The 70,994-nt window shown below is 44.6% G+C and overlaps 3 protein-coding genes across 4 annotated transcripts in view; 1 reads left to right on the forward strand and 2 right to left on the reverse strand.

Annotated features, from left to right (window-relative positions):
* Positions 1 to 7,901: 7,901 nt before the first annotated feature.
* Positions 7,902 to 15,387, reverse strand: CBLN4 (cerebellin 4 precursor). Its single transcript, XM_042045248.1, has 3 exons — positions 14,314 to 15,387; positions 12,861 to 12,977; positions 7,902 to 10,374 (listed from the first exon to the last, which is right to left on the reverse strand). Exons 1-3 carry the CDS (start codon positions 14,578 to 14,580, stop codon positions 10,177 to 10,179), a joined length of 582 nt encoding a protein of 193 aa, XP_041901182.1. The 5' UTR covers positions 14,581 to 15,387; the 3' UTR covers positions 7,902 to 10,176.
* Positions 15,388 to 23,568: 8,181 nt separating this feature from the next.
* On the reverse strand, positions 23,569 to 54,845 carry LOC121672564 (formin-like protein 13). Of its 2 annotated transcripts, none has more exons than XM_042045265.1 (17): positions 54,604 to 54,845; positions 45,485 to 45,589; positions 44,617 to 44,703; positions 43,516 to 43,689; positions 42,564 to 42,712; positions 40,572 to 40,748; positions 39,583 to 40,015; positions 39,230 to 39,392; positions 37,369 to 37,480; positions 33,842 to 33,932; positions 33,205 to 33,291; positions 31,374 to 31,526; positions 30,067 to 30,196; positions 29,903 to 29,935; positions 28,146 to 28,249; positions 26,963 to 27,046; positions 23,569 to 25,871 (listed from the first exon to the last, which is right to left on the reverse strand). In XM_042045265.1, the coding sequence occupies exons 1-17, from the start codon at positions 54,637 to 54,639 to the stop codon at positions 25,767 to 25,769; spliced, it is 2,223 nt and encodes a 740-aa protein (XP_041901199.1). In that variant the 5' UTR covers positions 54,640 to 54,845; the 3' UTR covers positions 23,569 to 25,766. The 2 variants fall into 2 exon arrangements, with proteins under 2 accessions (XP_041901199.1, XP_041901193.1); XM_042045259.1 differs by having other exon boundaries at positions 31,374 to 31,541.
* A 13,259-nt stretch (positions 54,846 to 68,104) lies between these two features.
* MC3R (melanocortin 3 receptor) overlaps positions 68,105 to 70,994 on the forward strand; it is a 3,823-nt gene continuing 933 nt past the window's right edge. Inside the window, exon 1 of the mRNA XM_042045276.1 lies at positions 68,105 to 70,994. This exon is cut by the window's right edge and continues 933 nt beyond it. Within this exon, the coding sequence (XP_041901210.1) occupies positions 68,496 to 69,473 (978 nt within the window). The 5' untranslated portion in view covers positions 68,105 to 68,495 and the 3' untranslated portion in view covers positions 69,474 to 70,994.

The raw sequence follows: 70,994 nt of genomic DNA on the forward strand, positions 1-70,994 counted from the left end.
CATTTTAATGCCGGTGCTGTGTTCAAGGCCAGGCACTTGGGAGCTCATTGCCACATGAATTAATCTTGCTGTAAGTAATCTTGAACAGTCCCCAGCAGTGCAGTGATTTCCTGCAGCGTTACAACTTCACCCACACCAATATTTCTAAGCCTAAATGGGGCCTCCTTATCTGCTGGTAAAGAATGAGCATCTAGAAACCATTTTCTGCATAAATATACAAATAACCCAGTTCCCAACCTTTTCAAAGGTGAATGGCATCCGCTCTCCTCGCTCTGTGTAGGCATCAGACAGAAAGCCGAGGGGAATTGGCGTGTTCCTAATGCCAGTAGGAATTTTGAGAAAGCATATTTAATACATTAAATGATAATGTGTATTTTGTAACCCACCCCGTGCTGGTACTTCTGCACTTGGTTATTTGGGGAGATAAAAATACAGGAATTGTTAGAGATGATAAACAAGTTCAGATTTCCAAAAGCTATAAAATGGCTCAGATCCCACAGGCCGATGGCAGGATCCTGGTGCTGCAGGAACATTCCCCAGGATCAAACCCTGTTCTTAAACCCCCTGGACACAGAGCACCCAAAGGGATTTAGGAGCGTGCCAGGAACAGTCCCCAGGTGTGGCACATCCAAGAGACCGGGTGCTTTGGAAACAAAGCCTCACTGTCGTTTTCTTGAAGACTAAAAAAGGCCTTGAGACAAAGCAAAGATTCAAGTTTTGGGACCCATCTTCCTCCCGGGTGGACAACGAGGAGTCCCCCAAAATGAGGAATTCCCCAAAACAAGGGTGGGCTCACCAATGCTGACTGAAGGACAGAGTCTGCTGGGGATCAGCTCCTCTGGAGCTCAGGAGAAGGGAATTCTGCCCTGTGGGATATTCCTGGCAGGGCTGGTGTCATCCTGAGTGCAGCCAAAGGGCAGGGAAGTGCCTCGACCCCCGTCCTGGGGATTCGGCTGAGATTTGTGGGGGGCTAAAGCAACATCTGCTCCCCCAACCCCAGCTGGGCTAAAGGAGGGTGGGTTTGATATTTATCACCTTGTCACAGCCCTTCCTTGGCTAAAAGACAGCAGATTTCTATTTTTTGTTAATGAATATTAAAGTGACTCACCCTGGTTTTGTCTGGGAAGGTCTGGAGCCCAAAGCCACCCCCACTGTTCCAGTTCAGAGACTCCTGGAAGAGGGAGGAGATTTCATCAGTGAGCAATGCCCCTGGTTTAGCCCAGCAAGAGGAATTTGCTTGGCTGCCTGCACATCGAATTACTTCTAAAATCATCACCTACCCCTGGAAAACCTCTTCTGTTGCTGCAACAAAGAATTAAGCAGATGCACAGCTTCAGACATGGAAGGGAATGAGCCCAAATCCATGAAATCCCTTCAGATTTTAGCACTGGACGTGTGCTCCACTGTCTGCTGGATCCTGTCCTGCTTATGTGTGTGCTGATTATGTAAAGACTCCTCAAGGTCTGACTTACACTTATAAAAAGCTTTGGGATCTTTTCAGAGTCTTATTTTTCCAGCAGCAGAAGGATTGTGACGCTCAGGAATTTCTCCAGCAGCCTGGTTTGTCTCTCACTGTTCAGAAGACATCAATAATGCCCACGTTTCTCAAGTGCATTTAAGTGGGATTTGGTCTGTCATCAGTTTAAATCTCACTCCAAAATTCAGTCAATCTTCATTCAGCTTCAGAATGTGCTAAATTGTTCAGATATTTTAAAACTCTTCTTCCTTAAGGCTTCTGAGTGAAATTTTACATTTATTTAATAAAGCAGCCAGGATTTACTACACCAGTGCTGGTAAGCACTTTTTACTCTCCTCAAGATAGATTAGAGTTGACTGTAGACTTTTTTTTGCTACAGCTGCACAAGTTTACAAGTCACAATTGAATTACCAAACTGAGGAAAAGAAAGATTATTCCTGTGGGTGCAATGCAGGTTGCAGACTTGTTTTCTTTTAAAGCAGGGTTTAAAGAATTAGCAATAAATGTTGTCAGCTGCAGCTAGAAAATGATGCTGACTTGTTACTTTGTGGGGACCCTACGGGGCATCATGAAAACCAAATTCCTTAGCTGAGCTTTCCAGAAAAAAAATCCAACAATGCCCTTTTGAGCACCTTAAACTCAGATTTACTACAGAGGAAAAAACTCGGCTTAAAGGCATCCCTGGCTCGCCCCTGAAGTTGCCCAACCTGCAGTGCTCACACAGTTGTTGATTTATTTACTGCTTAAACGATGTGTTTCTGTAGTGATCTTTTGAGTGCTATTCTTCCAAGTTGTGCAGATGCTGTTGCACATCAGACTTTGCTCTTTTTTCCTGCATCTAAAAAGAAATAAATATTGTGAGCCGTCACCTTTTTTCTCCACAAAATGTACTCGCTGCATTTCCAGCTCTGCTGAGCAGCCTTTCACTGCAAACCCTCAGATCCGCTGCTCGGTGAAATTTCTCATCTCAGGGTGAGTCCCTGACAAATCATCAGAGTTTAGAAGTGCTCACAGTCGTTATCTTGAGGTGCTGTCATTACTGCAAACCTCATTTAAGCCACCCCCATGTCTCAGCCAGGACTGACACCTACAAGCACAAAAAAAGCCTTTTCCAGCAATGTATGTGTGAAATATTCAATACAGCTTCCAAAAACCCAGGGATTTGGGCTGCAGCCTGCTAGACAGACTTTTAAACTCACCACAATCCCTGTTCCTGACATTGTTATATGATCAGAGCTGTAAACCCTCAGCTGTCTCTCAGAGACCTGAAGAAAAGTGTCTTCCCCACTCGTTCAGGGGAGTAATTCCTCTACAAAAAGGAGCTGACAGCTGAATCCTGCCCACTGAATCAGTGTTTGCAGCAGACTAGGCCCAGACTATCTCACTTAACCACTATTGAATTTGAGGCAACAAAGATAGATGGTCTTGGAGTTATCTCCTCCAGAAGCCTTTATTATTTTTGTAGAAATGCATTTAAACACCCCACAAAAAGTAAAACACTCGATGCCTCTGGAGAATTCATTCCTCTCTCACTGCCCTGATGTTCCTTAGCATTCCTGTGCTTAAGGTCTTCATTCTTCAAATATTTCAATTATTTTTCTTTCTAGAAATGAGCCAGAGTTTATTTCTCCCGAAGAAAAGAGGAACGAGGTGATCTCTTACAGAGGTCTGTACCTCGGGTTATCTCCTGCTGTTCTGGCTGTAAATCTGGGCTGCACTGAGCAATTCCCCCTGGACTCTGATTCCTGCAGCTGCTCCGGAAGCTTTTCCATTTTCCTGGGCTCGAAGGTTTCTTCAGGGTCTTTCTTCAGTGCCCAGGGAGATTTATTAATAAAAAAAAATTTTAAAAATTGTCAAAAAGTTACCCAAATTTGACAGTGTTGGGTAACTGAGCTGAGCTGGTTCATTTGTACCAATAGCTGCTGGACTAAGCCACGTTTATCAAGATTTCAATATTTATATTAAGTATTTATGGTTGTCTAAAAGCCCTCAGAGAGGAAAGGGAAGGGTGAAAGGACCCGTGACCTCTTCCCCAGCCTTGGAGGGACTAGTGACACTTCTTGGCCACTTCTGAGGGTCTCACAAGACCACCAGAATTACAATTGATAGAAATCTTTAATTAACAAATAAAATTAACTGGCCACCAGCATCATATCATGAAGCAGCGGCTGAGGGTGAAGGTGCAGTCGGGTTTTAGGCACAAAGAAAATCACCTTTGATGTGAAACCTGGACCTTTTCTTCCACACCCTGGCCCTAAAATGTCCAAAATCTTCCTGGAAATTTCACTGAGCTTGACCACTGGGATGAGCCTCTGGTGAAATCATTAAACCAGGTGAGCTTAACGTGATCTGGATTTTCTCAGCAAAATAAATCCATACTGTTTGATCCCCCCTCAAGGGAAAGCTGCACTCACCATGACATTAAAGATACCTTCTGAAATTAAAAAAGCAAGCTTATTAAATCTTACTGCAGGCTTTTCAACAGCCAGTTTTGTATGCTTTAGAAAATCAATGAAAGGATGAAAGTAAAGATTGTGGGGAAACATTTGTTTTATGCTAAAAATAAATAAAATAAAAGAGAGACATTTGGAAATACGATGACCAAAAACATCCAAATGAACTTCCAAAATTGTACCATTTTTCCCTTAATTAAAATCTGGCGACAAAAAACCCCACAACACTTTGGAGCAGTCTAATTGTTTATTTGCAATCATTTATTTGAAAAGTTCAAATCTTCTATTTCAGCATCAATTCTTTCCCTTTTCTCTTTGAACCAATGTGAATTTTCAAATAAAAAGTGAGTTTCAAATTAAATACACAGGCTTTTGGATGCAAAACAACTCTCTCCTTTTATTTGCAAAATAAAAATTCTTTTTTTTCTAATTCATCTGCATTTTGCAAACAGTAATTGGATCCCAGTGGCATTTCCTGGTCAGGAATGGTTTCGAGTAAAATCAAAGTTGGGAACCTTGTGAAGGCTGCTCAGGTGCGGGAGGCTCTGGAGGAGGAGAATGCCCCTCTGGCATTGACCCTCCTCTCTGAAAATGCATCTCTCAACCCCGCTGCTTTATATTTAGTTCTGTAGCAGAGCACAGACAAATCTTTATTTTCATTCATTTTGCTGCTTAATGGCACGGCTTCAGCTCAAGGGAAATTGAGCCTTGCTGGATCCTTAGGACTTTTTCTTACTTTTATTTTCAGGTGGTGTTAATTCTAAAGGCAGCCTTTGTCGGAAAAACCCATTTGTTCACTGGAAATAGACTTCCTTTTACAAAGCAAGGGATAAAATAGAACCCCAAACATTGATTTTTCCATTGAGCAGGACTCCAGGACAGCTACCAGATGTCTGAGTGCCATTCTCAGATTCCACACAGCCACCAAACCCTTGGGGTGATTCAGACCCTCCCTCTGCGGGCAGATCTTGTCCCCTGCACGGAGCTTTTTTGTCACTGCCCTGGTGGCCTGGGGATCTCCCTCCTCCCAGCATTAGGATTATCCAGCACCTCTGAACCTCCTCCCAAAGAGATCAGAATGCAGCATTTTCCTCGTGCCAGCAGCAACTCCCAAAGCTCCACACTCCCAGCCTGTTCTGCCCCGTGCCAACCTCCCTGCCCGCATCAGCCCTCGGCAGCACAGTGGGGTGAGGGAGCTGCTGGCTGGGAGTAAACCCAGGCACACTCAGGAATCCAGGGATGAAGCTGCTTTGTTTGCCCATCTCCAGCGCTCTGCACTGCCCTTGGACATCTCTTGTCCTCCAGCAGGACCAAAATCCATTTGTTACCACGTGGTGGCTGGAACAGGACGGGTCAGAACCATGGCCTGCAGAAAATGAATAAACAGAACATGCCGAGGTAATTCAGTGAGGTGAATAATAGGACAAGAATGTATTTAGGTTAAATTGTTTGTTATTTCGTCCTTCCCACCCCCCACTTGGGTATTTTCCCCACATCAGATACCAGCCACATAAAATCCAACAAAAAACCCAAAATCTGCCATCCCTCTCCAGAAATGAGTCTTTCTTAGATCATTTTGGATCACTTTGTTCCCTTGCAGCAAAGAAGAAGCAGGAGGCAGAAGGAAAATGAGGGGGAAAGGGGGGAAGGAAAAGAACCTGTTAAAAACGATGCAACTTTTCCCTCCCCCCAAACTGTGAGGATTAAAATAGTGATCACAACTTCCATGGAACGCCTCAGCTCACAGCTTGCACCAAACAGACTATTCCAGCCACTTCCCCAATATTCCCATCATCAGTTCCATAAGAGTGCCTGATTTTATCATTATTCTTTGTATCAATTCCCCTTAGGGCAGAAAAGGGCTTTATTCCCCTCCCTATTCCCAACCAGCAACAAATAAATAACTTCAGCTGAGTGTCCAAGACAATTTTCTTTTCTCAAAGGAGCCTTTTCTGTCTGAACAGCAACAGTACAGAAAAAATGGTGTTGTGGCATGTGCCAGCCAATAAATTCTGTCCCTAGGCATCTTTGTTTATTTCCATTGAGTTATCTGGGTGATGTTATCTTTAGAAGACAAAGAGTTGGAATATTTTAAAGAGCTCTTACAATATGAAGGGCAACAGTCACGAATTGCCGAGGTAAAAGATGTTGCCAACTCAGAACCCCCTAGAAAGGGAGGAGATCATAAAGGAGGAGAACATTTTTCTGTTTTCTTCAGCCCATACTTCATGTTAATGGCTCAGCTCCTTGGTGTGCTCCTGACATAGAACTCCTTGCATTAATTTCTCTATTTTAAACTTGGTGCAGACATGGGGCTTAAAAAAAGAGTTGGCAGCTAATTGTGAAATTCTTCAGGCATTTCAAACTGTTTCACTGCATTCCCCTTTCCAGGAATGTTATTTAGATGAAACATGGAAAGGGAAATAGAGCAGAATTCCATTTACTCCTAAACCAACCTTTGTATTAAAAAATGTCCAGTATCAGAGAAAGGATTGATCCAGCAAACTGAACAGGGCCAAGCACCAGGATTGGATGCGTTGGCACCTGGGAATCATTTCCCAAACCCTGTCTCTGTATTCTCAGTAGGTTACTCAGCTACAAAAAGGCCAAAGTGATTGAATTAACACTCATGAAATGTTCAGATACTGCTAGAGAATGACATAACAGAAACCACATATAAAACCTTGTTTAAAAAAATATCTTTTCCTTTTCTCTCCTTCAAAGCTGGTTTTTCCTTTTTATGTAGAGACAAAAGAGCTTGTGAAAATTTCAAAGCTACCTCAGTGCCTTTTCCAAAAATAGTTTTGCCACCAGGTTCTTTTGAACAGGATCTTTTTGGGCTCTGCAGCTGTTTGGCTTGTGCAGCCCAAATTCTTCACAGCACAGAGGATTCAACAAACAGCAGATTTCTCCACTGGATGAACAGAGGTGAGCAGGGAGACCTGGCTCTATCAACAACATTTACATCACTGGGGAGTGAAAGAAAGGAAATTAGAGAGGGGTTTTCCATGATAAAATATGGATAAGATATAAATAAACCAGATAAAAAGTAAAAATACTGATCTCATTCATAAAGACATCACTGATAATAAATCTCTTCTTCTCAGAAAGGAACTTCTTTCTTTTGTCCTTACCACACGTGGCTAAAAGGTTTTCTTGCACAATCAACTTTGTCAGCTACAAAGTTCCCTGCAAAGTGGGTAAAGGATGTGGGTATAGATCCTCCCACTGTGCAGCAGGGGGAGGAATCCTGCCCTCCCCAAAATCAACGCGTCTGCTGGAACTGGAGAGGATCAGAAAGTCGGCTCTAACCTTTACAGTGCAGCTCAACACAGGGTTTAAGTTGTTTGAAAACAATCAAACCTCTAATCTTAAATACCCTTTAAAAAGTGAAGCGTCTCCTGAGCCGTTGCTTCCCAACAGGAAAATGAGGGACATGGGAAGGCAGAAGGAAAAGGAATTTCGTTTTCCAGCCCTGGCTCCATCCAGCCTGGCTCATCCTCTCTCTTCTGGGAGCAGCTCCTGCTGGCACAGCTGTGGTGGGACAACACAAAAATGAGGACAAGATCTGGTAGCTCAAGTTGTGTCTAAACCTCACAGTTTGCTCTTAATTAAATGTTTAAATGGGACCTGCCTGTCCCTAGAGGCCACCTCTGAGTGCCCAGCCCTGTGTGATGACAGCAACTCCAATTAAACCTTTGCTTTGACCAGCAAAATAATTAGTTGGTAATTATTTGTGCAGGCTTTTCAACAGATTTTAGAAGCACTTTCCATCAAGGAGTATCCACGGAACAACTTCCCAGTCTCTCCAGCTCAAGTTGAAGTAAGCATTAATGACTGAAGAAATCAGAAATGTTTTGCTGAGGGGCAATCAAGGCAATAATGAGATGGTTGAGGATTTTTGCTGGATGCTAAAGGCAGCCATTAAAGATCACGTGTTTACAGATGAAAGAAGTTAGATACACTTATCATTCTGAAATTATACTGACACCTTTAATGCTGTTTTTCTTCTGTCTCAGTAGCAACACTTCTTTTACATTACAGATATATCCATGGGCAAGGTGAGATTGCAGATTTTACCAATTTTATACAAAATATTGATGCTCCCCTCTGAAATAAACTCTTAGGACAAGTAAGCTCTTTATAACATCATGCAAACTACGATCTGCAATTCCAGGGGGTTTAGATATACATATATTTATATACACACATTTTGGGGGTACAGCAGGGACACATTTTTGATTGCTCATCACAACTTTTTAATATTTTTCAGCAATGTGAATCTTTCACCTTCTTGCCAGGTCCTTCCACTTCTTCCCCAACTGCAGTGGTCAGTACAGAAACAAAATTGGGTCCAAGAAATCACCTTCTCATCTGATTTATCTCACAGGAGTGCAAAGTACCCACCAATCCTCCTGAAACTGCCCAAAAAGTCCTGGGTGGTAGGTGCTGGACAATCAGGAATTTGGGCACAGTGCTGTGCCACTGATTCCCTGATGTTTTTACAAGGAGCACCAACCAGCCATGAATTCGATTTTAAATCTGTGAAATATCAACAGGACACACTGCACTTGGCCAGCAAGGGAAGGAATCGGAACCAGGTCCCAAAAGCAGCAAATCCCAGCCCAAACTGGCCTTTAGGGAAGCTCCCAGGTTGCTGCAGATGCTTCCACCCACCAACATTTTCAAGTACACAGAAACTTTTAATATAGAACCACATCCTTCCTGATACACAAGGCACAAAGATCCATCACTTCAGAGTATTTGGGGCACGACGGATGAAGCTTTCATTAGCAGCTCATGAGAAAATCATTTTATTTAATATTCAATCTGATGGCACTGGAGTTTGGTGCTGATGGCAGAACCTAAAGAACAGGTTTCATCCAAAATCCTTTGGAATCAACGTGATTCTGAACACCAACTTCAGTGAGGCCAGGATTTCTGCCTAAATTTTATTTTTAAATAAAATGCATAGGTTATTTCTCGATCCCTCTCATTACCTCCAGGATTCTGCCACACTAACTCGTGGCAGTTCTCCTGCCTCCCAGGGCAGTTTCCATTTTGCATATAACAATTATATCCAATAAAAAAATAGTATGAAGCGACTTCCAAAATCCAAAGGTCAAAAATTCAGCTAACATATATTAATCTTTATTATGTAACAATGAGATAATAAATAAGTTTATGAATTCACATGACCTGTACAAAAAGCTGGGAAGCTTTTGTACCAAGTTAGGTACCACTTATTTGGATTTCATATTTGTTGAACAAATGACCTAAAATTTTATACAGCTGTGGAGTTAAGGCAAAACCAGAAAAGACCTTTAACACAACAGAAGGGTTGGAAAATACACAGAAATACAAACAAGGGGATCACATCTCCAGCTGACAAAGTGGTTGTGTCTAAGGAAGGAATCCCTCAGGAGCTGAATAAAGCAGTAATTATCAATCATGTTAATTAAAATTGAAGAACAAGTGTGAGGTGTCCTGCAGGGCAAAGCTATTTTTGTAAAGCTGTGCCTGAATGATCACCTTTAACCCTGGGGAGTTTTGTCTGAATGGTTATAATCTGCTTTTCATTTTAGGAATCAGCACGTGGAAAAGAGGAACCCCTTCCGTATCCAACCAAAATACATCCATAACCCCTCAGGTTTATGGAGGCTGGACTTGATTGTGACTGAGCTTAAATATTTGGGTGAACCATCCAACACACAACACGCAGAGGAGAACTCAAGCCGACCACTTAGCAGTAAGAATTACCTTCCTAAGACAATGGAACAGATCGTGGCAGTCCAGTCCCAGGGACAGAAACACGTGTGACCAATTTATCAATACACAGTTCTTTGGCAGCAACACACTAACTCTTGACTGGAGTCTGAACTCAAACTCTCCTACATGAAAGACTTGGTGCCAGTCTTTTCACAGTTAGAGAAAATCCACTTCTTCCACAAAGTAAGTCCAGAAAATGAAATTGGAATAAATCTTGCAGAGCTTTAGACTGTAACCTTAAGCATTGATATTTATTGTCTGCTCTAGTCTCAGTCCAAAGATATTGTATTTGAACACACAAAATTCTGTGAGACTTCTGAGTAGTTCAGATGGGGCCAAAATCCATAGAGAGAGAATCCAAAATCACCCATGAGAAAGCAATAAAGAACCACCACTGCCATGATGACAAAATGATCTTCATGTAAACAGAGGCAAGGATGAGTCCACACCGGGATGGATGTCACAGGAGAATTGACTTTACAGGGGAAAGACCAGGAAGCCAGAGAATGTCGAATACTGCCATCCACCGACCAGGTTCCCTTTCTCCAGTTTCAGGTAAACCTTGTCCTCCTTGTCCAGGTAGAGCAGGACCCCGTTAGTGGCAGCTTCACGGGTGACGTCCTTGTCCCCAGCGAAAGCAGAAATCACTGGCTTCCCATTCAGCATCAAATTCACCTGCAAGGGAAGCCCTGAAAAGCTCTAATTAACAGCAAAACATCAAGAACCACCCCTGAACACTAACCACAGTGCAAGGGCCCGATCCTCAGTGCTTTTTGGGTTGTTTTAAACCAGTAATGACATTTATTTGGCAAAAGCAAATGGATGTGAGCTGGACCTGCAGCTGAGTGAGGCATCACCTCAGTTTGTATCACTTTGCCTATCTCAGGGATTATTTAGTCATACAGGAGCAAAAAAAAAAGGTATTTTCAATAAGTTTGGTCACCAAGAGATGTGACACGAGGTGTCAGAGGCACCACAATGGGCTGGGAGCTTACATTGCACTGGGAACAAAATGTGTGTCCCTCTCAATACAGATGGCAGCCTGGATCTAAAGTTTAGAACTGACTTTTAGCTTTATAAACTCACTCAATTTTTTCTGTAAAACACTTCTGCAAGCCAGCACAGCCTGTGCTCTGAAAGCAGCATCTCTAATAAAGATGGGCAGGGCCTGGGGGAATGAGCAGTTCCAGGCATTTTTCATTTCCCCCATGGCAAATGATCAGCTTTGCTCTGTTTTTCCATTCCAAGCAGCTCTAATGCAGTCACAGGGGGTGAATTATGGGATGCTTACCCACATCCACTCTGCTGGCCTTGCATATGCTCCCATTAATTTTAATGGGAGTCACCACAGAATAAATTAGTGCTCAGCAGAAGTCAGGGCATCAGGGTCTGGTATTTATTTGGGATTCACCTGTCTGGGAAATCCACTTAATCAGGAGTCTCCGGGGAACCCATTGCAGTTTAATGGTATTTAATGGCACTGACAGATGTTGTGGGGGCAGAGGAACATCACTTGTGCAGGAAGCCTGCAGGTGATTTAGTGGGGCTTCAGTCTGGATGTGGCTGAGACTCAAACCAGTTTGATCCACTCCAATGGTTTCCAGTTCTCCTCCCCATTTACCACGCAGAAAAAGGGCATCAAGGCTTTACTCATTGCTTGGCTTGGGTTTATCTCACTCCTTCTGTACCATCAGGTTCTCCTCACATCATCTTACAGGAATTTAATCAGAGGACACATCACAGGTTTGCACAGCTTGGTCTCACACTGACTGTTCCAAAACAGAGCCAAGCAAACCCATCCATCCCTTCAGAATCTCTTACTCCTGAAAGATTTCAGGCCATGCACAGGTTGGAACATTCCCTGCCATGAGTCCCAAACTCCCAGGTTTGAGCTCCTGCTTTGTGAAACACCAAAGTCCGAGCTGGACTTCCAGAACCCAAAGCTTGGCATCTTTCCTGATACTGTGCATTTGAAATCCACTGAAGTGGCTGACAGAGTTATTCAACCTTCAGCATTCAAGAGAGTGAAAAGAACACATTTTGAGCACATTAAACAGCCTATAAGCTCACTACAGAGATTTTCATGAGGCCAATGTTTCATTTAAGGCTTTGTCATTGACCTGATTGGAATTAGGATTTTACACAGTAAACTGAAGGGGAGTTTCACCAGAGGTAGGATTGTGGCTTCCACCAGCTCTCCCCATCTCCACCATTCACACTTTTCCTAGGAAATCCAGAGCCAGCAATGCAGAGGCAGAGCAGCCACAGAGAAATGTCTGATCACTCCTCCTGCAGATATCCATCTCAGCTCAGCCTGGCAGCCTTAAAAACACGTCCAGGAGCAGGAGAGAGCAGGGAAAAGCATCAGACACTTCAATGAACCTGGAGGTCTCGTGGGTGGAAACGAGGGAAGTCACAGATGTTACTCCAGCCCTGGGAAGCCAGGAGGTGTCACAGCAACTGCCTGACCTGGCAGGAAGATTAAGGAATTACTTCAAGGAATTTGCTGCTGGCTCAGCAAGGGGATGTTCAGGAACTTGGAGGCTTTTCCCTCTTGTATTTAATGAGGCAGCTCCGTTGCTATTAAGCTACAGAAGAAAGTGCAAAATTACCCCTTTTTTCTAATATATGACACATCTTTTGTACATTATATAGTGAAAAAATGAAGTTTTAATTGCTGTAAAGGCTCCCTAGAAGACATTGCTGTAGGGATATAACCAACCTTGGTCCTCAGCACACTGAGGGCATAACCAGGGACCTGGCACCAGGAGCCAGGGCACAAATTGTTCCAAAAATACTCATATCTGGTACCCAGAACTCCTGTGTTCCACACAGTGAGATTAACCTGCAGCAAAACACAACTTTTCAACAGAGCTCTCTTTTACTCTTAGAACATTCCCTCTCTTGAATGCTTTATGTCACCCAGATATTCATGGCACAGAAGTGAAGCTGTGGTGATTTACCTGAGGTGAGGATTCTGCCTTATTTCAGCTGCTCTGTTTAAATGATTGACTCTGCTGCTAGGAAGTCAACACCACAGGTTGCTGTAAACTAAACTATTCTTCCTTAAAATCCTGTTAAATGCTCCTGTGCTCAGTCAAGACCCTATCCTAAACAAACAATTTAAATAAAGATTTTGTAATAATACTCGATCAACATACCTGAATTGTTTGACTCTGATAGACTTTAATTACGTGAAAATTGAAACTGTAAATTCCTTTCCTTGGTGCTACAAAGACAGACTCCAACGTGAAAAAATTGCCCACATTTACTAGGATCTACAAACAGAAAAACATAGCATGGGGATTAGTACAGGTAGTGAGTGCTAAATGAAAATACAGATTATCAACTTTAGAAACCATTCACCCACGGAAAATTTTAAATCTACATCTAAGCTGGTTTATTCATTTTCTGTCGCTTACTTTGGAATAACTCATAAAATGGGTATTTAGTTGTATTTATAGGACAACTTTACTACAAATAAACTAAGGTGAGAATTATTTCTTACTTTGATACTATACCATACCTTCCAGTCCTTTCTTCCATACACGTTTTTAAAAAGGCATTTTTGTTCATCTTTCCCCGAAATGACATCCAAACACCAGTCCTGGGAGTGGCTCATGGCTTTTGGCTAAAAAGGAACGGCCAAGCCAACACTGCCTTCCCCAAGCACCAAGTGTGAGGAAGGATTGCATGAATGACAGGAGTCATTCCCAGTTCACAGCCAGGCTGAGTTACTGGAATACCCGGCACATCCCAGCAAAAACTGGCTTCAGTTGTTCTTACAGGCACTAATAATGATTTGGGTTTAATTAAACGGAGGCAAGTGACAGAGGGGAAGATATGAAATGAGTGCATCACCAGTATGGTACACATCCTCTGCAATGACTGCATTTTGCCTTCATTCCACTTCGTTGTGCTTTATTTTAATTGGTATTTCCAGGCTCTTTTGTGCCAGGCACAGCCCTCGGAAGCCTCTAGGACTGCCCATGGAGTTTTAGGGTCATTTACAGTGCCAATACCAAGCTGTGGGGCATATCTGGCTCCAGCTGCCACGACAATTCACTGCTCACCACAGAAGGGTGGAGGAACGAGAAGAACCATCAGTCTCAATGACTCTGGGCTCGCCCCAGGACAGGAGCTGGCATTAAAACGTGTGTGGTATCTGCACGTTAATATTGGTGCTGAGCTGAGCAAAGCTGGACCGTGAACCTCGGACTGTGCAGGGAAAGTTAAAGGATTTCCCCTAAAAATTCTCTCTTCTTCCCCTCTCAAAAGCTGAACAAACCGTCTAAACCCTACACAGGCTGCACCTGAGGTCCTCCTGTCCCCAAGCCCCTCGGGGCCGTGCCACCCCCCGGTGCCACCGAGCGCTGCCAGCCCGGCACCTCCCGGGCTCGGTCCCCGCTTCTCCCCGGGGCCGCAGGTGCGGAGGGGCCGCTCCCGGGGGGCAAATGGGGAACCTCTGCAGCCCCCAGCCTCAGCTCGCCCTGCCCTGCCCCTCCGCCTCGGGGTGGATTCCCAAGTTTTAGCCGGGATCCGGGAAGGGGCGAGCACCTGTTGATGCGCGGGGGATGTGCAGCGGCCCCGCGGTCCCTCGGGCGCGGCGCTCACCTGGTCGAAGTAGATGATGCGCGTCTTGTTGCTCATCTCGGAGGGCTCGTGGTTGGTGCTCCGCACGGCCGAGAAGGCCACCTTGGAGTTGGCCGCCCGCACGGAGATGCCCAGCGGCGAGGAGGACGAGCCCTTGGCGTCGGGGGCCGGGTTGGAGTCGCAGACCACCAGGCACTTGCCCTCCAGCACGATGGGCTCGGTGTCGTTCTGCGCGGTGGCGGCGCGGCCGCCCAGCGCCAGGGCCAGCAGCAGCAGCCGCCAGCCCATGGTCCGCACCCGCGGCCGCTCCGCGCCCCGCTCCGGCCACCGCGGGCGGCTCCGCGCACACACCGCGCTGCTCCGGCTCTGCTCTCCGCCGGCTCCTGCCCGCCGGCTCTTCTCTCCTCGCCTTCTCCTCCCACCGCCACCACTTTGTGTCGTGCTCTTTTTTTTTTCCCCCCCTCTTTCTTTCTCTCTCTCTCTCTCTCTCTCTTCCCGGGTCCTTTGGCGAGCTCTTTAAAGCGCGCCGCAAAAAGCTGCCGAGCGAAATACGCGCTGTCCAGAACGCCCTTTTCTCCCCTCTCTGCACATCAAAAAAGAGCGCGAGAAGGGGAGGCGGGGGGAAAAGAAGCCCTCAGGTGAATTATTGCTGAGAGAGAGAAACGAGAGGTGGCGAAGAAATAAACCCATCCGGCGCTGCCATGATCGCCGCTGCCGGCAATTCGAGCTGGAGATCCAGGATGCTCGGAGTGGCGGAGCGGAGAGGTGGCACCTTCCCCCAGAACTGCCAGATCCTGCCTCTGATAGCAGCGACAGGGTGCTGCACACTGCACTTCTCTCTCTCTATCTTCCCCCGCCACAAATCCCCCCCTCCGCAGCAGCTGTGTCAGAACAAACCTGCCCAGTTCTCACCTAGCGGGGCAGGCTCGAGGTTTCATCCCCAGGGAGCCTCCCCTCGGAACTGCCCCTGCTCACACACACTCTTGTCCTCCCAGGCAACTTCTGAAGCGGCTGCAAAGCCCAAGGGAAAGCGCCAGGACATCGCAACATCCCCGATTTTCAGGAGGAGGAGGATGGGGAAGCGCTGCAGCCTGCAAGGCTGCGCTGAACCTGCGGCAGTGTCCCAGGGCACGGAGCTCCTGTGCAGGTGTTTGCAGCTGGGCTCGGGGCAGGACACCCCGAGCAAGCAGGAGGGAACAGCTTTCCTCAAATCACACCCTGAGGTCACCGGCAGGACTTTCCTGCCTCCTCTTCGAGCATTAACGTGGCCAGGTGCCACCTCACGGTGCTGCCACGTGGTTATGGTGTGATTTAACACCTCTGTCTCTGATTAATCTACTTTTGTGGTGTGTACTGGAAGGATTGGGAGACTGAGCAGGTACCTTAGCGTAGTTCTCCCATGAATTTCGAGATTATTAAAAACATGAGTGGCTTGGTGCTGCTGATGGCTTCTGGACAAGACCCTTCCTGCATTGCCTGGCCCTGTTTGAAATAGTCTCATGGTGAAACCTAAACTCACTTCAGGAACTGGCAGAAGTGGCACAGTGCTCCCAGAAGCAGAATTGGCTACACAGATTTCTATCCAAACCAAAAAAGCACCAACAGTTTAGAAGAAATTGAGCAAATGATTTTTAGATAGATGCCTTTCAGTACAGCAAATTGTTTGTGCCTGTAACAGCTTTGCAACAAATACATCCTGTGCCAACCATTAACAGCAGCAGCCTCCATTCCCTGCTTGCCCAAGGCATCTCTGGGTGCAGACAGAAGAAATTAAACAAGCAACAGGAAACTAAGAGGAGGAATAAAAAGCACCAAAATCCACTCTCTGCTGAACAGCAAAGCTTTCTGTGGGCAAGTGTGAGCTGGGACTGGTTTTCAGTTGATGCAGAGAACCAAGGGTGAAGCATTAACTCTGCAGAACTCAGCAAAGTCTTTGAGAAGCCGTAAAGCAGCCAAAAGTCTTCTTAGCAAGCATCAAACTCCCTAAAATTCAGAAGGCCAGACTCAAATTTTAAGGAATCCCGTTGATCAGGCAAGAGGCAAAAAGAAATGGTTCTGTTTTCTAGGAATGCATCAACATCCTCTTGCTCAGTGACACAACAAAGATGGATGGAAGGGTCCAGCTGAGAGGCACCACTTACTGTAAGGAAAGGAAACTAGAAATCAAACAAATACTTGAGCACAGCTTTGTACCTCTTGTAGAAATTTGAGCTGCAGATTAAAAGATTCCCTCCTGTGCACAGGAACACCAGTTTGAGGACTCTAGCAAAACAAAGCTGTGGGAAAAGTGTTTTGTAAATAAATACAAACAGTTAAATATAAATATTTCCAGACTATTTCAACATCTCCTGCTTCAAATCTCTTCTGTCCCTAAAGCTGCTGAGTGGCCTTTTAACACTGCACAAGTAACAGCACCAGTAACAACCATCCCAGCTCTCCCAGCCTTTCCTCCCAGCAGAGCTGCTCCATCCCTCTGCTCATCCTGGTGCCTCCTCTGGACTCTCTCCAGCAGCTCCAGCTCCTCCCTGTGCTGGGATTAGAGAGGGATGACTTTCACTGCACTGGGATTTGGCCAGGGGACCCCACACCTGGACCAGAGCAGAGCTGGGGCATGGCCATGAACGTTCTCCATGTGCTCCTCCAAGAGACATCAGGGCTAGAAATAATATCCATAATCCACCTAAGGAAGCAGCCTGGAGAGTCCCTATCACCAAAATATCTGATACCAGGAAACACCTCCTCCTTTCTTCCCAGCCAAGCAGAAGGAAGAGAGCTCCGAGGTTATTTGTAACAATCTCTGTTTGGGTGGCTGAGCTGGGCTTTGATTGCTGAGCAAAATGAGGGAAGTTTGCAGGGGATGCTGTGGGAGAGGTGAGTTGAAAAGTGGAGTTTGCATTTAATTCATAAGCAACAAGGTTAATGATTGCTCTTATTTTATCTGACAGAATTTCCCAGTATTGATCCAGCTCCTGCTAACAGGGATTTGGTTTTTCTTCCTTTGAAAGAAAAATGAGTAAAATAAATAGCAACAGTACACAACAATGGAAACAGTTAGATTAAGCTCACAGCATCTTTCCCTTTCTGGACACACTGTGGAAGCCTAAAACTGCCTCCAGCTGGAAGAATTTTGCTGTTTCACAGGAGACCCCCAGCACTGAGGAGGCTTTCTGACAGAGGGAAGAGCCACAGGGAGAATCAGGATAAAACACCATGTTTGCATTTACATTTCCTTCTACCTCTTGCCTTGTAAACCTGCATTAAATAAGATTTCTGTATCAATATTGCATGATACCTTCCAAATCTCTTTGGAAACAGAACATCTTGCATTGTATAATTAGTCATTTGCCTCACAAAAGGGAGGAATAATCTGCCTCAGACTTCCTCTCGTGCTTTTGAGCTCCGTGCTTGTGTCTGGAGGCCTTTAGAATCCTTCTAACCCCTCGGTGACAGAGCCCTCCTTCCTCTCCTTGCCTTTCTTCTTCAGCCTAATTATTCTTCCCTTCTGCCAGGCTGAGCTTTCTGTTTGCTGAGCATGGAGAGGTTTTTGCAGGGAGCTGAGCACCCCCAGCCCCTCCCAGGATCTCCCCCTATCTCTGTGCTCTGCCGAGCCCACCCTAATGAGGAGACGTGAGATGAGGGGGCACAGGGGGGGATTCCATCCCAGAATACTGATGGCAATCCCCACCTGTGCTCGTGGAGCTCCGTGGTCAGGCTTTTCCCAGTGCTCTGACATCCTTTCAGGCTGGGATTGCAGTTCCTGAGCTGGCTGGCATCTCCATCTGGCTGTTGGCTCCCAGACAGCTGGCCCGTGGTTCTCTGCTGCTCAAACAGTTTGTTGGCCAAACCCAAGACAAATTCACCTGGCTAATGAGCCTGATGGTTCTTAAGAACAGGCTGTAAATATTTTATGAAGTAAATTTCACTTCATTTAAATAAGCATAATATGCGAAGCAATCCTATAGGAATATAATAAAATCTTCAGCTCTACACGTGCCTACAATGAATAGAAGGTTTTGGTCTTTAATTCATACTGATGCAGACTCAAGCCTAGATTTTCCTTGCTTTATTTTAGTCTGAAATCCAATTTTCCTTGGTTTTTGAAGTAAGCCTTTTCTGTAGTTTGCCTATTTCCATGTACCTCTCCTCAGTCCATCCCATCTTCAAGAATTTTTTTTTATTTTCTGAAGCAGCAGAACAGAGAACACAATAAAAACCAATCCTCTGCCTGTATTTGTTGGGCTGCTTTATTTTCCCTGACACTCTGCTATGATAAATCTGTGTTTTGATGGCCTCCTCAGCAAACAGAATTTTAAAACTCCCTGTGAATTTTGGAGGTGATTAAGAAAATGAGTCAGCAGGATGCCTGCATGTGTGAAGGTAACACTGCTCAGATCTGCTGACAGCTCTGGCATTTGAGGTCTTTATTCAGCATTTCTCGTGCAGCCAGAGCTTCTCTTTGACCACAGCTGAGCACACCCCAGCCCCAAGCACCCAGTGAAAATTGGGGTTTGAAATGCTCCCAGGCAGATGCTGCCAGTCCTTCCAGCAGCAGTTGCTCCTTGATGGATGTCTGGGAATATCCCAATGTTTCTGGTGCTCTGAGTCCAACAGACTTTGGGATTACATCAGTGTGAAAGTGAGAGCAAAATATGACCCTGGAGGTTCTTTTTGCTCCTTCCTAGACCACAGGTAGGAGTCAGTTGTTTGCCACCAACAGGCCAGCAAATGCCATCATTAATCCTCACTAAACTATCCACAAGTAGCTCGATATTTCCTGTATTTATGTGTATTCAAAATACTTTCAGGAAGTATTGACATGTTTAAACCTCCTGTAAAAACAGGGGTTGGGTGGATTAAGACCGTAAAATCAAGCACATACATTAACTGCTTTTAAAGCAGGTATTTGCATTTAAAACTTGTTATAAAGCAAAATTTAAGTCTTGGTTTACTACTGTACTTCATGTCTAGGAAAGATCTCCTGTTTTTCCCACGTTTTTCTGTTAATTTTCCTGATCCATCTGTGCAATCCTGTGAAATAAATAATTTTACAAAGCTCTGCCCTGACCTAGGGAGTGATCTTGGGTGTTTCAACAGCATTTTAATGAGGCAAGAAGTGAGATTTTTGCTCAAATGCAAGAAAATCAGATGATACAGTCAGAAAACCAGGAAAACAGCCTGGCAGGAGAAGCTTCCCCTTTTGACAGGAGGGAAGGATCAAACAAAGGGGTTTGTTCCACACTCAGGATGGAGTTTGCAGAGGCTCCAGCACTCTGCTGGTGGTCAGTTTAGCTTAAAATGTTGAATATATTTTGTGGATGTATTTGTGTGCTAATTTGGTGTCAAGGAAACAGAGAAAAATGAGCTCATGAAGTGGTGAAATTTAATGCATCTCCCTCCACATCCATCGAGGTGCACAGATCACCTCCCCTCAGGAGGACTTGTCCCGGATTTATTTCTCACCAAAGGAGTTCCATATCAAGGGCCAATGGAAAATTAAGACTAGCACTGCTGAGGGAGTCATTTGCATTAAAACAAGCAGTGAACAGGAGGTTGTCCATTGATCAGATTGCTTGTTTGAGATTTAGAGGGATTGGATTGACTGGAAGGCTTGTGCTGATATTTGGGGAGGAAGCCACAGGGAATGGCTTTGCATTAGGATTCTTAGTGCCATCTATTGAGATGTGCCAACTTCTACAGATTTTTTAGGTATTGGAGAGTTTGATTTTTATGTATTGGAGGGTTTGATTTTTTATATATTGGAGGGTTTGATTTTTTTTCTATTGGAGGGATTGGTTGTTCACTCACCACCTTCCAAGGCATCCTTTTGCTGCTGGGATTGGTGTCCAGCCTCCCTGCAAGGGTCACATCAGCTGCTCCTGACACATTTACACACTGCTGGGAAACAGAAAAATCACAGCAGGGCACCTGGAAGTAGCTGAGTTTTCCTCCTCCTGTTTTAGAATAAATATCATAAGAGCAAATCTCTGGAGCCGGGCACAGCCTCCAAATCTCTAGGAAATCCTTGGCAATTGGGACAGGAACATGCCATGTCACCTTTTTTACTTCTTCTCCCCAGTATTTGGCTTCCAAAAATGAATGGTTTTTTGGAAGCCCCAGTTTTTCTGCTCCTCCAACAGTTTTTTGAGCCTTTTTTGCAGCAGACAAGATGCTTGCAATGGCTCGTGTCAGGGCAAAGGGTGCAACAACCCCAGGACAGCTCCATCTGCAGAGGCCTAAATGAGCAAAGCTGAATGAACTCGTGAGTTCTCCAAAATGAACAAAGAAAACCTAAGGGAAAAGGTTAAAACCAACCATCCAGTAAATACTGCTGGAGATCTGCATTCAGTAACCACTGTGAGGTCAAAGTACTTGACAAGGGTGTCCTTCTGAAAGATTTCCATTCCAAAAGTCACTTCCTACCGTGCAGTGTGTGAATCCCAGCCTACACCAATCCCAGTCCTTGGAATTTTCAGTTTGAGACATTGTCTTTCAGCAGGTAAGAAAATTTCTGCCCGCATTGCACTGAGCTTTGTCTCAAAGCTCTCCCTCGGGATGAGTTCGAGATCAGTGTTAATGAGCAGATCTGAGTCTCAAGGGATTCAGACAAAAAAAAGCTTTAAGACAGAAGTTATTTTTTGCATGAATTCCAGCCCTTTGGGGAGGGTGCCAGCACAGCTTTCCTGCCTGCAGAAAGGGAGAGACAAATGCAGAAAAAGATTTACACACCTAAAACACCAATTTTTGTGCCTTTTGGGCCAAGAAACTGGAGAGCTGCTTCATCCACCACAGCCAGGACTTGGAGAGCAGAGCCATCCCAGCAAGGTTGTCCTTTCACAGGGCAAGTTCAGTAAATCCATAATCTACAGGATTTGGAAGGGGTCTGATTTTCCTAATCAGCTTAATTCCTGATGGCAACGTGAGAGATCAGATTGTCTCAAGTGGCAGCACTCCAAGGAGCAAGCTTCAGTATTAATGACAGCAACTTGGGATGTCATCTGGGAGTTATTTACTGACTCAGAAAAGTTCCTGGACTGGAGTTGAGCAAATTTCTATTTATAATTGCACCATTTCAGGCCGAGTCCTACAGAGCTTGTCCAGGAACATTTCTAGGAGCCACAGGAAGAATTTTGGTAAAAATCTGCTCATCAGTACTTGATCTTTATGGACAATAACCCTTGGGGTTTGGGGTTTTTTAGGTCAGTGCTTAGGAGCAAATGACATCACCACAGCAGAGATCACCAGTTATTTACCCTTTTGCAAAAGTGTGTCAGTGATTTATGTTCCTAAACACATTGCAGCACTTTTGAATTGCATCCAGGGACTTCAAATCTGCATCTGAGACCTTTTGTTTCAAATGCCTTATTTGTCAAATGAGCTTAAAGTAATATTTAGCTACTTTGTGGCTTTCTCTTGTTTAATTACTGATGACTGCCGTTGTATAGAATATTCCCAGCGGGCAGAATTCATTCCTGGGTAAATAGGTAGCAAGTGGGAAGGCTTAAAGCACATTTAGCAATGCCTGCAGTCATTTCAGTGTACACCCAAAAAGCCACTGGGCTGCTCAGGCACATCACACCGTGCTGTGAGGTGAAGGATTCAAGTTAGTGCTAAAGAAAATCTTATTTTCACAAAGTATTCACACCTGCATGAGAATGAGCTGGAGCTTTCAAAGGCTCTCCTGTTCTTTGTTACTCTGAGAATAAAGCTTTTAGTACATGCTAAACAGTGAAAAAATGAATATTTACATTGAATTTAGGGGGAAGACTTACCAGTTGAGCATTTTGGCAGCCTGATCGAGCCGTTCACTCAGGGACTGGAATCTTGTTCCTGTGAATATTCACATCCCAACCTCTGGGATCGAGGCAGGGAAGGATCTGTCCAGGAGATCTTTGAGCCACCTCAGCTCTTCATCAAAACAGCCCCAGGCCTGAATTTTCCGCATGTTCTTCTTTAGGATGAGCAGTTTAAAACTTCTTTGTGGCTTTTCTGTGCCAGCAACTTCCTGAGCACAAGAGTGAGGATTTTCCAACTCTTTCAGGCCTTAGCTGTTGTACAGTGAGCACCCAACAGGTGCCCTTTCAGAAACCCCACTTTTATTCTCTTTATCCAACACCATTTTTCCCTTCTCCTAAAACTGGTTTGGATTTGAAAGGCATTAATTCAAACCAGAAACCTGTATTCATAAGCAGCATCAAAGATTTCTGTATAGAACACCTTCCAAGTGACCACAAGTTTTATTTTTACTGCTCATTTATACAAATTAGCAGGAGCACTCTGCCTGGTGCCTGCAGTTCAAATAGGAAAGGGGGGAAAAAAACCAGGACAACTGGAAAGCAAAGGTCAGCCACTGCCCTGGGATATAATTGTGCACTTATGGAAGTTAAAGTTTTTCCACTGACTCCAGTGCTGGATAATCTCTGCTCTTCACATCATCGGTTTGAAGAAACCCTGGGAAAATTCTGCCCCTGGGGAAAGATATTTGTATTTCAGCCTGTGAATTCTTGAAAACCCCTTGTGAGTGGTGCCCCTGTGGGAGCTCAAATCCCTCCAGTGACCTGTGCCTAAATGAGCTCCATTTCTTCCAGCATTTCCTGGAGTCAGGGGTTTCTTCTGGGAGCTCCAAGCCTGGAGTGCGGGGCTGTTCTGAGCCGTGGTTCTGCTGAGGGCCATTATTGTCCAAAAGGAGATACAGAATTTATCTTCCCTGTCCCTGCTGCTCCTGCTCACCCTACCAGGGATGTGAATTTTGAGGAAACAAGCCATGGACAGAGGTCTCCTTTTCCTCCTGGATCCAGCGGTTCTGGCACAGCTGAGCTGTCAGCAGAGGAAGATCAGTGCAGATCTGACCGAGAGCCTTGCTCCACACAGCTGAATATTGAGATTAATTCCACTGACCAGAACTTTCTGTAACACCCTCACTAAGCTTTCATATTCCAGAACATGCCAAAAATCAGCTCTGTGTGAAAAAAATAGCCCAGATGTAAAAATGCTGCAGTTTTGCAGGTCAGATTGCTCCTAATATCAATAACCTACACAAAGAGAAGCTTCACCCAATGCTCTGACTTTTATGACTTTTGCAGGATGAAACCATCACCTGCTAAGGAGGGATTCCAAGGACATTATCCACAGGGAGACCTGGAGCTCATCTATCTAATCCCAAATAAATACTGAGGTGTAAAAACCATTATTCTTTATACCCCTAAAACACAAGAATACAATTGAAGAGACTTGAAAAACCCCAGCCTTATGCTAAATAAAGAAACAAAGAACAAGGTAGGGAACGAGATCTATTTATTTTTATTAATAGATTGGGATGTCTCAAGCTCCCAGGCACTGAAGGAACAGCTTATTTGGGAAAACAGAAACATCTCCTACTCCATAGGAAAGCTTTGTGCTCTCTGAAAGGATAGAACTTCATGCCAAGAAGGTGCTTGGGCATTAATTTCTTTAATTAATGCTCCAGGATGTTCACACAAAGGCCCAGATATCGACCACTGGGCAGGATATATTTTTAATTGGAAGAGGCCGTGCCAGCTGGGCTATAAAACAAGTACAAGCTGCTAGATAAAATAATGGAGAAGAAAGACTTGGGGGAAAAGTAATGAGGGGAAAAAAGTAATGAGGGGGATAAAAGGAAAGAATCCTCAGTTAAAAGAGACTTTCCAGGACTTTGGAGCTAAAAAACCATGAAACCTATCACGGGCATCACGAACACTGCTCAGGGATGCAGGGATCCTGATCCATGGAAATGGCCCTTGGATGCAGGATTATCTGACACGATTCCCATGCCAATGGAGAGAGCTCAGGTTTTGGAGCTGTAATCACACATCCAAAGGTGCCAGTGGTGGTTACAGGGCAGGCACCTGCACTGCACAGGCCACTGTGGATGAGGGGTGCAAGGAATTCAAAAGGAATTGAATTTTCCTCTTCCAGGCAGAAATGAGGGGTGGGAGCTGCAGATCCTGGAGATATCATTGCTCTGATGCTGACTCGAGGCAAATACAGCCAACATTTTTGTGTGTAAAATTAAATACTTGAATTGCTTCTGCAAATATTTTTATGCAAAGTAAGTCTCGGGGGTGCTAATTTTGGTTTTGTTTCATTCCTTTTGCCGCTGAGAAACATGAGTGCACGTGGTTAACTGCTCCAAAAGACTGTTGGGGAGCCAAAATGACACATTTGGCTGGTGCAGACATGGAAAAAATCTTCCATCCCCAATTTCCAGGCAGTGTCCAAGTGCCTCTGCACTCCTGGTGATTGTCCCTGGCTGCCCCAGCACTGAGATTCTCTGTGCTGCAGCAGCCAGGCTCTGTCCTGGCCTTTTCCTGAACTCCTGGATGTTCCAGGTCACACCTGGAGCAGCAAAGGCGATGCTGGATATGGAGAAGTGTTAAATGCCAGCTCAGAGAGGGCCGTGATGATGGAATTCTGCCGTGTGAGTGCATCTAAGCCTTTCAGAGAGGTTAATCCCAACTCCTCTTAGTGCTCAAGTTCAGCATTTCCATCAAAGCCCAAACACGGGGCAGAAAGACCCAAAATAAATCAGGTAATTCACTTTTCTCTCAACCCACACTGTTTGCAAAGCTGGGAGAGAAAATGCCCGATTTTATCAGGGCCCTTTTACAGCTCCTTTCTGCTGTTCATGTTCAACACACCCGTTTTGTCCTTGCATCTCTCGGCCTCTTTTCCTCCCATACATTGAGCTCCTGATAATTACTCTAATTAGAAACATGCAAAAGCCAACAAACACAACAGAAATATTTTCTTTTTTGAAAACCATGGATAATTCCCTCCCGTATCCATTCGATGCTTCATGAGACTTTTATTTTGCTGCTCTGACATTTTTCTCTTCCTGACAATGCAAACGTTATCTATTGATTAGTTTCTATAGCATTTATGGCAAACACATGACATTTGCCATAAAAAGAACTATTTTATTGTCCTACTTAAGGGGGACAGGACAAAATAAAACACTCAGCCAAAAACTTTCTTCATTACATACTAAGGGTGCAATGTTTTAATAGCAAAATAAACAAGAATTTGTTTAAATATTCTCCTCTGCGGGTAACAGCTCCCCATTTCATCATAAAACATGTAAATTATTTAGAAATTAGATCACCACACAGATCGTTATTCCTTGAAAATATTAAAACTGCCTCAGATGCCAGGGTATTCAAAGGACAAGATTGAAAAGAGAAATTATAAAAGGTCAAAAGTGTTTTTCTTTTCTCAATATATAGAGATGTCAAGGTAAAAAAAGCACAAAATTGAGAGGGTCATAAGTGATCTGTGATGTTACAGGTTAAACATCATTTAAAAATTCCACATTATAAACCGACTGTCTCTCAAAATCGAGGTGTCCTGCTGCACAGGTGAGATGCTGGCAATGTGCTACTGATTAGTAAAGAAAAAAAACAACCAAAGGTTGTTTCCCGGACTCCTCTTTCCCTCAGCTCTCCATAAAATTTGTGCTCTTACGGTGTGACTTCAGCACAGGCCTTCCTGAACTCCCTGATGAACGAAGATATCCATCCAAAGAGCTCCTGCGAGTCCAGGTCTGGTGCCTCCCCAAACTTGACCTGGGAATCGGAAATAAAAGGATATTTAGCACAGGAGGAGGAGGAGGAGGAGGAGAAGGACGAGGAGGACCAGGAGGACCAGGAGGACCAGGAGGACCAGGAGGAGGAGGACGAGGAGGACGACGAGGAGGACCAGGAGGAGGACCAGGAGGAGGAGGATGACGAGGAGAAGGACGAGGACGACGAGGAGGAGGATGAGGAGAAGGACGAGGAGGACGACGAGGACGAGGATGAGGACGAGGATGAGGAGGAGGACGAGGAGGGGCAGGGCAGGGCCAGCGCAGGCACGAGGGGACCCCAGCACTGCCTGGGCACCCCTCAGCTCTGCAGCAGGAGCAGCCACCCCCAGCACCCTGTCCTGAGCAGGGCTTTCAGGAGAAACAGGAGAGATTTGTCTGTACCCCACTCCAGAAGTGTCCTCCCCGCAGCACAAGGCTCCCCATGTCAAAATCTGTTCAGTATCCCCCACCCATTTCCACTCGTTGTTAATTCTCTCATTGTCCCACATTTTTCTTCTTGCTCTCTCAATCTTTTTGGGGACAGAGTTCTTCGTTTATGTGCTGCACACAAACCCAGCTTGCTGCCCCACACTGAGGCACCATTCCTGTTTGCAGGAGCCACAAAGAAACCCTGGTGCCTTTTTGAAAATATTACTTTTAGTGGAACGTTTGTAATTAAATTTCCATGGTCAAACATCTCATTAATCTTCAGTGTCTGCTCAGGCAGGTCCCCAAAGGTCCTCCTGGGCTGCATCCTCTGGGTGACATTTGCTGATCATTAAATTTCTCTGCTTCTAATCCCTCCCCCATCACAAAATAAAATAGGAGAAGTTAAAAAACCACCAAAAAACCACCACCACCATGTAAAGTCATGTCCTAATCCCAGGATTTTTCCAGTTTCGGAGGTTATCACTGCATTTCTGTCCCTTTCCTTAAGATCTCTGACTGTTAAATATGGGATTTTCTTTCTGTTTCTACAGCCAGTATAAATAAAAAGCAAGTGGGAATTTCTTGCGCTCCTTTCCACTCCTTTCTTCCCCTTTTAAAAAGAAATGTAGCTTTATTTTCATTGCATTTTAATATGATATGTACCAGTACGTTGCTATAAAGCTTCTTCATTTCATCACATCTTTTTGACAGCTGGGAGAGATCCCCTTCATATTTCTGAATTAAATCCTGTAATAAAATAAATTTAATTTGCTGTAGGAGCACACCATTAAAGCAGGAATTAAACAGCAGCGAAAACAAGATCATTCAAGGCGAAATTTTCATGTCATGAAAATTTCACATTTCACAAAAGAGCAGCACACACATCTCCTTGCAACCATTAAGACATCAAAGACAAGAAAAAAAAGAAACATTAACTCTAGAGAATTTTAACTGTATTCTGAAACGACAAAACCTAAATCCATTAAAAGTGGCAGGGCCAGATAAGCATCACAGGGTCCTGATTTCCAGCACGTTTGGCCTTTTTGCACGTGCAGCAAACACTGCCAAGCTCCAGGTCCTTAAAGGGCAGAACAGGGCCTTAGAAACAAGTCTGGAAATGAAACCTCTTAATTTTGTTTTGTTTGTAACACCCACATTCTCAACAACTTAATGTCTATGGAAGAAGCACCTGGGAGCACAAAGATGTGTGGGACAGCAGAGATGGACGTGGTGGGGACACCTGAGCTGCCCCAGGGGAGCTTTGGGTTGGATTTCAGGAAGAATTGCTTCACCAAAAAGGTTGTCCAGCCCTGGCACAGCTGCCCAGGGCAGTGCTGGAGGCCCCATCCCTGGAGGGATTCAGAAGAACGGGGATGTGGCCCTTGGGGACGTGGATTAGTTGTGCTGGGTTTGAATTCAGTGTTCTTAAAGGGCTTTTCCAACCTAAAGGATTTTATGGTTCTGTGTTCCATGGCGGGGTGGAACTGGATGATCTTTAAGGCCCTTTCCAACCCATTCTGTGATTCTCAGATCTCTGCTCCCTTCTCTCCTCTCTGGAGGCAGAAGAAACGATAACAAATTCACTCTAAAATCCCCATTATCCCAAAGCAGATGTTGTGGGCAGCCGTGGGGCTGCCTGCTCCTCATCCATTTGCCTGGGAAGGAAAAGCAGGAGATGCAGAAACCCTGAAAACCCTTCCCACGCTGCAAATTACAACAGGAGACATCCCCAGAAGGGAGTAAAAAGCCACTTTCCCTCAAATCCTCCTGATTCCCAGGTGTCAGCACAAACTCCCAGGTTACTCATCCCTTACTCCAGCCCACAGGAAGGGTGTGGTAGAGTTACCTTGAGTTCCTTGCAGAACTGGGACTCCTGGGGTGTTGCCTTGCTTGCTTTGGGTTTAATGAGCCTCCTGCCCTGGATAATGTTCTCCAATTCTTTTTTTAAAACTAACACAAGGGAAAGAAAATGAGGAATTTCAGCAGCATGAAGAGGTGTCCAAAGGGCTGCAATTGTCTGATTTAGGGCACAAGGAAAATCTAAGAGAATATGGGTCTACAATACATTTATCTAGGAGTATTCACTTCCTGGTTTGAGGTAGAGCTCCTGAAAGAGGCATTTCCTCATGGCAAAAACGTGCTCACATCCCAGCAACTGCAGGATAACGCAGAGGGCGAGAGTGTGGTAAAGCAGCAGCCATAAATCTGACCTTCCCCAGCCTGAGCACTGGCTTAGCCATGGAAATAACGTTCTTCAACCCACACTTCTCTGTAGGAAGCTCTGGGGTCCTTCAAAGAGAAAAGAACAGAAATCTTCCTCTGTGGAACAGTAAGAACTCTCGTCAGCCGGCACTGGGCTGCTTCCCTGGGAGCTCTCCTGCTGGGAAAGGGGGGACAGAGGACACAGCCTGGGCTCTGGGGGCTCCTCTGGCATCTCCCTCCCCTGTGCTCGGGCAGTTCCTGCAGCACCGAGCTCCAGGATGTGCCTTGAACTGGGAAAAGCTGCTTCCCTGGATTTTGGTGCATCTCCTTCCTCTCTGCCCTGGGCACATCAGGAATCCACGGAGGGAAGAGCCCAGTCAGTCTCATCTGGCTCCCCTGAGTCACCTCTTTGGACCTCTCCCCGCAGTTCCTGGGTCTGTGCCCATTTTGCAGCTTTGCCCAGCACTTTCCAAAACTGTCCTTAAAATATTCTGTGATTTTGAATTGTCCCTGCAGACCACCAGTGACTGAAGGTAAATATTGTTACATTTAGTCACTTATGTCTCTTAAAAGGTGATTGGAATTTCTTGGAGCAGGACAAAACACACCAAAGGAGCCTCGAGCTACTCCCAAAGCTGACCCCAGGGCCCCCAAGGGGTGCAGGGGTTTGCCAAACCCAAGGTGAGAGTGACCATCATGGAGATCTGTTATCAAAGGCTGAAACTGGGAATACTGGTCTGCAGTCACAGCCAACACTCATGCACACCTTCAAAACACAGATTTTTATAAATTTCAACAAAATACACATCATTTCCACCCACTCACACGCCTCTATCAGCTCTCAAAGGGTTCAGTCTAAAAGCCACTGAGCTCACAGGTTATGACACCGCTCCATGGGGAGTTGGAAATGCATCTTCCAAAATCCATCTCCCCAAAATCCATCTTACATTTGAACAACCTTGGTCTGTGCTTCCAGATGACTTCACTGGTGCTGGAGTCCCTTCTAGAGAAGGAAACCAGTTTGGTTCCAGGAAGTTCTTGAACTCCAGGAAGTTCCTGCTGCATTCCCACTCCCAATTCCCAGAGACTGTCACAGCCCTCACTGTGATGGAGCACTTGTGCCACTTAACTTCTGTATTTTATGATAAACTTTATTTACCATGGGCAGTACATATTTTTTACATTTCTAAACCACCTGGACACACTTCAATATCTCTTTTTTTTTTCTAAAATTCTTCACAGCAACATGGCAGGTTAAGCATCACCATGGCAACACTTCACCTCAATGTTTTGAACCTTTAACTCCCTTTATAAACTACAGAGGTGCAGTGAAAACCTGTTCCAAATGACTGCACAGCGCATGAAAATCTGTCTCTGAATGTAGAAACCACATTTACATACCATCAACTTCAGCACTGAGGCCCTTCATGGATGCTGGAAGGGAAGGGAGAGGGGAAAAAACATGACAATAAATATCATTTATACAGTCAGGATGGGAGTTTGCATGGAAGTTGAAGGACTTAATTTCTTATTTGTTGATTATTTTCCCCCCTGCCTTCTCTCACCATCAGGAACAGCTTCAAATTCTGTCAGCTCCTGAGGAAACGTGGCCAGCTCGGGCTCATGTAAGAGGATCTGTTCCACAAGGGCGTGGAGCAAGGTGAACGTCCTCTCCTTCCCCCTCAGCAGAGGCAGCTGCAACAGAGCAGAGCAATGATTGACACACTGGGCTATCATACCTTAAACAAATAAATAAAACACGAAAAAGGAACAGCAGAGATGCTGACAGATCCCAGGTATATTTGGCAAGAATAGAAAACAACGGAATTAAACTTCTCCTTTTCATTTTGCTGTTTCACTCACATTCCCGATTCATATCCCGTGACCTTCCCTGTTCCTTGGTGTCTTCTTATTCCCACAGGTCTTTTTCAACTTCAGGTACTCTAATTGATTGCAAGTGATTTTGGCCCCCCAAAGCAAACACAGTCATTTTTCCTTTCCCCTTAGAATCACTGTGCTGTGTTCACAGAGAGAGCAAAGCTTCTGTGGGCACCCTGTGCCAGGGCCTCCCCACCCTCACAGGGAGGAATTTCACCCCAATAACCCATCTAAACCTCCTCCCTATCAGTGGGAAGCCATTCCCCCTTGTCCTGTCTCTCTATCTCTTGGAAATCCTCTCTCTCCATCCTTCCTGCAGCTCCTTCAGGCACTGCAAAGCCACACTGAGGTCACCCCAAAGCTTCTCCTCTCCAGGTGAGCAATCCCAGCTCTCCCAGCCTTTCCTCCCAGCAGAGCTGCTCCATCCCTCTGCTCATCCTGGAGCCTCCTCTGGGCTCTCCCCAGCAGCTCCAGGTCCTCCCTGTGCTTGGCCCCAGGGCTGGATGAGTTGCACTGGAGTGAAATGAAGCACTCAGAAATTGCTGCAGGGCCACAGGAGAGCAGCCACTGCAGAAGAAATGCCCAGGTCCATCCTCTGAGCACAGGGAAGTGAGAAGGGTCCATTCAACGAAACTGCAAAATGCACTTTATCTAAACTGTGCCTAAGCAGGGCCTGCAGCTCAGACAATTCCTCATGCCAAGGGATTTTAATATCAGGGCAGGCAGAATTTTGATGTTCTACCTCACTAGAGACACAGGGCATTCAGCACCACAAAGCCAGTGCTGCTGCCTGAAATGGGGCAACACAGCTTCTTCTCACAGAATGAAAGAATCCATTGTTAAACAGGACTTGGTTTTCGTGGAACCAAGGGCAGGTGGTAAAATGTTGGCTCCTCGTTAGGAATTATTGCCTCTCTCCACATTCAGAGTTAATATTAATGGCTAACAAACCTTAGAATGTGATGGCTTTAATTACAAGCAAATAGGTACTCACTTTGGCCAGAGATGACAATCGGAATCCTTTAGCCAGCTCTTTTCCAGCTTTTTCATTCAGATGGTTCCCCATGGCTAAAATGTACTCCAAGACAGCAACAAACTTCTGGCTGGATTGCAGCTGCTTGCTTGCTTGGATTTTCTGGATTATCAGCTGAAATGCACAAACCTGCCCTCAGATAGATTGAAAATGTGGGCAATCCGTGGCCTTCCCTGTGCCAGCCCTCACTGTCCCCACCTGAAGTCACTCCCTAGCCCAAGGATACCTCCCTATGCAAATCCCTCAGGGATTTTCAGCAAGGACCAGCTCAAACTCCCCTAAGACCAAGCTGTGTTGGCACAGTCACCCCAAAAGGAGCCACATCCTTTCTGGCTGCCAAACCAGCTTCAGCCTCCTGTGCACGAAAAGTGTTTTGCTCTTTGGTTGCCCAAATTTCAGGGATCAGCAGAAGCAGAGTCTGGAGCTCCATCCTTCACCTCCCACCCTTCTCTTTACACCAGCTCAATGCTGTTATCAAAATTCTTAGCACAGTTTCCCCACAAGGAAGAATAATCATTTCCTGTACTCAAACTCAGCATAATTCATTTTTCCCAGGAAAGCCACCTCCCATCTAGGGCTTTAGGCACAAGACGTGATTTTGTTCTCAGTTAGAAAATTTGGGGTTTTTAGGACCACACCTCTTTTCAGCAGTCACCAACACACCAATTTAAAAACAGGGAGAGGAAGAAGCACATGGGAGAGCTGAAGGCTGTTGTTAAAGCATTTACAGCACAGCTCAGGCCAGAGGATGCTGACAGCCAATATTCACATTGTCCCATAGGATTTTAGGTGTGTATTCTGTGGTTTAAGCATAGGTGTTAGTGTGCATAAGAACGTACTTAGACGCTAATTAGCTCTTCAGTGACCATTAAATATCCATCAAAGCAAACAGTGCAGAAAATAGCTTCCAAATATTCAATATTTGGCTTAAGTGGAGCACAGCAAAGGTGTAGCTGCAGCAGGCAGGGTCAGGAATCTCTGCATCTCCCCTGTGCTTTCCATCTGTTCCTCTTCTGAGCTTTCCTCACTGTTACTATGGTTTTAATCACAGCCAGACAAAGGACAACAACTTGGTCCTGCAGAACTTTCACATTCTGTTCTCATTCCCATGCAGAAGGACGGCAAAACCTCTGAAACATTTTCATGGTGTGGAAATCCTTGTTTTGAATCAAAGCATGGGCAAAACCTGGCAGGTAAGGCATGGCTTGGCACAGCAGGATCCAGTCATGAGACTGGCACTGGTTTATTTGCATCCCCCACCCTTAGGTCATCCTGGGAAAAGGCAGAGAGGGACTTGAGCTCTGATTCCCAAAAGTTTCAGTCCAGAGCTGTAATCCTTAGAGGGAACAGCTCCTTCAGTCTTCAGGAAATATTAAATCTCTCTGAGATTTGTCAAACAAACTTCCTCCATGTCTTAGATTGATTCGTTCAGCTCATGGGGCAGGAACCTCCCCACAAAGGGAACTGAATTTTAACGGTGAAATTCACTTCTGTCTTATCACTGCCCAAAGAAGGAGGAAAGCTTAACAGCACCAAAGAAAATTTTGAAGATCTTTTCCTGTTCTTTTCTCCCTCTTTTTTGGAAGTCTATTCTACTGCCAGGCCCATTATCTTGAACCTTGGTGGAATAAGGATGATATTAAATGCACGTATGGAAAATAAAGGAAAAAAAACCCAAAATAATCCTCCACAACTACAAATCTTTGAAATCTGAGCTGAGGTGACCTGGGCCTCTCTTATCAAACTGACAGATGTTGATCACAAACACGCCATGAGGGCTCCTGTTACTCACAGGCTCCAGATCTCTGATGCTCTCGGGGAGCTCACGGACACTGAGCAGGAGATCCAACCTCTGGCCCAGCTGAGGGATTTTACACATCTGCACAGAATGGAACAGAACAGCAATCAGAACTCACATTTACACCAAAACATGCATTGTTTACAATTTACACCAAAACATACAAACATTTCATTATTTATTGAGCAATTCAGCTGTGCCATTGTTTTCCTAATTTCTGTGTTCGTTTACTCATTTTATTCTGGGTCTAATCCTGTGGGTACACTCTAGCACATACTGCAAATTCACTGTCTGCTCCTAGGGCACACATTCTTAAAATCAATTGCAATCCTTCCTTGTGAGCAAAAATAGTTAAACACATATCATTTTATAGATTTTGGGAATCTAGCTCAGAATAAATCAGCTCCTACTCTGGAGGAAGAGGAGGGAGTGTGACTTGGAGACACAAAGGGATCCATAATTCTCTTTTTATTATCTACCTGTCTCAACTCTTCATCAGAATAATCCTCCTGTGCTGATTCTGGGTGAGATTTTAAACTTAAGTGCTAATCAACAGCTTCTTGTGGTGGTTTTAGCTTGGAGAATGTCCTAAAAATAGGATGTGGTATCTTTTAATGTTGAAACTCCTTACCTCTAACATAAACTGGTCAACCGTGTGCAGCTCTGAGCATGACCCCTTGAAGGACAGGTACCTTTCTGCATCTTTTGGTGTGGGCAAATATCTGTGAAGAGAAAAGGAAAATTAGATGTCCTCTTCCTCTTCATTCTGTATTCTGATGAAATTCCATTCCTTGCCCTGGAATTTCCTACATTTTGTGGTTTATGTGTTTCATATTTATCCTTAGTAGGTATTTGAACCAGCTGTGAGATGGAAAGCAAAAGTCTGCAGATAGCTCTGGGTACGTGGAAATGCTGATACGTACACGAGGAAAATAACAGCCAGAATGTTCCCCTGCAGCTGTACAGATAATTTAGAATGACAGAATATTTCAGAAAGGCAAAACCATGAGACAGAGGAGTTCAGGCCCTGATTTGCAAAGAGGTTGGATCCATTTCTTATCTCTGATATCACAGAATAACATGAGCAGGAAGGAACCCACAAGGATCATCCAGTCCATCCTGGCCCTGCACAGACACCCCAGCAACCCCACCCTGGGAGTGTTTCTCTTCTTTACCCTGATTTTCACGGGGTTTTTTATTTGTTTCAATAGTGACAGCACAGAACACAGACCCACAACTTCCTCCCCTCTGCACAAGGTCACAGAATATCCTCCAGGGCTGCAGATTTTTAGAAAATGGATGTCTTCAAATATGCCTTCACTTGGAAAAACAAACACAGCCCCACAGCTCCCTTCCTTTGGAGATCTTCCTGCCTGTCTGAGCCATCACTGGGGGAATTCGCAGCATTTCTTAAGAAAAATGGAATCGATGTCAGAGCTCACATATGAGGAGTGTAAAGAAGCTGAAATAAGTATTCAGGTCTACTCTCTTTTCTTTCTCTTCAAAAAACCTTCTAAATTTGCAGCAAGAGTGATTAAACATTCATGGCCATAGCAATACATTTCCATTCGAAGTCAGGAAATGTACTCAAAGATGGAAAAAAGCAAATATTTTAGCACGTTAAACACAGGACAAAGAGTAAGATTTATTTTACTGTTGTCAATAATTAATATAACATTTCAATTGAAAAATTGTTGGCTTTGCATTACTCCACCTGTGTTAAAGCAGATTACAATGTAATCCTTTCAGCCCACTTTACCATCAGGAAAAAAAAATGAATTCTCATTTAAAAATAAGTTAGCTGTTGGCAAATGAAAGGGTATTTATTCATCATTAAAAATAGCTTGAGTTTTTAAGCAAATTCACAGAACGTATTTTAAAAGGTGACAGCAAACATCTTCATTTAAGCAGAAGTCTGATACCCCATAAAATTGTTCAGCTGCATTATGCATAGAAAATGGAACTAACAGATTATCTGGAAGGTTTAAAGCTTAAAGCATTAAACAATGGGAGCCCTGAGAAAGGAGGCACACAAACATGGGAATGCACTCCATAAATATCTTTTTACATGAATGCCGCTCTAATGGAATCTGTACAATGAAAAAGACTCCCATTTCTTTAGAAAGAAAGAAAGTTTAGAGAGACATGGAGTGCTTTGTTATTAAGACATGAGGATAAAGAATCATTCAGGGAACCCTGGAGAGGTTTCCACATCAAATTCAGTCCTGAAGTTCCCAATGACATCCCACCACTTCCACTGGATACATGAGCAGGACACTCTGGTCCCCGGTGGCAGCCTTGAAAATGGAACTTTGGGTTTGACTTTAAGTATTTTTTATTCTACAGTAGTAGGATTCAGACATTCTGCCCTGGCTCAGACACTCTGACAGGTATGATTTGCTCTGAGAGGAATTTTCCAGCCCTGGACTGTCCTGTTTGAGCTCCTGTTCTGCCCATGGATTCTCAGTTAGCTGGAGGCCACAGCTCTCAAAGGTCAAATTTTTCACTGCAACTCCCAAATGGAGTGGAAAGGTCTCCAGAAGTGCTGAGTGTCCTCCTTGTGTCATGACAAATCCACCACAGAGCATTGCACCAGAGCAACGTGGGAGTGGTGAAGCTCAAGAGAATTCCTGTCTGCTCCTTCGATTCTCCACTGCCTTGGGAATCCAAGCCTTCATTTTGAGATGCATCTCAACTGTTTCAGTCACACTCAAACCTCTTGGGGTGGAAAAAGAAACATCTTCCTTTCAGTGCAAGATTTGCCTGTGGATTCCTCAATTTTGGCACTAAATAACAATCCCAGGGACAGAATCATTGAAGCCACGTACCATCGTTCGAATCCTTGAAAATATATAACACTGAGCAACACAACAATCAACATCCCTTCCACATTCCACTGCTGGGAATATTCCCGCAGCATTATTGCCCTCAAAGAGAGACTTCAAGGAAAAAAATGTGGTATTTCAAGCTCCATTGCCATCATTATTATTATTATTATTGTCTGATGGCAAAGAGCCCAGATGCCATAAATCAGTGATGCCACAGCAATTCCAGCAGCCTGGAGATCCTGGGCTGAGTCTGCAGCGTCAGGAGTGAATCCTGAGTGGCAGAGTGGGGTCAGTGCTTCCCTTTGAACCAAGGTGGGAGCAGGGGATGCCCTGGGAAATGGGGCTGGAGAAATCTCCTTCCTTTTGCCTTTCCAGAAACAGCCTCACGTCACTGGAGAGCACCTCGATGTCCAACTGTTCCCTGCAGTTATTTCCTGCCCAATTCCAGCACTGCAATAAGATATTCCTGTTTTCATTGAGGCTTTAGGGTCAGATTTTGAGCAGCCCCCTCAGTGGGGCCATGCACCTTCCACCAGATCCTAATTCATGTGCACCAGTGTGGGGTTTAACTGGGAGAGCCCTGGGGCAGCAAGGAAACACCCTCCAGAACATAAAAAAACATTTAAATACCCAGCATCCTGCCCATGGCCCTTCATCCTCCACAAGCCATCCCACAGAATGACATTAATTCCATGTTCTTCCTGCTCACATCACTTCTCAAGTACAGACATGACCCTGAAGACTTCAAAATTCTGTTTCAGATCAGGATTTTAAGGCCCAAATTAAACAGATTCCATGAGAAGCAGAAGCATCAATTATTTACTTCCTCACTTTTCTGTCAGTGCCTTCTTTTTCCCAGTTTTCTTTAGCAAAACACCCCTTTTTTTCTCATTTTGAGGCAAGAAACAGTTTCACATCAAGCTTTCACATGTAAAAATGTTTATTAAAATGGCTCAAGTGTTACATGGGAGCTGGGATGTGGAACAGATCCCGCTCTAGGATCCCACTTCTTTCCTTTCTTTCTGCATCTCAAACTATCCAAAAAGATAAAATCCAGTTCCTGTGAATTTCACACACCAATAGTTTGCTCAAATTCCTGAAATCTGTTCAGTTTTGTTCAAGCCACAGAAATCTGCACTCTGCTTGAAACCCCCAAATCTCTGCCACTCAGGCGCACAAATATTCCCAATATCCCATCATCCCATAAAGCTCCTTTAACACTTGTCTGCCTTCCTCCTCTCCAAACCACCTTTCCAAACTGCACATCATTCACAGAAGATTCTGCCTTCTCCAAAAGGTCCCAAAACCAAACAATTCCCCCCAAAGTTACCTTCTCAGTGCTGTAATCTGCTCATCTGTAAGCCCACCACTCTCCTCGTGGATGATGTACAGTTTTTCCTTCAGCTCACTCGGTTTTATACGGAAACTTTTAAGAAAAATGTCTGGAGAAAAAGGATTCTTGGGTTACTTGGAAGGAAATGCTCAAGGGAAGGAAAATCACCAAAATACCTCATCTGAACTTTGCAGATTTTAAAAAGAAATAAGAAAAACCCCAACCAAAGAGGAAAAAAAAACCCCAAAATATTCAGCAGCTGGTATCCTAAAGCAAAAACTCAGTCTTCATATTTTCTTTAAATTTACATAGCCAGTAGTCAAGGAAAAAGAAATCTGAGGATGATTTTCTGGTCTCTCACTGATACTTGCTCCCTGTGTGGCAGAAATTCCTTTTTTCAACAAGAATCCATTAGAGAACTTAGCTTTTATTTGTATTTTCTCCTACATTGCTCTTCAATTTAGTGTGGAGATCTCTCAGAACTCTCATTTTCCTCTGCTCTTCACAACTCCACTCAAAATCTCCAGAATTTTTAACCTCCTGGCATTTTGGAGCTTCATCTTTTTATTCCTTAATTTAAGGGCCGTGGTTTGCAGCACTTGCAGGAAGATTAATCAGAATTCTCAGGATCAAATTAACTTTTGATCTAAGTCATGTCCATTATAATAAGGATATGCCAAAACTCTCACTGACGAGGATAAGATTAAGAAACGGATGTAGAACGTCCCAGTGAAAAACGTTGTAAGAGGAACAGGATCAAAAGGAGGAATGGTGCAATTTGCAAAGCAAAAGAAAAACATTTCCTCAAAGAAACTGGAATAATTCAGTAGATAAAAGTGCTATTACAAGATTCTTTTATCTGCAACAGCACTTTGCCATCACTCTTCCTTTTAACCCTTCAAATTGTTAGTCAAGGGATGCAATAATTCCAAGTTATCTCCATTTACATTTCCCAATTAAAACTTTACACGCTCTCCAAAATACATTTTTTCTTATTAACATTCATCAAGATGAAATCATTAAAACTTCAGAATTGACTGCCCCAAATTCCTTACACACGGAACACTTCTTAAAAGCATCTCTTGGTTATAGAAATTTTTTGGAAATCCGTTTTCGTAACAGAAATCCCACTGCTCTGTGAAGAACAATTACTCCTGCTCCTTTAATATCTTCTCATCAGAGGAATTGAAAAACCTTCACAGTATTTTATTAGGAAGACCAGGACTGGGTGTTGAGCTGCTCCATTAGCTCTGCCAGGCTGTTCTAGGTCAGGCTTTTCGTAGAATCCCACCTGACATATGAGAGCAGAGGGCTCTGTTCAAGAACAGGATCCTGTTCACAGCCTGAGCCCGTGGCCAGGGAGAAGCCAAGAATTCCTGTGGCCTGCCCTGGAGCTGCCCCAAAGGCTCCTCACACCAACCCACCTCCCCCTACAGGGATTTCTTGACCCCAGTGCAGCACAGCAGTCACAGTTCTGCCTCCCAACCGGCTCCTGCTGACTTTGCAGCCCACAAAATTTGAAAAGTCTTTGAAGTTAGAGGCTGAAATTGATTTTGCACATGTCAGGGATGATTTTACACTTCTGCCCCAAGACAGCAGCATCACAGCTCAGTGGCACTTCCAGGTTTTGTAGAAGAGAAGCAGCCTGGGGATTCATCTCTACAGCATCAAGGACCACGTTCGGAGCAACTGAGCCATGGGGTCATTTTTTGTAAAGAGAGAAGCACTGAATTAAAAGATGATTTACACACAGCCTTGATTACTGCCTATGGAATGGCAGAAAGCACAAACAGCAAATGAAGGCAGAGCTCAGCCCAGGCTTCCAGAGAGGAGCACACAGCCCTTGTTATCCACTTACTGAAGTTATGTGCAACTTTCCGATCCAGCAGGATGTGCTGATTCACTGAGGGCTCACTGCCCAAGAGCACTGCCGTGTCCTGGATCTGGAACTGCTCACAGAGCCTGCATACATCTATTTTTCTCTTGCACGGGTCACATGATCCCCAGACAGATTTTTGAATCTAAAAATACAGGAGGGACACTGGGTAAACAAAAAGCCAGAAGAACAGAGGCCCTTTGTTCCATCCAAACCCGGAGAAGGGCATCCAGGTCGTTTTGTGGCACAGCTGGATTTTTATACCTCTCCATGTCATCCAGGCTACAATATTGAGGTTTCTTTCCTTTAACAGCTACCATCAGTTTCATCCTCACCTTGTCACAAGGAACGACATCCCAGTGAAAGGCTTTGGTTCTCTTTGCTGCTGGAGAGAGGCTGCAGGGCTGTGGGAGGGCAGGTGGGGCTGGTGGAACCTCTGCCCTGCCCGTGGGAGGTGGCAGAGCTGCTGCTGCTGCTGCTGGGGCTGCCTCCCCCTCTGCAGCCTTGGCCGGGGGCACTGCAGGCTTGCTCAGGCTGCTGCTTGCAGAGCTCCCACCCAAATGAGGGGTGTCCTCTTTCTGCTCATTCAGAGGCACAATAAATTCCTCATAATCAGCTTCGGGGGAGCTGCATCCTTGAGAGCCCTCCTGGGGCAGGGAGGCACCGCTGCCCGGCTGGCAGTGCCTTTCCAGGAGAGACACCCACTCACTCTGCAGCCTGCCAGCAGCCTCTGGCCGGGTGTTCAGGACAGTGAAGGGTATCCGGAACCTGAAATGGAAGAAGGTCGTCTATAAACGCCAGGGAGTGCAAACAACATCCTGCCTAACACGGAGATCCCTGGTTTGAGCACAGCGATGTTCAGCAGCTGCACTTGTCAGAGGAGCCCAGGGCTGCTGGCTCTGACCTCCTCAGAGTTAATTGCTCATGTGTTTGTGGTTGGAGAGCTGAGGTTCTGCCATGTGTTGGCTCTGCAGTGACCTCGTGATCAGTGTGCTACACCTGACTGGGGTGTAACAGGCACTCAGAACCTGCCTCACATCTGTCCCAGCAGCTGAACCAGGCATCTCCTCCCTGGCTCCTGACATGACAACTCCACAAGCTGCTGTGGGCAGGATTTCAGTGGATCAGCTCAGGTCCACTTTGGATTCCTCCAGAAGATCCTCATCAAATCTCTGCAGAGCAATGGGAGGGGTAATCGAAATAATTCTGGTGGCCTCATTTCTCCAGTGTTGTTATTTTACCCAGGACACTGAGACCCTCTGCTGCCTGACCTTGTTTGCAGCAATTCTGCTTTAACAAATTATTAATTACCAACTATACTCACAGATAATGGTGATCTCTGGTGTGCAGGGAGAAGGTGCTGCAGCCACTGTCCCCACTGACACCCACATTCCCAGCCAAGAGAGGAACTGTGGCTGTGGCAGGGGCTGCAGGCTGGCCCCTGTGCCCCAGCCCAAGGCAGTACAAAGCCAATTCTCCTTCCCGCAGCTGTGCCAAGCACCTGGAGGACAAGGGATGGAGACATAGCTCATTCTTCATTGACTTCTTACTTACACAGCCTGGCCCTTGGTAAAGGGCTTTCTAGTGTCAATAAATCTCCACATTTTTACAGCATCCTCCACGGAACAGTCAAAAATATCAATAGTAAAGCACAAAATCTTTGAGATGCTCTTGTTTGAGAGTTTCTTGTTCTCATCTGACACTTTAAAAAAGTGTGACATAAAATCTGAACAGCCCAGTGAGAGCTAAAACTAAAATCTGACCATCAATTAAAAATCATCCAAGTCCTGTTAATTTCTTAGCTATGCTCTGTCCCTCCTTCTCCATTTACTCCTCTTGTTTATTTGGGACAGTGGATCTTTGGGACTCTGAGCTATTAAAGGAATCCACTGTGACTGAGCAGTGCATGGTGTGACAAGGCTTCAGAGTTTCTGTGCCTTCCACGTTTCACTCCACCAAGCCATAAACAAATCATCAAATTTAGTTCCCAATCATACAGTCCAATATCCCTCTCTCTTGGAAATCCTGTTACTCCATGGGAACTCATCCTGGGCTCCCTCATTCCCAGGAATGGCAGGAAAGGGTCAAAGTATTCTACTCATTAGGGCTTCCAGCAGAAGTGACTGTGGAAAAATTTGGGGGAAAGCTCTTTAAATTATAATTAACCCTGGAAGAAATTGCCTGAGCATACAGAGCTTCCATTCCAGCAGAATCCTCTGCTTCAGCCTCTCCTCTGGAATTCTGCCCTGCTGTTTATAACAAAGGCCCAACAACAGGCTGGGCTTTACTGTATGTGGGTTTTATTCTTATTTAAGCATTTGCCTTCTCATTTTTCTGGAGGTTTCTCCCTTTCTTTATCATCCTGGCAGTTCTATCAAACCTCTCTTTCCCTCCACTCTCTCTTCAAGGTGTGGCTGGTTGATTAAGGCGTTCTATGAGGAATTTAAATAAGTTTAGCTGCTCCAGAACAAATTAAACATAAAATATAAATTGCATCTATTCCCACACAAACAGTCAAGGTGATAAGAATTGCTTAATGGAGCTGGCAGTTATATTGATCTCTTCTCTCTTCAAGGCAGGGACTTATGGTTTAATCGGATCTCCAGATGCTTCCACCATCACTTACTTTGCCAAAATAAAAGGAGAAAGAGAGAGGATTAATATCAAGAAGAAAACAACAAGGGCTTTGCTTCACAAGATAAATAAAAATCAATTTTTGTTTGTTAACAAACCTGTTCAGTGTTGCGAGGTAACAAATCCTGGAGACACTTGAGGACAGTGTTTACAAGACATACAGTGGTAGCCTTTTAAAGGCAATTAAAATCATTTTCTGTGAACTGTGAAGTCTTTTGAGATAATTGCCTTGTGCAGATAATTACAATGTGAATTTTTTTTCATTAGGTTTTGCTAGACAGAAGTTTTTTTCCTCTCTCTTTCTCTCCTTTGATGGTGTAAGAAATTTCCAGGTGTTTTAGGAGCTGTCTCAGGGAAGGGTGGTTTGTTTGCAGAATAGGGAGCAAACATGGAAAACCACTGCATGACTGAGAATGGAGGGAAAAGTCAAGAGGGAAACAAATTCCCAGCAGCAAAATTCTTCTGAGCACCGTCCCCATTAGAGATTTGTGTTGCCAATGCTCCCAGCAGGCTCCACATAACACCACAGCTTTGGTTTTGTGGGTGCCTCTACTGCACTGACAGCTCCCTGCAATGCATCTACCTTTACACTTTAAAAAGAAACTAAATAATTAACTTATTATCAGCACATTCAAATCTCAATGCATCTATCAGAAATTTTAACAAAAGCCAGAGTTCATACTTCACCCATTTAGTGGAGGTTGAAGTGCTCTGCTGCAAATCCAGCAGCCCTTCGTGGATCACATCACATTCTGCAGGTCCCCCAGAGCAGGACTCCGCTGGTCTCTTGCAAGAATTGCTCTGTATGACTCTGCTCAGCAGGTAGATTATCTGGATAATAAGAGGCAGCAGAGAAAAAATACTTTCCATGTTCATTGCCTTCAATAACAAACACATCAATAGTTGGATTTTACAAGTACAAAGCCACAGTCAATAGGTAAAATAAACCAACATAAAATAACTCTGGTCTTTCTATGATGTTAAACTATTTAACTGCAATTTGGTTTTATGCCCACAATTCTAAACCTGTCAGTGGAAGGAGAATATAATTTTATTCTGGAGGGGTTACTGTAAAACACAACTTTTTTCATTCATATACAAAGCAGCCCAGGACACAGTTTCTGTCCAGCTCAGTTCAAGCCCAAGCAGCACTCGATTGATTCAGCTGAAAATCTCAGACAATGGTCAAAGATAAACCACTGGGTCTTTTCTCAGCATGAGGACGATCCTCATTCATCCTTAAATCTGAGCATTTTAAGAAATATCTTATACAGAGAACAAAAAGTGCTTAGAAAGTTCCAATTAGGATTCAGCAGAGCACATCAGCACTTTTGTTTGCTTGTTTCAACACTCCCAGAGCGGTTCCATCCCAGGTGTGGCTGCAGAACTGCCCCCACTCTCCTATCTCATCTCGAGCTGCCTTTACACCCCAGTCCTATGAACTGTGCCAAAATCCTGAGGCCAAACTTCCTCCTGAGCTCACATTCCCTTTGTTCCATGTCCGAACACCCACGGAATACAGACATCCCTCCTTCCCTGCCTGCACAATGCCCAGCAATGCCTGGGGCCTGCCGGGTGCCACCACCCCACCAGCTGGGATTTATGGCAATTTCTGGGGTTTTTCACAAACCCACCTTCCTCTTGTCATCAAGGGACACAGCCTCCAGCTCGTAATCCTGCCTCCCGTGGAACACGATGCTGAAGCGCCTCCTCTCAGCGTCCTCGCAGCCTTTGACTTGGGAGAAAGGGAACTGCTTCTTAATAATTCCTTTCTCAATGTTAAAAACGATCCTGGTGTTGAAATCCAGCTGCAATAGAAAATTCTTCATCACTTGAGGCCATCTTTGTTGAAAGGCAAAGGCAGCATCCCAGTATTACCACGTGAAGGCATTTAGATAAAAGACCAGAATAAATAGAATTCAAAAATGACATTCCACCATCAAGATACTGCCCAATGTTTGTTTTAGTCACAAGGCAAACAGATATTCCTTGGAAGCTGTGTTTCCACTTCTCTTTTGATGAATATGCATCAATTTATCACTCTAAAATATTACTTCTTTTGAAATTCTCCTTGTCTCACAAAAGCCAGCACAGAAACTTCCCCTTCAGCACAGAATAATGGCAGGACCACCGCAGCAGAGATTGAATTCCTCCCTCCTTCGATCTCTGCCCCAGCACTGAAATGCAGTGAAGGTGTTTAGAACAGTTCTAAGTCAAGAACTTGTTGTGCAGACCACACAACCAAATGCCCACACTGTGGCCTTTCCCTCTGTTCTGTCTATGGCAGGAAGCCTCCAAAGCAGAACTTTGCTCGTGATTATCTCTGACTTTTGAAGGCTGCTGGTAATTGGAGGATTGAAATTAAGCTAATCCAGATTCCCAGACTGATAACTTCCACATCTACTACACCTCTCTCCATTTTTCCACTTTATGTCTAAACAAATAATCTTTTCATTCAAAAAGTGGTGAATATTGATGGAATTAAGGAGATTATATTTTGCACAGTTAAGACACAGTAGATAAAAACCACCCTGTAGCATGCATGACTTGGACTTACTTATTATCAAATTTTGTCCAAACTAGAAGAAGCTTTAGTGAAATCCGTGAAAAAAAACCCATGAAACCTTTGTCCCTGACTTCATGGAAGCAGGAAATCACCATCAGGTGTTGTCAACACAAGTTTGCTTTAATATATTTTTATACACTGCACCAAAAGTGAGGATTTTTGAAGGTACCTGCAAAATTCGTTTCTGCCAGCGGTAGTGTTTGTATTTGTAGATAATGAAGTTAAATTGTGACCCAGTTAGCAAATCCTGTGGATCCTGGAAAACAGAACAGAGATCAGCCACACATCCCACACTGGGATAACGTTTGGCCACCCAAATCCAGCCGTTCTCAGGTGAAATCTCTCTCTGTGAACAGAAACAGCACCGGAGGTTTTGCAGGAGAATTCCACATGGAGATAGATGGAAGCATCCTCCTGACCTTTGTTAATCATGTTAATGAGGATGGGGAGAGAGACTATTCACAAGGGCATGGATTTACAGGACAAGGGAGAATGGCTTCACACTGACGCAGAGCAGGTTTGGATTAAATATGAGAAAGAAATTCTTTACTATGAGGGTGGTGAGGCCCTGGAAAAGAGAAGCTGCGGATTCCCCATCCCTGGAAATGTTCCAGGCCAGGCTGGATGGGAACACTGGAGCAACCTGGGATAGTGGGAGGTGCAGGGAGGTGGAACAAGATGAGCTTTTAGGTCCCTTCCAACACAAACCATCCCATGATTCTGCAATTCTGCCCCACATTTATTGACCCAGTATTTGATGCAGCACTCAGAATAACAACCCTTGTGTGGATTTGAACTCCTTCATCCAGGTAATGCCACCAGTGCAGCTGCAGCATTTCCATGGAATATCCATCACACAGGACATCACCAGCAGCACCAGCCAGTCATACCTGTCCTGTCTGGTTATGAACGGGGCTGTCTGTGATTCCCAGGCTGTGGTTGTATCCTTGACAGCAATCCAGACACGCTCCTCATCTCAGCAGGGCTTTCCAGAACCTCTGACTATATTACAAAATAGATCAAAGGAGTGGCCTTACCTTTTCAGCATACACCTCCTTCTGTGCCAAATGCAGAGCTCCTTCAATGCTCACTTCTTTATTTTTCACCATATTCATAATTTTGAGGATTTTTTCCTGGCTTAACTGGCAAAAAAAAAAAAAAAAAAAAGTCAATCAAATGTTCTTGGAGACTGGTTTTTCACCTGGCTGTGGAGGATACAGAGTGCTCGTGACACAACCACGGTAGGTGCCGTAAAATTACAATTTCATTCATATTTTATGTCCTACTGACAACCTGCCCAGCAAATATAATCGCCCTTTGAAACGTGGTGAAAGTCCACAAGATATCAAATATACAGGGGTTTTTACAACTTTAGAAGATGTGGTGGTAATATCTGGAGATAGAACTGCCAGGGGAAACCTTTCTGAGTTAGAAACCCTGGCAAGAAGTGAAAACATCAATTTTGCATGGGAGCCTGTCTAATTCTGAGTGTAAAGTCCTGCATACAAGACAACATGAAAGAAAAATCAGGAGCATTTGAAATTTTCCGGGTGAAGAGGAGGCAAACTGCTGTTGGTAGGAGGAGGTGCAGCTGCCAGGGGGACTTAGTGAAGCACATTAAAAGCCAGCGTTGCACTTCCCCTTTCTCTCCCCAAAAACAGGAGGTTGAACTGCCAGTAAACTCAGACACAAATGTCTGTCCCTCCCGAGTGCAGCAGGTGTGGCTGCAGCGGCAAACAGGAATCGAGCAAAGCAGAAAGGCGAGGGGAGGCACCAGGGATGCAGAGCTGCCGCTGTCACAGCACTGGCAAGGCACAGCCACGGGCTTTGCAGAGCAATAAACAACTTCCTTTGAGACAGACCACAGAGTCCCCGCGTGTGACATCCATCCCTCAACAGCAGCAGAGCTGGGAATCCGGGAGGAGCCTGGAGGTTTTACAGGCAGAGCTCAGGAAGTTGGAATTTTTTTATCCAAACTCCGTTAGCTCCAAGATCCAGCGTTCCCTGTGCCCTGAGAATGGCTTCACCACCGGGACAGATCTGCCAGAGGGAAATCTTGCTTTGCAAGCATTCTTTTCAAACTCTCCAGGTGGATATCCAGGTGCAGAGCCCAGCCCAGGCTGTGCAGGAGCGAGGGAAGGGCAGGAGGGTTGGGAAGGGGCCTCTCCTGCAGCTGGAGATGCTGAGGACCTGCCCAGCTTTTCCTACACCCACCACTCTCCACAGAGAGAGCAGCTCCTCTGCTGAACACCCCAGCAATGCAGCACAAGGCCCTCTCAGAGTCACACAGGATCACTGAGGCTGGAAAAAATCTTCCCAACCCTTGTGTCCAACCTGTGATTGATCCCCCCCACGCCCAGTCCTTCCTTGGACACCCCAACCCCCTGGACACCTGGCACAGCTGATGTGCCCCATAAAAACAACCAGTCCCACCACAGAGGTCCAGCAAACCCACAGATTCCCCTTTTCCCAAGCCACACTACACCCAACACTCATTATTTTACCAAATTTCTGACATCTCAGCCAGTTTCTGGGGGACACACACTCTGCACGTTTTTACAGCCTCCAAATAAAACTGACAGCAAAAGAAATATTTTGTTTTTAAAGCCCTGGAATTTTCAATGCTAATATAAAGGTAACTTATGGCACAGCTCCCAGCTGCAAGCAGAAATGGGAACAGTGAGGAAAGGGGGAAAGCAGCCTGACAATTCATTCACAGAAGGTTCCTACAATGACCTCCCCACTCGCTGCTGGAATTTTAAATGGCCACATATTCACACCTCACATGCACTGGGTAGGATTGGATCTTAACAAGACAATTCCCCACCGAACAGGCTCTGTGTGAGTAAACAAGAATATGGATATATCTGAATTGAAAAACACAGTTACCCTAAGGCTAAGCTCTGCCAGCTCCAAACTGCAAGATCCTATTTATTCAGGATAGCAGCTCCTGAGATGAAGTTGGAAAGTATTTTTGCCTGTTAGGCCTTTTTGTATGGAGAAAGGTTCAAAGACTTTTTGCAGCATGATGACAATGTTAATTTCGTTTTTTCAAATTTAATTTTTTAAGATTTTTTTTCTTAAAAAAAAAAAAAATTGCAGAAAGGGAGACATTCAACTTAATATTCAACTCTTCCTCCTTCTTACCTTCACCAAAGTCTCTTTTAGACTCAAATGAATTTCTGCCCAAGACATGAAAGCAACAGGGAAAATGTCTTAATTTGCTTAATAATGGATGAGGAAAAAGGTGTTTACAAAAGAGAAACAAATCATTCTGTGTATTTAATTTCAGGAAGGTTTGTTAGGAAGTCAGACTGACAGAGAATCCATTCCCAAGAAGCACACAAAAGGCACTGCTTGGGGCAGGTTGTTTTTAACAGCACCTTGTTGTTTTCACCTCTCTTAACTCTCTGCACATCTGTAAGCAGGAGGGGAACATTTCCAAAGCCAAGAGAGGCAAAAAAGGGCATTTTTCAGCTCATGAGAACTGTCAGAATTGTCAGAAACCTGTCTGGCTCACTTAGGTTGTTGACAGTCACATGTTTCATGGTATTTTTACTTGCAAACAAGACTCCAGTATCAGATCCTGACCTTTATCACTTTGTACCTCGGGGGCTTTTCTCTCAGCACGACAGAATTTTTGTAATGTGTTTGTTTTGGTTATATTTTTCTTAAAAAGAAGCAAAATTTGTCATATTATCCACCAAAATGCCACTAAGCCAGTCTGTGTTACACTGCCTAATAAAATGTGACTGGAGCAACCAAACTGAATGTTTTATACAAGACTGAATAACAAAACTTAGAAAAAAATTAAATTCTTCCATTATAAAGCCAGCACTTTAAGGAAATACATGAGATTGTGTTAATAATGCACTCACTCACCTGCCAGGTTAAAGCAGCTTGTTTAAAACAGATTAAATTTCCATCACCCACCCCAAATTCAGTAGAGCCACACAAGTGATTTGAGAGAATTCACAATTGAAGGAAGAGCATGGGGCTCCAGACATTCTCTGGAAGGAGAGGCTTTTACATTTTTGGCCTGGTACAAAATGTGTTTCGTGGGGAGAGAGGAGATTTCTGGCTCATTCTGGGGCAGCTGCCAATGCTGCCCTGCACATGACCCCTCCCAGGCCTTCCTGCCTCTCCCCATCTCCCCAGCACAGGCTCACAGGAGGCCCTAAAAGGACCCTCTAGAGGGTTTTGCATGGAGTCTCCACACTGTGGAAATATAGGAAAAATAGGATTCAGGTAGGATGGTCCAGGGAATAAGAAGAAGCTGAGCAAAAGCCACATCACCCGAGTCACTCTTGAGCAGGGCAGAGGGAAGCACACAGGACGTGGGGCACTGCTCAAGGATAAAAGGCCAAATGTGTTCCTCTGCTCTTCTTCCTGACTCTCACCCTGCAATAAACACTGGCTCACTCCCCCAGAGGGTCACAGGATGGCTCTGACTCCTGTGCAGCCACCTGAGCTCCCTGGGCTTCTCCAGGGGACAATCCACCCCTGCAGACCTGTCTTGTTACCTGAGAACCCTTTCCCTGCACTGCCTGCAGAGGAATTGGAGCTATGTGGCTTTTGCTCAGCTTCTTCTTATTCCTTGGACCATCCTACCTGAATCCTAACAATATGACAGCAATCCAATGCAAAAATGCTCCTGGGATCTGTGCACACGCATCCATGGAGACACAGAGCAGGACATGGGGCTCCACAGCCCCACACATGACCACAGCTGTCACAAACACCGGCATGACTGGGTGAGACATCATTTCAGGCTCACCCAGGAGGAGATCACAGCTCATCTGCCCCCAGCTCTATCATTTCCTGAGACAACAGAGCCCAGTCATACAGAAATCCTGCTCCCTGCACCAAAGAGGAGCCAATTTGATGCAGTTCTAGGCAAGCTTTTCACTGTTAAGCATTCCTTACACTTGTCCCGATTAAAGATTAAACATCCTCATCTGCTCCCTGCAAGGAGCAAGAGACAGCAGCTCCTGGGTGTGCAGGATCCAGAGGGAAGGTGGGACTGGGAGGGCTTGTTCCAAATTCTCTGCCCTCCACAGCAGCATCTCCCTCCTGGCACTTCCATGCTCCAAGGATAAGGGGCTCAGCCCAAGAGGAAAGGATCAGGTAAGGGTTAATTGTGGCTTTACAGAACTCTCATTAATTTGGGGGCATAAATCTGACTGAACTTCACTCTGCCTGCATGCTGAACGTGTCATTTAAGTGATTTTAAAACCAGACACAATCTGGATTGCCTTAAAGCTCCAGCTTGGTGTTATCAACTTCCATCTCCTAATTTATTCACTTCCACCAAGTTTGAACTTGGCCCAAAACGTGCTGAGTGCTCCCATACATTTCCAAGGGGGTGGTTGTCTCCTAGGACTGGGGTATCTGAAAGGCCTTCACTTTTAATTTACGTGAAATATCAATCCAGGTGACTGATGTGGTGTTTTTGTGTGGCAATACCATCTTTTGTAGCCAGACCTAGAGACAGACCAATATTATTTGTCAAACAGAGCTGCTATTCATCAAATAAATTATCCATCTGTAATAATGTTTTGCATTATTTCTTCAGATCCATATCTGGCTGAATAGTATCTGTCAACATTTATTCAAAGAAGAAGGTATTCATCAAACAGGAGCTTGATTTCCTTGAAAACACTGCAAATTCTGCCACTTCCAGAAGGAGCTGGAGGAGCCCAAAGATATTTTATTGTAATTTATTTCTTATTGGTATAAAGGTATGGAGTGATTGTTTATAGCATAAAAAATCTCAAAGAACTATTCTCAAAAAATATGAAGATATAAACTGGTGCCCAGTGACATGTCCATAGCACAGCTACAATACCAACAATTTTAACTATTCTCAGTACTGAAAACATCACCATATTGAGGAACCTCAAACCCTTGACATTTCTTAAAATTCCCCTCTGAAAAACTGACACTTTCTAGGTCTCACATGAGGCAAACACTTCAGATTTTCCCTCAGTTACCAGCATGGACCCTCCTGCTCCAACAGCTCTGAGAACTCGTCAGGAAATGGCACTTGGAAAGTAATTTCACTGTGGAAACTCAGGATAAATTGAGTGGTGCTGCTTGCACAGGAGACTGACTTTGTTCTGTTCACTGTTTCATCAGTGATCTGCTCAAGGACTGGAGATTATGTTCATTAAATTTGCAGATTTTGACGGGCAGGTGGAAAGAACAGCGAGGGGGCTTCAAATTCCAAACAACTTTGACAAATGAGAGCAGCAATAATCTATAATTCAGCAAGCAGGTGGGGAAAAAAAATCAGGATGTTCAGCAGGAACTGCCAGCTTCACAAGCACTGGCTGAAGACGACATTTTTTGCAGAAAAAGCCCAGAAGTTTGAGCAGCTTGCACAACGACAGCAGTTCCCAACACGGTGCTGCTGCAATAAAAGGGAATTTCCCTCGGGGAGATTCCAGGCAGCAGCAAAACACAGAGTGCTCAGCACTGAGGAAGGATTCGGCTGGAACAGGGCAGGACGTTTTCCATGCCTCCAGAAAAGAGCTGGAGGAGTCCAGCTCAGGACAATGAGAGCAATCAGAGCTTTGGGAAAACGGGATTTACAAGGGAAGGGAGGAAGGACTGGGATTTCAGAGCCTGGGGAAGGCTGGGGCAGGTTCATAAACAGCTGCTGCCAAAAGGGAAGGAGCAGGCGGCTCCCTGTGTGGTGGGGTAAGGAGAAATACGGGATAAATTACAGCAAAAGAGGTTCTGCTGAGATGTTTGGAAAATACAAGGATAACACTGAGCCATCCAGGGAAAATTATGGAGTCTCCCACCACTAAACATCCTTAAGAAGAATTTAACAAATGCTTGTGCCATATCTAACCTGCTCTTTGTTGGACCTGCATTTTACACACTCGTTTTGCACTTTGATTCAGTCCAAGCCTGCAAAGAACAGAAGGTTTCACTGCTTTTCCAGGGGAAAGAGGCAGTCAGAGATTTAAAAATTTTGGAAAACTCCATCCAGCCTATGGGCTTTTATTTCCAAGGCAGAGATGCTCCCTGGAAATCTCTCCTTCAGGGACCATGTGCTGCTTTATCAGAACCAGCCTCAGCATCACCACAGTCTGTGGCCTGAATATTTTAAATTAGACTTGATTTCAAAACAGTATTTAAGTGCAAACTTACCCAGTAATTTCTTGGTGTACTGAGGTATAATTTAAATGCTCTGCTACAAAATGGACTGAAATAGAATAAAGAAGGTGGCTCATACAGGAGCATTTCAGTTTGCTACTAAAATAATAACATTCTATGCCTTTAGCTACGGTAATTAAAATAACCCACAGTGATAAGAAGTATCAAGGATTATCATATTTGCTTATTAACATGATAGTCAAATTAATCTTGTGAAGAAACAAAAAGATTGCTGGGCTACTTAACAGCAACATCTAATTATTTTGGAGAAAAATATGCATCCTTCTGCTCACAGGCTCACAATCTCATCTTGTGCCCCCATGCCTTGTAACAGAAAGATTCATATCAAGCACGAACCAGGCTGCTAAAATTATTAAATGCTGAACAAGAGATTTCATTATGCTGGAGGTTTATTAAATCACATTAACACCTGCTAGGCAAAGGTATGAAGTGCAACAGAGAAAGCAGCACTGATTTCACACACATTTAACTGAGGATCCAGGGTCTCCATGAGTTTCACATTAATTAGCTGGAACATTTAATGAACAAACTCTTAAATTACGTTCTAATCAAAATACAGACTAAGAGCTTACAAAACAAACCCCCAACGAGCATCCATCTGCTGGTGCAACATTTCTGACCTGATTTCTCCTTTCCCCAGGATTCTGGTTTGCTAATAAATCATCCTAGCAAAATATTGAGGTAAATTTCTCCTTACCCATCTCCTCCTGAACTCCAACAGATTTGGCAGGATATGATCCTTGTCTGTATAATGGTTTTGTTCTGTTCTGACTACCTGCCTATAAAAATACACCACATTTTCCAAACAGGGGCAGATTCCTCAGGATCAGCTACCTGGACATCAATTTAAGCTGGGCCCTAAAGTCAGAAGATAATTTCTGTTCAAAAAAAGGCTTGAGAATATTCACTGCGCTCCCAGTTTCAGGAATGTGGGCAATACTGAGAATTAAACAAGACACGTGGAGCTCCAAATGCCTCAAGAGCAAGAAATTTAACAGCAAGGCTTCACCTTTGTCTGGGTGATGAGGAAGACATCTCAGGATGTGCTTCATCCCTGTCCCTCAGGCTACCAGAGCTGCTGCCAAGGCTGGGGGCACCTTCATGAATACACATATCAGAAAATATGGAATCATTTGGCCTCATTTAAATGGAATTGATCCCTTGGTAAGTATACAGTAAAAATCCACTTTAAGCTACCTCAGAAAAAAACAGTGAAATTTTAAAAAATGGGGAAAAAAATGAATCACCTAAGAGAGGTGGCCTTTAAGAAAAAGTCTAATGAAAACTGTAGGGGAAATCCATGGGGATAAAGTACTTTAAAGCAGCTGATTAAAGTAAAGCAGGGTGGAAAAGCAAAAGGTCTGGCAGCCATTCCACCTTGCACCATGATCTTATCAGCTCTCAGAAGACTCAGATGAAAAGCCCCAGAAAGACATATAGTCAACTTTTAAAAGGAGTTCACAAGAAGTTTAAAACACATTTTTTCTCAGGCACAGTTTCTCTGTGTGGGCATTTTGGTGCTCGTACAAGCTGAGCTTTGTGCATGTGCTTCACTGCAGGGCTGGGGGAGTGAAAGTCAGTGAAAAGTGACACCATCTGGTCGTGGTTTCCTGTTTGCTGGTTCTCATTCATGTAAAGCCCTTTCTGGTAGCAAACATTTGGTTGTTTCCACATCTGTGCTGCCCCCGACCTGCCCAGCAGTGCAAGAGGGAAGATGAGAGATTCATAAGCTGCCACTCGTGCCTGTGTGTCTGTGCCAAGCCATAAACACATGAGCCACGGGCAGCAGGGAAAGGGAAAACCCTTCCAGGGCTGGGTTTGTGCTTTTTCAACCCCTCTGGCATCAACAGCTTCTCCAAAGAGACCCCAGCACCACCAGAGCCTGGCTTAGCAAACCTCTCATATTTGAGGAACAAGGGGAACCATGAAAACTGGGCTGGACCTCCCCAGCCCTCGCACTTTGCCAGGCAGGAGCAGTGCCAGATAAGGTGCTATTACTTGAGGTGAAGCAATTATTAACTGTCAAGCTCAAGAATTCAGTCTTTGGATCACCTGTCAGTGCCCTGCTCAAAAACCTTGCCAGGCCCAGGGGGCTGGTGCTGTGTGGAGGTAACCAGAGGCAGCCCCTGCCCTCTTCCCCCTGTGACAATCCAAAGACCAATAAATAGGTCTTCCTCCTCATCTGTGTAATTGCTCTGGGGTTTTCCAGAGCCTGGCCTAGCAAATCTCTCATATTTGAGGAACAAGGGGAACCATGCAAACAGGGCTGGATCCTCCCCAGCCCTCCCGCTTTGCCAGCCAGGAGAACTCAGAGCCTGCACACAACACAATCCTTCTTTTCCCTAAGTGCTCTTTTCCCTCTGCCAATCCCATCAGCTGTCCCAGTCACAGAGGAGCTTCCCACTGCTCAATTCTCCAGGTAACAGACTTCCAAATATGCAAATATTGAAACAAGCAGGAGGCTACAAGTCTCTGTGTGTGGCAGGCACTCAGACAAATCCACAGTGCTGCAAGCTGATGTATATTCAGTTCTGGCATATCAATCACCTCAGATTCCAGTAGGATTATCAAAAGACTGCTTTTGCCTATAATATAAAGCGCTTTTTCTCCCCTCCAATTACCTTATGGAAATTTTTAGCACAGATAATATACAGTGTTAATAAATCCTCTCTAGCATGGCAAGAGAAAGACTGATTTTCTCTCCTTGTATCAGGAAAACTTCGCACGTTTCAACTTTCTCAAGAATAAAGTACAGAAAAATATTGTCTCCTACACATCTTCTGCAAACACTCTCTGATATATGAGACCAGTCTGAGCTCATATCACGTAATAGTCCATTACATCAAACAACCTACTGCAAATTCCTTGCCAATAAAGCACAAAGCCATTCCCAGTTTCTGATAAACCATCTCCAGCTACGCACAACAAGCAGCACTTCCACACAAGCCATAACACTTTCTGCCTTTACCTGTGAAAAAGTGTCTGGTGTTCTTGTATTATCCATGTCTGGGGAAATTCTATTTGTTTCATCAGTATCCTACAGGGCTGCAAAGTGCAGTTTATTCATGAATCACACCTGCTTCTCCACAGCATGCTGCTCGCTCTCTCTCTGTCTCTTATGAAATCTTGCAGCCAATGGCTTTTATTAAGTGCTACTTCCTTTTATGCTGAGAACTGAAAGAAACAATAATGATGCTTTTCTTCCTTATAGCAGCTCTGTGAAAAGACAAAAAAAAAAAGTAGAAGTTATTTGTTTGCTTTTCCTGAACTGATATTTATGTTCCAGTGACTTCCTGAAATCACCAAGCCCAGACTGCTGAAATTATGATTTATTACTATTTATTATGATTTATTACATTGCATCTGTCTGAACACCCAGCATATGTTAGTTACCCAAATAAAGTCCATGCTAAATGTAAGAAAGTTTGCCTGAGGAGCTACAAACACAGTGCCCAGTTTTCCCAGCAGTGCTTTTATGCACAGCAGCAATTTTTAACACATCTCCAAACTCCAGCATGAATATCTGCATATTGGACAGGAGCACCAAGGCACCCGCAGCTTCATGCACAAGACTCCTCCAAAGACAAAAAACATTTTAAACTTTTTCTTTGCTGTCTGTACAGGGAAGAGAATTGTGAATCGGAGAGGAAATTACCAGCAAAGCACTCCTGAAATCAAACCCCAGCCCTGACAAAAATTGTTCAGCAGCTACAGGGAAAACACACCTTGGCTTCCCCACCTTTATATAGTGACTCCTGCAACATCACAAACCCACATCAAAATCAATCTGGAGATTGAAAGTTCTGGAGACACGCACAGCTGGAAGATGAACTCTTCATATTCTGAAATTTCTTCTCCTCCAAGCAGAGGGGAAAATCAGAAGCTCTGAAACATCACCTACAAAGCAGAGTTTTTAAGAAGCAACAGGAATTGAAAACATTTGGGGTTGATGACAAGTCTCCTTCCTCTGCTGCTCTAAAAGCAGCTTTTTGATAGCAACAACACAGGAAGTTGAGGAGGCCAGGGCAAAGCAGGTGCCACTGGATCACTCTGAGCCCAGGGTGGGCTCTGGCTCAGCCCCCACACCCACAGGTACAAATCCCACCCATCAGTGCCAGAGCTCTGGAGTGAGAAGTGGGAGAGAAAGGATTGGGAATGAACTCTCCCAGATCACTTGAGGCACTGGAAACTAAATGGGAGGTCAATATATGCTAATATAAACAGGGTTTAATCAGTTGAACTGATTAAAAGTCTTTGAAGGAGTGTTAGCTTAACACAGCCTCATGTAACAGGGCTTGACTAAATCCAGGTCTTCTAAAAAAAAATTTAATTAAAGATTGTCTTTCAATGCCCTCAGTTCTGACTGCTCTATGTCCAGTGTGACAGATGGAAATTTTTCACTAAACTGGAAAAAGAAATAATGGGAAATGTGTTTCTTTGACAGCTATCTGAAGCCATTTGCTTAAAATACAATAGCAACTAATTCACTCAGAATCGCATTTCTAGTGCTGGCCTATTCCCCCTAAGAATCCTCAGCCCTTGAGGAACTACGATTTTCTTTTTAAATGAAAGAATCCCAAGGAACTTCTCTTTATAACATGATTATAGCAGCACAGAACGTTTCAGAGTGGGGAAATGACAGGTTCCTTTCACAAAGGCTCTGCAGAGATATGAGATGATCTTTTCCCCTCCGCTGCCTGGAGAGCAGCATGTTCTGCAAGGCTACAGAGTCTGGGAGAAAGCTGTTAATCAGAATAGAGCTCAATTGCTACTCTTGGAGCAAACATTTCCAATTAATCTGAAGCCGTTAATTACACCTTCCTTTAACAAAGGCTCTGGTGTAATTTCCCTTTTTTTTGCTCTCAGTGAATCGATTCCAACATGTGCCAGAATCATGAGCTGCGGCAAACACACGGGAAAATTCCCTGCTGGAATAAACCACCCTCCAGTGGAGATGACAATTGTGGGGAAAAGGGCTTGGAATCAACATGGAAGAACAGGAACTCTTTGGGCACTGTCTGAACAATGCTCAAGGTAAATGTTTCGGAGCAGCAGTGCAAGTTTTGCTGCAGAAAAAACATCAACAATGCTGTTAAGCCTGGCCTCGGACACTTCCAGGGATCCAGGGGCAGCCCCAGCTGCTCTGGGCACCCTGTGCCAGGGCCTCACCACCCCACAGGGAACAATTCCTTCCCAATATCCCATCCAGCCCTGCCCTCGGGCAGTTTGAAGCCATTCCCCCTCATCCTGGCACTCAATCCCTTATAGAGGGTCTCTCTCCATCTTTCCTGCAGCTTCTTCAGGCACTGCAAGGCCACAGTGAGGTCACCCCAAAGCTTATCCAGGCTGAACAATCCCAATTCTCTCCTTAAACCTTATGGGGTTTTTAGGCTAAAAAGACTGGATTCTCTCAGATTTACTCACAGAGATTCTGAACACCTTTTCCCAAACTTCCTTCCAGGCACAGGGCGTGAACATCCATTCCAGCCTCCTGGTTTCTGATATCTCACAGCCCTGGGAGTGACTTCACAGGCCAGAAATCCAATTCTCTGCCTGCTTTCTGAAATTCTAAAGCCCAAAGGGTTTTCCAACAGCATATTGTGGATAACTACATGTGAACTCATTGTTTTGTGCTTTTTGTGGAAGTCAAAAAAAAGAAAACCCCAACCCTATGATCACGATATTTTCAATCAAACTAAGTATGTGTTTAATAGGTAAAAGTCTCGTGTTCATTTCATTAAAGAATTTTCCTAAACCTTTCCATACCTAAGCAATAGATGTCATGAAATAAGTTATTTCAGGCTAAAAAAATGAGAGCTGAATTAAATATTCTTTAAATAAATAAATACAGCATGAACTTCCTAGGCACATTTTTGCCTTTCATTCAAGCATGAATGTTCCAGCAGGGCTGGAATGCTCTCACAAAGGATTTCAGAGTTGAAAAACAAAGCCTTTCCCTGAAAACTTGCTTCACCTGAAAATTACTGCCTAAGCCTGTTTTATAAAAGGGCTCTTTCTTTCTTTTTCCTGTGCTGAAACAGAGAGGAAGTCAGAGCTCCTTGTGACTTCATGGGGCTTTGACCTCAGCATTCCTCTTCATTTCACATGATGGAGATCCCAACAAGATCTGAACCAAATCCACCCAGACACGTTAGAAAGAAACTCTCTTCCAGGAGGTCTTGCCTTTTCTGTTTCCTCAGTGCATATCTAGCACAGAAACTGATGGTATTGCAAATTCCAGCTGTTTCCATTTGGCCTAATTTTGGTTCTGCTTTTAAGCAAGGAAAATATTGATGCACAACAGGTTGTGCTACACTGAAGTGGAAGATGCATTAAATGCAAGGGGGGGGGGAACAAAAGGGGGTTTTATGAGAACAGAAGATGAGTAATTTAAAATTAAAACTTCAGACAAGTGAGTCTGTGAAACTAAATTCAGGTCGAGGGTGACATCTAGTGATGCTCAGCACAAATTCTGCCTATTTTTGCAGCACCCTCACTCATGCAGAAGATTTAAACTTTCACCGTGTTTCACCAGATACACCACAAAAGAAATATTTGTGAGTTTAAATGTGAGTTTAAATCTGAGTTTAAATTTTTTTTCAGGTAATTTTTGAGCTAATTTTTAAATTAATTCACTATTTTGAATGACTAATGGGAGAACCCATAAAAGGAAAAAAAAATAAAGGTAGGAACTTGGAGGTAGAGAAAATACATCTGCTCATTACAATGGAGAAGTTGGTACACGAGGTCTGATTGATGGAAGTGTTGTTTTTTGGCTTCTTTTCTTATTCTTCCCTTTTTTGTGCAATACATCTGCAAAGCACGGTGGCAGCCTGATACATAAATAAAGCAAATCAGTAATTAGCAACAGAGCTATTATTAATTCCCTTGTGACTTGATAATGCACAAACTACTCAGCTTTTGAATTTTGAACAACAAAAATGTTCCCAGCAGCTTTCTGCCTTTGCCAGTGGTTCATGGTCAGCGTCCAGGAGGGGAAAGGAGCAGCCCACATGTTGCTAAAAATAACAATTCTTCATCAGCCTGAGCAATTTCCTTTGAGCTTCTCACTGTGTGCAACAAACAGCAATAAAGGAAATCATGGAATAACAGAATCCCCTGCGTTGGAAAAAAACTTAAAGCTCATCTCATTCCATGCCCTGCCATGGGCAGGGACACCTTCCACTAGCCCAGGTTGCTCCCAGCCCTGTCCAACCTGGCCTTGGGCAATTCCAGGAAAAACCAAAGCATCACTGCACCAATTCATAGTTTAATTAATTTTTCAACTGCTTAAAACACATTTCATGCAAAAGTCTCACCCTCTGAATCTCCCTGGTGATCCCACCTTGTTAACTCTGATGCTGCACCCCAAAGTCGAAAAGTTAAACCCACATTATTCCAATGCCCAGAGGAAGAGACAGCTCCACAGATCTGCTCCTCTGTGACACAAGGTGGCACCAGACACTGCCTTAATTCCAGGCTATTAGAAGGTGGATTATAAAGCAAAACCTTTGAAGAGTTTGTGGTTTTAACTGAGAGGAGTCAGAAAACCACAGACTCTCCAGTGACTGTGCCCAGGGAGTGGTCCAGGGAATGGCTGGGCACAGCAGGGGCAAGTGGCAAGTGCTGAAAGGTTTGAAATAGCAAGGAATTGGCTGTGGAATCAAAAGGAGAGCTAAAGCAATCCTGAGGGAAGCTGGATCATCTTTTGAAAGCTGGGAAACAGCAGCACCCTTTAATGAGGCACAGAGTAGGTACAGAAACGGGACCCTCTGTAGTCCAGAAAGGTCTTTTCCTCCCGGAAAAAGGCAAAGGGATGCCTCTTCTCCCATAATCTCCTTTTGAAACTTCAATCCTTTCATCAATCAAAACAGATAATCCAGTTTTAGCAAACCAAATATTAAAAAAAAAATTTTAATGACAAAATATTTAAAAGATGACAGGAGATTGCAGCTGCCTCCTCCCCTCCTCCTTATTTGTCTGGTCTTGACACCACAGCCTGGGACAGCTCTGGACCAGTCCCTTCCTCTGTTTTCAGTCTTGGGCAGCAAGAGAAGAACAAAACAAAGGGTTCCCCACGCAGCCACGGCGTCCCAGGTCAGCGATGTCACTGAAGCTCCTCATCCATCTGTGCCCCTGAACAGGGAATTCTATTGAAGGCCACAGTCAGGAGTGTTGCAAACACAAAAGTCCAAGCACTCCCCAAAATCCTCACCCTTTTTACACCCAGTGGTGTAATTTAAAGCCCAAGCAAGGCACCGAATCACCCAAACTTCAGCAAGCACCTTTGCAGGGCTGTCTTTTCCGAAGCTGTGGCACAGAGAACACCAGGCAGCTTTCCTCGATGCTGGCTCCGGAAACGACTGCCAGAATTGCTGTTAAATGAGGAAATCCATGGAAATAAACCTGGCCTTTGGGCAGCCCTTTTGGCACCGTGGCTGGAAGGGCATCCCCAGGGAAAGAGCCCCGAGGGCACAGTCCTGGGTGGCAGCAGCCACAAAACACTGAAATGGGCTAAACTGAGCCCCTGCGCTGGCAGTGCTCCCTCCAGGAGGAATTCATCATCATCCTCTCTTTTGCAACGTAGGGAGCACTCAGCTGCACTCTCTGCTGTGTCATTGCTCGTAGCTGCTCTTAGGAAACCTCAGCCACCAATGTTTGCTGGAGGCAGCTTCTTACTGAGAGCTTCTCGAAGCTCCAGCCTCAGCTCCAGGGAGCTACTCATCACCAGGCTCCCTGCTAGGGGATGGGGAGAGCAGGGGGAGTCTGCACAGCTTGGCTGCGTTCACTCCTCACTTCACAGGGAAATTAAGGAAGAGATTTCCATTAAAATACCTGCCCTGCTACAGAGGAGAAAACATGAGGCCCAGATCCTAGGCTGAATGAGCTTCCTGCTCTGCTTTTCATGGAGTGAGAGGGAAAGGAGAACTACACTGAGGGGGAAAAAACTATCTTGTAGTGAATATAGGAATGAGGTGCCCTGGCTTCGCATCTCACCTCTCCACTGTGCTAAAAGCAGTGTTTTATGCTCTGACACCTAATTAGCCAGAGAAGGAACAATAACCCACGAGGCAGGGGGTGAATTTACAGCAGATCTCTGGACACCCTGTTAGCACAGAGTCTCTCCAGACCTTCCACACAAGCCTTTCAAGCTGGCAAGGCTCAAATAAAGAAAATCCTAAGTAATATTATCACTATATATTGTACCTAGATGCATCTATTATGCATTTATATCAAAATTTATTAATAACTAATACACAGAAGATAATAATACAGCACAGATTCAAAGAGGGATTCAGGAGAAGAAGGAGGGGATTGAAGGTTCACTCTGGCCCTCTGCAGCAGTTTGTGGAGCAGTGACACAAAACCCATCTGTGAACGAGGGAGCTCCTCAGGTCAGCCTTGATTGCTTGGAGGTTCTGGCACCTGCGTCCTCCAAGGCACTGACCTGGAAGAGCAAGGCTGCAGAACATTTTGGGAAGTTTCTAAGCAGCCACAACAGTGTGAAATCAGCTGCAATTCCATTATTTCTGCCATCAGAAGTGGTGCAGGATGAGTGACAGATGTAACCTTTTCATGACAAGCCCTTTTCTTGTCAAGACAATATTCAGAGCAAACAAAACCTTAAACCTCAGCTTCTGCTTTTATGCCAGATAGGAAAATGTGCTGTTCAGAAACATCTAACTATAGATTATTATTAAATTCAAAGGAAAATGTGCTGTTCAGAAACATCTAACTATAGATTATTATTAAATTCAAAGATGTGTAAATAACCTTGTACACTTCAACTGAGAAGAAAAAGAAGGAAAGAATTGGTATGAATAACTAGTTGTCACTTCTGCTTTCCATAATAAATTCGTACAAGGTTACATGAATCATATTGGCTTTCCAAATCTGTTTGCTTTCTACATCAAGATGGTTCTGTTTCTGACTGAAAATATTCTGTATTGGCACCCTGTAGTCTGACATTACTCACAACAGCTGGATCACATTGCAAACTGCAGAATCTGGAAAAGGGAACCTCTCCAACCCTGAAGAGCATTTAAATCCCATTTTACTGTTGAAGAGCAACATTTCGGAGGGCAGCAAATTCCTGGTCATCCCCAAACCATAACAAGTCAGTAAAGACTGCCTCGCTCTGTTCTAGAAGTTATTTGCAAAAACAATGCAGATAAAAGCCCAGAAGTTGGAACTTCTAATAACCACAGGACAGCATCTTCCACACGCAAAAAGAATAGAACAGGAAACGCTTGGAAAAAAATAGAAAGGCAGAAGTTAGACCTAACTGGTAAATAAAATTAAAGGATAGGGTCTTGTTGTGGGGCTTTTTTCTGTCGTGCTTGTCTGCAAAGCAGCAGCACTGGACTGCAAGTACTGCAACAAACAGAGGCACTTTAACATTAGCAGAACAATTTGTCCCCATATCCATCCCTCCACAGCAGCTGACAGCTCAGTAAAATCATCTTTAAAGCTTGCCAGCCTCCAAAGCCTCACAGTTCTCTGTGGTCCAGGAGTGAGGTCAGCAGCAGCAGCAATCAGGTTTGAAAAGGCCAAGTGCACCCATCCCTCAGCGCCACACAGCAATGAGATTTGTGAAGCTTCCAGGGAGATGAGGAAGATATTCCAGGGATATTTGGCCCTGATGGAGCTGAAGAGCAGAATGCAGCTGGCTCAATCACGTCTGCTTGTCTCTCACTCTGTAAATGAGAGAACAAAGCTGACACTGAGCATTATTAGTCTAAAGCACTTAAAATCCCTTTAACATGAAAAGCATCTGCAGGTGCTGGTAAGTGTTTTGCAATCAAGTCTGCTTTGTCTCCTGTTACCCAGGGATGAGAAAGAAAATTGTCCAAAATGTCCCAAAGTTGAGTCTGTTTAAATTAACCTTTTAACAGGCTGAAATTACAGAAATCCTCATCTGAAAGCCCCCTCATTGCAATCACGATTTCGTGCTCCTTCTCCTCACTAATCACAGTATGGCAGGCTGCCTCCTCACCAGGATTGAAGGAAAATTCAGTGGATAACATACTAAAGGATGCAAACTCCTGGTGCTTGGCTTCAGCGGGGATTCAGCTGGGTCAGGTGAGCATTTACTCTTCCACTTTGAAAATCTCTGCCAGCAACGTGGTGCAGACAAATTTTACTTCCACTGGCCACAGCTGATGTCAGATTCATTCTTGCCTCAGACTAGAAAATAACATTGTTAGCTATGGGCATGACTGGGAGCTGTAGGAACTACAACTCCTTGGAAGCGGACCATGGAAATCTTTCCATTATTATATCTGACACCTGATATTGCAAGTGATCCTGAGGCCTGTGACTCTGACAGGACTAAAATTGCTCTTGGAAAGCTGTTGCCTCAAGACATTGAAGAAAAACAGCATTTCAGTAGACAGAACTTAATCACCTGTGTCTTTACCTTGGTTTCATCACGTCGGGTTCTTGTGAGGCTCCTAATTCCAGATTTTTTTGAGTTTTACAATCATAATTTATAAATCATTTTATATAATTTTATATTTTTTATAATAATTTTGTACAATCATAGGAAACGCCCCAAAGTGTGTTTGTGCTATTTATAACAACCAGTGATCTCTCCATGTTCCAGTGAAAAGCAGCAAACGGGTTTTTTGTTGAATTAAGTCAACAGTCAAGCAGTTCACGTTGTACAAGCCATGTGCTGAATCAGATCTGAAGTTTCATTTGTTTTGTCAAGTATCCCTTCATCAAAAACCTAAACTCTACTGAGGCAGCTCTTGAGCACCGAACAGCTCTGCAGGTCAGCAGAGCGCTGAGCAGCCACCGTGGAGTGCCCAGGTGATGAATTCCAGCCCGTGTTTACAGATATTCCCAATCAAAGCCCTAATGCACACTCCAGAAATGTGCACAGAATTCAAAACCAGCAGAGCTTGCTTTGCTAAGATAAAATATTTCATCTTGTAAGTCCTTTTCTATAAAGAATAAAGGAGAGAAAAGCTCTTCAAGAGTTTTTTGCTCACTGTTTTGGCTGCTTGGAAATACAGGACAATAATAATTCCCTGCTGCATGGGAGAAACCATCTGCTTATTATCCTCTAATTTCCTTTAAATTTTCTACTTTTGTCTGGCAGAAACTCTTGTTGAGAAAGAGTGAAAATTAAGGAAAGTGATATGCATTTGTCAGCCATTATCATCTTAATCTCATGTCAAGCGTTAAACAAGATTATTCATTCAACAACCTCACAGGGGAATTCTCTTAGAAAATTCCATGCTGCACATTTAGCAGTAAATGTTACTTTGTCTTTACTTTTCCCTGAAGATTAAATAGTTTTACTAGTGAAAAAACAACTGAGCAATAATAGCATTAAAAAAAAAAAAAAAATCAACCTTGCTTTTTAACTGCTTTGTAAAACATGGCAGAGGTTTTTACCTCAGAAAATTGTTCATTTCTGCTGGTAGCTAAAGCAGCCAAACCTTTGCTTTGCCTTCATCACAGCCAATATTTCATTAACTGTGCTGACATCCTCTTATTTACAGCTCATTTTTCTTAGAAATGGAGTTATTTTAGGAAAGAACATGAATGAAAGTAACATAAGAGGCATCACAATAAATCTAATTTCCACATTTAACCCATTGCATCTTTGTGGGCTCGACGCAGGTTGTCCTGACATTTTTTTTAAGGGCTGGTCATGATTCTTTTAAAGATCCATCTGCTGATGGAAGGACGCAAAACTTTCATTACAGATTCTTGGGCTAGATAATAATTTCAAGTTTGGAGTCTCACTCAGACAGTGAAGGGCAGCCCTGGCATGGGCAGATAAGCAGAGATGATGGCAGGGCTGTATCAGAGGCTGCTGCTAAAGGAAAGGTCTGGCAGTGCCCAGAGCACTGAGGGCACAGGGCAAAACCCTGGCAAATCCAGCTTTGTGCTCGTGAGCTCTCTCATCTTTTCTGGCAAAGAAAGGAATGGGAATTGGGTCTTGCACACCCCTGGCAAGGGCACTGATCAGAAGCCCAGAGTACAGAACAGCTCAGAGGCATTTTCCTCTGAACACGTTCTAAAAGGAGGAGGCTGCTGATAAATATTGTCAAATTTGGACCTGTTTTAACTTAATTTTTATGAGTTTTTAAATTATCATTATAGAAGCACAGGGGGGTGGTGTTTTCCTCAGCAAAAACTGTCCTAGTTAAAGAACAGGTTTTAACTGCAGCAGCAGACCCAAGTGCTGGCGTTTGCACACAGAACCAGCACGAGTTTTGAACGTGAGATGCATTCCAGAAATTTTCTATTTCTCAGCTACGTGAGACCCTGAAGCCAATCTCCAGAACCCACCTCCAGTAAATCACTCTGGAGGCTGAAGAGCTCTTCTGCAGTCAGAATCACAGTCTGGGAGGTGAAATAAAGTGAGCATAAACCAGCACGTCTCTATAAACTTCTGAGGGTGTGAAAACTCCTCCTGAGAAATACTCAGAAGAGAGTGATTGTGGAGGCCAAACCTACAGAGATTTCTTTACCACCTCTTTGATCACCATAGCTATGAGAGCCTGAGTCATGCCAGGTTTTTGAAACACACATTTCCTCTCCTTCTGCAAGGAACAAAACAGGCCAGGGATTCTGGCCTGGAGGCTGAAAGAGCAAAATATGGGAAGGAGATACAATATCCATGATGGGGGAAATGAACAATGGTGTAAGAGATGTTCTCCCTCCCAAGCACCCATTCTCCCCTGACCTCCGGCCCCAGCTGCTGCTGGACTCAAACGTGGCATGAGAGCACAGCCAGGAGGTGACAGTCACATAGCAACCACAGGGACAGCAACCAAGGACTTCTCTCCTTCACACACCGGGGGATGAAAAAACAACAGGTTTGGGGTTTGAGTCCAGGGAATAAACAAGAACACAGCTGAAGGAGGACTCTGCTCCCTGGGTGTCAAATAAATGTACTCTCACAATGCCTGGAGAGCAGGCTGTGAGTGGGAACATTAGTCATGGACTGCAGAGCCTGAGACAGGAGGTGAGGAGGGCAGTTCAGTCACTGATTCAAGCAGAAGGTGACACTTCCTGGACATTAACAGAGCTGCAAGCAAACACTCGGGTGTACCATGAGCTTCCTGACTCACTCTGAGCCAGCAAAGCCCAAAGATCCCAGCCTTGACTGGTCCACTCAAGCTGCACCTTTTCTGTCGTGGATTCCACTGACAACAGCCCTGAGCACAGCCCAGGCTGCAGCTCCTTCCCTCGAGGCCTTGGGCAAAGAGCTGGGAAGAGCAATGGACAAGGCAAAACTTGGGGAATCCACAGAGACATCTCCCATCCCTAACTCTCCAACCGTCTCCTCACCAGGTTCTGCTGAAAAGGGGACCTAAACCAAGCTATTATTTCATTTTACACACCATGGCTTGCAGCAATGCCCTGCTCTTGCTCTGCTCCCCTACCCAAGAGGAGTGGACTTCACTGACTAAGAGACTGAGGATAGGAACGTGTGACATCACTTGGGCAATTTGCCACCCCTCAGGGGCAGTGCAGCACTGCCAGGACACAGATCCACTGCAGCACCGGAGGGGATGTGAGAGCAGCCTGCCTGCTCTGCACTGCCATGGTCCCAGTCACTGCCTGTATCCCTGGACACAGAGCAGGAACTGACAGCTGAGGAGCAGCATCTATTAGACGAAAATAGAAAATATATTGTGACATTTCAGGTCATGGAGGTTTTCCAGTGCTGAGCAGAAAAATCCTTTTGAAAATAAGGGCTCACATGTTGCTGTCTTTTGTGCAGACACAGCTTCTTCCCCTCTCTGCACAGGCCTCAGAGTCACTCTGAGTTTGCTATCACGCAGGAGGCTCTAGCCCAGTATTTTTAGCACTTAATGGCCAGGCTGATAGTGCCATTAATCCACTTTGGCGTCCAACATTCAATTTCCACTTCAAATTGCACCTCAGTGCAAGCGGTAGCTTGTCCTGCTGCCACAAACATTCAGAAACTCATGATGCAACACATTTAATGACTTCCTGTCCCAGCTGAAAGGTGGGGGAATCTGTAGCTGCCTTTTGAAGCACTGTGGCACCAAGGGATGGAGCATTCTGGAGTCACCACTTACAGGAACAACAGAGATACTGCTGGCACTGCCCAGATGGGCAAGACAGGACTGGAACAGCCCAGCACTCCTGGGAAGTGCTTGAATTGTGGGTGCCTCAAACAGAAGAGCCTCTCCATCAACAGGAAATCCAGAGCCAAGCCCAGGAGGATGCTGCTCCTCCAGGGTGAACTGCGCCTTTGGATCCTGTCCTTGCCCTGGGGGGACACGGCCTCCACCTGCCATTTCAGAAGAGAGGACAGAGCTGGCAGGGAGGGACATCTGCCCGGCTTTGCCAAGATGGGCTCCTCCTCACCTGGGAAAACAACATTTCCAAGGACATTTGCAGCCATTCTGCCCAGAAGTCACTACCCTGGTGGTGCACTCCATTGGCCCCAAAAGCTGGCAGGAAGCACTGAGGCTTCTGCACAAAGCAGAGGTTGCTGCTCCAGGCTTGCATCCACACCCACCACGCTCGGATGGAGGGAATGTCTTTTCCCCACCATGGGATTAGAGGCATGGGAGAGACAGTTTGCTGGTTTAAGATATCTGCTCTAAAATACATCACTGCGAATTTAGGAAGAGACTAATTTCTTTAAAACATTACCTTGTTTTGGGCAAGTCCCCAGCTATTTAATCACTTAAAATTACTGTTCTGAATCTTGTCTTTGTAAAACTGTCAAATTTAACCTGGAGCTTCAATTTGAGATTTGTTGCCTCTTGGTATTGGATTATGGGTGCATGATAATAATTCTGCGGGCTCAGAATGAAACTGGGAGTAATTGGTGACTTTTTTTAGCTAACAAACCTGCAACAGAAGCCCCAAACATTAATCTAAGTGACATTGCACGGCTTTGGTTCTAAAGTACTTCTGCAAAAACATGAGTTGGGAAGAGTTTAGACATCAGCAAGTGCTCCTAAAAAATCAAACTAAGAAAATTGCACCACAGAAATATAGAATGATTGCAGTGCAAGGAAAATCTACCTTATGCTTGCCTGCTAATATGTGATAAATGAAAATCTCCTCGGTCCTGCAGAGGTTTAAATGGGCACAATCCCAGTTAAGACCAGTCTTAGTGGCCACTCAGGACGCTCAAACGTGCACGGATGGTGTATGAGCATCCTGCCTGCCCCAAACCTTCCCAAGGGCAGGCAGGACCCGGCTGCCCGGAACAGGCAGAAACTTCTACGGGGTGAAATCCCCGTTTTCCAGAGCAATTTTACGGCAAATCCGTCCTGCTCGGTATCTGCAGAGGGCGCCAGACAATTTCGGATGCGCCGGGACGCCGCTCCAGGTGCTCCAGCTGTCACTCACAAAGGTGCTCGCTCTCCAGTGGCCAATGCTCGGCTCGCAGGATGAAGTAGGAGTTGGTTTTTCTTTCTTGCATGTATAAATCCCTTAGTTCTCTTCTCCTTTCTTCCCACTGAAATAGCAACAGATGGCTGAGCTGCAATATGCTGGCAACCGACCTGCCCCAGCAGACACGAGAACTCCCTGCTTTTAATCACCAGGAGAGCTAAACCCAGCAGCGTCCTGCTGCTGATTCTTCTCTGCAGAGAAAACTGTCTGCTGCCTACAAGCTTCGAAGCTCACTTTCTTACAAAGGGAAGAGCAGCCTGACATACAACTCACTGTAAATGCAGACTTTTTGATGTTTGCACTTGTAAAAGTGACTAAAGTCCTGCTTGATTCCACCCCATATGCACAGCAGCTCTTGGAAGGACTTGTTTTCCTTTTCCTTTTTTTTTTCTCTTTTTAACCTGTGCTCTCTCAAGTCCACAGTCACTGGTGAATTCAGCTCCTTTGCTGACAATGAACACCACACACTTTGCATTCTCATTTCAGCCCGTGCTGCTTAACATCACTGAAGACTTCAATGACTCCATCCTGAACAACAGGAGTGGCGATGGATTTTGCGAGCAGGTCTTCATCAAAGCCGAGGTCTTCTTGACTTTGGGGATCATCAGCCTCCTGGAAAACATCCTTGTCATTCTGGCAGTGCTGAAGAATGGGAACCTGCACTCTCCCATGTATTTCTTCCTCTGCAGCCTGGCTGTGGCAGATATGTTGGTGAGCATGTCGAACGCCCTGGAGACCGTCATGATTGCAATCCTCAGCAACGGCTACCTGATCATCGACGACCACTTCATCCAGCACATGGACAATGTTTTTGACTCAATGATTTGTATTTCTCTGGTAGCCTCCATTTGCAACCTCTTGGTCATAGCCATTGACAGGTATATCACTATTTTCTATGCCCTCCGTTACCACAGCATCATGACGGTGAAGAAAGCCCTGACTCTCATTGTGCTCATTTGGGTGGCTTGCATCATCTGTGGCATCATTTTCATTGCCTACTCGGAGAGCAAAACTGTCATTGTGTGTCTCATCACCATGTTCTTCACCATGCTGCTGCTCATGGCCTCGCTGTACGTGCACATGTTCCTGTTCGCCCGCCTGCACGTCAAGCGCATCGCGGCGCTGCCCGTCAAGGGCGTGCCCCCCCAGCGCACCTGCATGAAGGGTGCTGTCACCATCACCATCCTCCTGGGGGTCTTCATTGTCTGCTGGGCACCCTTCTTCCTCCACCTCATCCTCATCATCTCCTGCCCCATGAACCCCTACTGCATCTGCTACACCGCGCACTTCAACACCTACCTGGTGCTGATCATGTGCAACTCGGTCATTGACCCGCTCATTTACGCCTTCAGGAGCCTGGAGATGAGGAAGACTTTCAAAGAAATCGTGTGTTGCTGTTATGGCATGAGTGTGGGACAGTGCATGCTGTAAACACCTGGCTTTGGGTGGAAAAAACACACCACAGGTGTATAAGTATAAATATATATATGTATATATTGAGATACAGAGCAGCTCACTTTAAATGCAGTGCCTGAAGGAAGGGTGCAGGAAAGACAAAAGCCTTCTACATGATGCCTTGTTTCCTACTTTTTAGAGTGAAAACCAATTTCAACTCAATTATTTGAAGTTTTTAAAATAGTTATAACGGAAGGAAATCCAGAGTGGCTTACAAAACAGCTTCAAAAACTTACTGGGAAAAATGAATCCTGAAAGGGACTGCCACCTTCTAGAGACTGAGATAATTTTCCCTCTAGCATTCATTTGTGCCTGTTGCTTTATCTCTGTGCCACTGCCAACGAGCCGGTGCTTTCTAAAAGATTTCTTTAGTAACCTCTGTGGAAAGCTATTTTTCAAAACACCAACAGGTAACAGTATTGTTCTACACCCACGCCTCTGCCTTTTAATGAAAGAATAGATTGACGTTTTTGCTCCTTGCCATAAAGCAGCCTGAGTACAATTTTCAAAGGGTGAAAGCAAACATTTCTCTTGCACTGAAATCAGTTATCACTACAGGATCAGTGACAGTGTGACTTCAACAGCTGCCTGATAGGATTGACTCATGTGAAGGCTTTTACATTATTTGTTGTGATATAAGAGTATTATATCCTTGAATTTTTAATTATTTTTTTAAAGCTGGAAGGCACTGATCAATGTGGTATTTGCTAAGTTCATAAAAAGTCACAGAAGTCTTCTTTTGATAAATCCTCACTAATGAGACCCACAGATCTGAATGTCAGAAAGAGCCAAAATGCAAAATACCTTGAATGTAGCTTTGTGTAAAAGCTGCAGGGAGTCATTAGAAATGTCCACCTGTAAGTTCAGCACCTGGAAGAAATCAGATGTGTGTGGCAGAGAGGACTTTGTGCATTGAGAAATAATGTCCTGGGACAGTGTCTCCTTACTTCAGCTTTACACTGCACTCAGGGGCTGGATCCTCCTGCCCCGGGAACAGGAGAGCACCAGGGCTGTTTGCCATCCTTTTTGCCATCCTTTCCCAACCCTGTGTGTGTCACTGGCATGAAAAGAAGCACCTGCAGCTACAATAGTTTCGTCTTTGCCTCTGCTTTCTGCAAGAATAAACCCTGTGGGTGGCCTTCAAACAGCACATCATCCCTGAGCAAAGGCTGCTGCAGCTTGTGCTCGACACAGGCACGGGCAGTGGCACTCACAGTGCCAGGCTGAGAACACTCTGAGCCATCCTAAAGGCTGCTACCACCTTTCTGGTACCTGCTTTTAGGAGGGGAGGTATCCCCAAACCCTTAGAGTTGTCTGATTCTTTCAAACATCTAAAAGATCTTATTTGACTTAAAACTCTTTTATTCCCCCCACCTTCTTGTTTCGGAGTTGCTGGGTTGATTATATTATTATTATTATTATTATTATTATTATTATTATTATTATTATTATTATAAGAGTTATTTCTGGGGTTTGCCTCTGCCAGGTGAGAAACTG

The sequence above is a fragment of the Corvus kubaryi genome, unplaced genomic scaffold (genome assembly GCF_017639235.1).
Source record: "Corvus kubaryi isolate FWS band 111438036 unplaced genomic scaffold, C.kubaryi_AGA036_p1.0 134, whole genome shotgun sequence".
Lineage (NCBI taxonomy): Eukaryota > Metazoa > Chordata > Aves > Passeriformes > Corvidae > Corvus > Corvus kubaryi.

What these genes read in the sequence shown, in the direction of transcription:
- CBLN4 (XM_042045248.1), bottom strand. Translation starts at nt 14,580, where the DNA reads ATGGGCTGGCGGCTGCTGCTGCTGGCCCTGGCGCTGGGCGGCCGCGCC. An exon ending in GCATCATCTACTTCGACCAG is followed by an intron (nt 12,978 to 14,313) that starts GTGAGCGCCGCG and finishes TTCTGTTTGTAG; the next exon opens with ATCCTAGTAAATGTGGGCAA. An exon ending in ATCAGAGTCAAACAATTCAG is followed by an intron (nt 10,375 to 12,860) that starts GTATGTTGATCG and finishes CTTCCCTTGCAG; the next exon opens with GTGAATTTGATGCTGAATGG.
- LOC121672564 (XM_042045259.1), bottom strand. Translation starts at nt 54,639, where the DNA reads ATGGATAATACAAGAACACCAGACACTTTTTCACAG. An exon ending in ATGTCGTTCCTTGTGACAAG is followed by an intron (nt 39,393 to 39,582) that starts GTGAGGATGAAA and finishes CTGTATTTTTAG; the next exon opens with ATTCAAAAATCTGTCTGGGG. An exon ending in GAAAGTTGCACATAACTTCA is followed by an intron (nt 37,481 to 39,229) that starts GTAAGTGGATAA and finishes CTTTTTCTCCAG; the next exon opens with ACATTTTTCTTAAAAGTTTC.